Source organism: Lampris incognitus, chromosome 1 (assembly GCF_029633865.1).
Source record: "Lampris incognitus isolate fLamInc1 chromosome 1, fLamInc1.hap2, whole genome shotgun sequence".
NCBI lineage: Eukaryota > Metazoa > Chordata > Actinopteri > Lampriformes > Lampridae > Lampris > Lampris incognitus.
This window is the reverse complement of record NC_079211.1, coordinates 89,109,828-89,181,916: the sequence shown is the minus strand read 5'-3', so window position 1 is coordinate 89,181,916 and position 72,089 is coordinate 89,109,828. Positions and strand designations below refer to the sequence as shown.

Genomic DNA, 72,089 nt, shown 5'->3' with positions numbered 1-72,089 from the left:
CCGGTGGTAGATGATTTACTATGCATCATGTTCTCTGGTGGTAGGTGATTTACTAGACATCATGGTCACTGGTGGTAGATGGTTTACTAGACATCACAGTCACTGGTGGTAGATGATTTACTAGACATCATGGTCACCGGTGGTAGATGATTTACTAGACGTCATGGTCTCTGGTGGTAGATGATTTACTAGACATCACAGTCACTGGTGGTAGATGGTTTACTAGACATCACAGTCACTGGTGGTAGATGATTTACTAGACATCATGGTCACCGGTGGTAGATGATTTACTAGACATCATGGTCTCTGTTGGTAGATGATTTACTAGACATCATGGGCACCAGTGGTAGATGATTTACTAGACATCATGGTCACCGGCCGTAGATGATTTACTAGACATCATGGTCACCGGTGGTAGATGATTTACTAGACATCATGGTCACCGGTGGTAGATGATTTACTATGCATCATGTTCTCTGGTGGTAGATGATTTACTAGACATCATGGTCACCGGTGGTAGATGATTTACAAGACGTCATGGTCTCTGGTGGTAGATGATTTACTAGACATCATGGTCACCGGTGGTAGATGATTTACAAGAGATGATTTACTATACATCATGGTCACCGGTGGTAGATGATTTACTAGATGTCATGGTCTCTGGTGGTAGATGATTTACTAGACATCATGGTCACCGGTGGTAGATGATTTACTAGAGATGATTTACTACACATCATGGTCACCGGTGGTAGATGGTTTACTAGACATCACAGTCACTGGTGGTAGATTTACTATGCATCATGTTCTCTGGTGGTAGATGATTTACTAGACATCATGGTCACTGGTGGTAGATGATTTACAAGAGATGATTTACTATGTATCATGGTCACTGCTGGTAGATGATTTACTAGACATCATGGGCACCAGTGGTAGATGATTTACTAGACATCATGGTCACCGGCCGTAGATGATTTACTAGACATCATGGTCACCGGTGGTAGATGATTTACTAGACGTCATGGTCACTGTTGGTAGATGATTTACTAGACATCATGGTCACCGGCCGTAGATGATTTACTAGACATCATGGTCACCGGTGGTAGATGATTTACTAGACGTCATGGTCACTGTTGGTAGATGATTTACTATTTATCATGTTCTCTGGTGGTAGATGATTTATTAGACATCATAGTCACTGGTGGCAGATGGTTTACTAGACATCACAGTCACTGGTGGTAGATGGTTTACTAGACATCACAGTCACTGGTGGTAGATGATTTACTAGACATCATGGTCACCGGTGGTAGATGATTTACTAGACATCATGGTCTCTGTTGGTAGATGATTTACTAGACATCATGGTCACCGGTGGTAGATGATTTACTATGCATCATGTTCTCTGGTGGTAGGTGATTTACTAGACATCATGGTCACTGGTGGTAGATGGTTTACTAGACATCACAGTCACTGGTGGTAGATGATTTACTAGACATCATGGTCACCGGTGGTAGATGATTTACTAGACGTCATGGTCTCTGGTGGTAGATGATTTACTAGACATCATGGTCACCGGTGGTAGGTGATTTACAAGAGATGATTTACTATACATCATGGTCACCGGTGGTAGATGATTTACTAGATGTCATGGTCTCTGGTGGTAGATGATTTACTAGACATCATGGTCACCGGTGGTAGATGATTTACTAGAGATGATTTACTATACATCATGGTCACCGGTGGTAGATGGTTTACTAGACATCACAGTCACTGGTGGTAGATTTACTATGCATCATGTTCTCTGGTGGTAGATGATTTACTAGACATCATGGTCACTGGTGGTAGATGATTTACAAGAGATGATTTACTATGTATCATGGTCACTGCTGGTAGATGATTTAATATACATCATGGTCTCTGGTGGTAGATGATTTACTAGACATCATGGTCACCGGTGGTAGATGATTTACTATACACCATTGTCACTGGTGGAAGATGATTTACTAGAGATGATTTACTATACATCATGGTCACTGGTGGTAGATGATTTACTAGACATTATGGTCACCGGTCGTAGATGATTTACTAGACATCATGGGCACCAGTGGTAGATGATTTACTAGATATCATGGTCACCGGTGGTAGATGAATTACTAGACATAATGGTCACTGCTGGTAGATGATTTACTATACATCATGGTCTCTGGTGGTAGATGATTTACTAGACATCATGGTCACCGGTGGTAGATGATTTACTATACACCATTGTCACTGGTGGAAGATGATTTACTAGAGATGATTTACTATACATCATTGTCACTGGTGGAAGATGATTTACTAGAGATGATTTACTATGCATCAAGGTCACCGGTGGTAGATAATTTACTAGAGATGATTTACTATGCATCATGGTCACCGGTGGTAGATGATTTACTAGACGTCATGGTCTCTGGTGGTAGATGATTTACTAGACATCATGGTCACCGGTGGTAGATGATTTACAAGAGATGATTTACTATACATCATGGTCACCGGTGGTAGATGATTTACTAGACGTCATGGTCTCTGGTGGTAGATGATTTACTAGACATCATGGTCACCGGTGGTAGATGATTTACTAGAGATGATTTACTATACATCATGGTCACCGGTGGTAGATGGTTTACTAGACATCACAGTCACTGGTGGTAGATTTACTATGCATCATGTTCTCTGGTGGTAGATGATTTACTAGACATAACAGTCACTGGTGGTAGATGATTTACTAGACATCATGGTCTCTGTTGGTAGATGATTTACTAGACATCATGGGCACCAGTGGTAGATTATTTACTAGACATCATGGTCACCGGTGGTAGATGATTTACTATGCATCATGTTCTCTGGTGGTAGATGATTTACTAGACATCATGGTCACCGGTGGTAGATGATTTACTAGACGTCATGGTCTCTGGTGGTAGATGATTTACTAGACATCATGGTCACCGGTGGTAGATGATTTACAAGAGATGATTTACTATACATCATGGTCACCGGTGGTAGATGATTTACTAGATGTCATGGTCTCTGGTGGTAGATGATTTACTAGACATCATGGTCACCGGTGGTAGATGATTTACTAGAGATGATTTACTACACATCATGGTCACCGGTGGTAGATGGTTTACTAGACATCACAGTCACTGGTGGTAGATTTACTATGCATCATGTTCTCTGGTGGTAGATGATTTACTAGACATCATGGTCACTGGTGGTAGATGATTTACAAGAGATGATTTACTATGTATAATGGTCACTGCTGGTAGATGATTTACTAGACATCATGGGCACCAGTGGTAGATGATTTACTAGACATCATGGTCACCGGCCGTAGATGATTTACTAGACATCATGGTCACCGGGGGTAGATGATTTACTAGACGTCATGGTCACTGTTGGTAGATGATTTACTATTTATCATGTTCTCTGGTGGTAGATGATTTATTAGACATCATAGTCACTGGTGGCAGATGGTTTACTAGACATCACAGTCACTGGTGGTAGATGGTTTACTAGACATCACAGTCACTGGTGGTAGATGATTTACTAGACATCATGGTCACCGGTGGTAGATGATTTACTAGACATCATGGTCTCTGTTGGTAGATGATTTACTAGACATCATGGTCACCGGTGGTAGATGATTTACTATGCATCATGTTCTCTGGTGGTAGGTGATTTACTAGACATCATGGTCACTGGTGGTAGATGGTTTACTAGACATCACAGTCACTGGTGGTAGATGATTTACTAGACATCATGGTCACCGGTGGTAGATGATTTACTAGACGTCATGGTCTCTGGTGGTAGATGATTTACTAGACATCATGGTCACCGGTGGTAGGTGATTTACAAGAGATGATTTACTATACATCATGGTCACCGGTGGTAGATGATTTACTAGATGTCATGGTCTCTGGTGGTAGATGATTTACTAGACATCATGGTCACCGGTGGTAGATGATTTACTAGAGATGATTTACTATACATCATGGTCACCGGTGGTAGATGGTTTACTAGACATCACAGTCGCTGGTGGTAGATTTACTATGCATCATGTTCTCTGGTGGTAGATGATTTACTAGACATCATGGTCACTGGTGGTAGATGATTTACAAGAGATGATTTACTATGTATCATGGTCACTGCTGGTAGATGATTTAATATACATCATGGTCTCTGGTGGTAGATGATTTACTAGACATCATGGTCACCGGTGGTAGATGATTTACTATACACCATTGTCACTGGTGGAAGATGATTTACAAGAGATGATTTACTATACATCATTGTCACTGGTGGTAGATGATTTACTAGAGATGATTTACTAGACATCATGGTCACTGGTGGTAGATGATTTACTAGACATTATGGTCACCGGTCGTAGATGATTTACTAGACATCATGGGCACCAGTGGTAGATGATTTACTAGATATCATGGTCACCGGTGGTAGATGAATTACTAGACATAATGGTCACTGCTGGTAGATGATTTACTATACATCATGGTCTCTGGTGGTAGATGATTTACTAGACATCATGGTCACCGGTGGTAGATGATTTACTATACACCATTGTCACTGGTGGAAGATGATTTACTAGAGATGATTTACTATACATCATTGTCACTGGTGGAAGATGCTTTACTAGAGATGATTTACTATGCATCAAGGTCACCGGTGGTAGATAATTTACTAGAGATGATTTACTATGCATCATGGTCACCGGTGGTAGATGATTTACTAGACGTCATGGTCTCTGGTGGTAGATGATTTACTAGACATCATGGTCACCGGTGGTAGATGATTTACAAGAGATGATTTACTATACATCATGGTCACCGGTGGTAGATGATTTACTAGATGTCATGGTCTCTGGTGGTAGATGATTTACTAGACATCATGGTCACCGGTGGTAGATGATTTACTAGAGATGATTTACTACACATCATGGTCACCGGTGGTAGATGGTTTACTAGACATCACAGTCACTGGTGGTAGATTTAATATGCATCATGTTCTCTGGTGGTAGATGATTTACTAGACATCATGGTCACTGGTGGTAGATGATTTACAAGAGATGATTTACTATGTATCATGGTCACTGCTGGTAGATGATTTACTAGACATCATGGGCACCAGTGGTAGATGATTTACTAGACATCATGGTCACCGGCCGTAGATGATTTACTAGACATCATGGTCACCGGTGGTAGATGATTTACTAGACGTCATGGTCACTGTTGGTAGATGATTTACTATTTATCATGTTCTCTGGTGGTAGATGATTTATTAGACATCATAGTCACTGGTGGCAGATGGTTTACTAGACATCACAGTCACTGGTGGTAGATGGTTTACTAGACATCACAGTCACTGGTGGTAGATGATTTACTAGACATCATGGTCACCGGTGGTAGATGATTTACTAGACATCATGGTCTCTGTTGGTAGATGATTTACTAGACATCATGGTCACCGGTGGTAGATGATTTACTATGCATCATGTTCTCTGGTGGTAGGTGATTTACTAGACATCATGGTCACTGGTGGTAGATGGTTTACTAGACATCACAGTCACTGGTGGTAGATGATTTACTAGACATCATGGTCACCGGTGGTAGATGATTTACTAGACGTCATGGTCTCTGGTGGTAGATGATTTACTAGACATCATGGTCACCGGTGGTAGGTGATTTACAAGAGATGATTTACTATACATCATGGTCACCGGTGGTAGATGATTTACTAGATGTCATGGTCTCTGGTGGGAGATGATTTACTAGACATCATGGTCACCGGTGGTAGATGATTTACTAGAGATGATTTACTATACATCATGGTCACCGGTGGTAGATGGTTTACTAGACATCACAGTCACTGGTGGTAGATTTACTATGCATCATGTTCTCTGGTGGTAGATGATTTACTAGACATCATGGTCACCGGTGGTAGATGATTTACAAGAGATGATTTACTATACATCATGGTCACCGGTGGTAGATGATTTACTAGACGTCATGGTCTCTGGTGGTAGATGATTTACTAGACATCATGGTCACCGGTGGTAGATGATTTACTAGAGATGATTTACTATACATCATGGTCACCGGTGGTAGATGGTTTACTAGACATCACAGTCACTGGTGGTAGATTTACTATGCATCATGTTCTCTGGTGGTAGATGATTTACTAGACATAACAGTCACTGGTGGTAGATGATTTACTAGACATCATGGGCACCAGTGGTAGATTATTTAGTAGACATCATGGTCACCGGTGGTAGATGATTTACTAGACATCATGGTCACCGGTGGTAGATGATTTACAAGACGTCATGGTCTCTGGTGGTAGATGATTTACTAGACATCATGGTCACCGGTGGTAGATGATTTACAAGAGATGATTTACTATACATCATGGTCACCGGTGGTAGATGATTTACTAGATGTCATGGTCTCTGGTGGTAGATGATTTACTAGACATCATGGTCACCGGTGGTAGATGATTTACTAGAGATGATTTACTACACATCATGGTCACCGGTGGTAGATGGTTTACTAGACATCACAGTCACTGGTGGTAGATTTACTATGCATCATGTTCTCTGGTGGTAGATGATTTACTAGACATCATGGTCACTGGTGGTAGATGATTTACAAGAGAGGATTTACTATGTATCATGGTCACTGCTGGTAGATGATTTACTAGACATCATGGGCACCAGTGGTAGATGATTTACTAGACATCATGGTCACCGGCCGTAGATGATTTACTAGACATCATGGTCACCGGTGGTAGATGATTTACTAGACGTCATGGTCACTGTTGGTAGATGATTTACTATTTATCATGTTCTCTGGTGGTAGATGACTTATTAGACATCACAGTCACTGGTGGCAGATGGTTTACTAGACATCACAGTCACTGGTGGTAGATGATTTACTAGACATCATGGTCACCGGTGGTAGATGATTTACTAGACATCATGGTCTCTGTTGGTAGATGATTTACTAGACATCATGGTCACCGGTGGTAGATGATTTACTATGCATCATGTTCTCTGGTGGTAGGTGATTTACTAGACATCATGGTCACTGGTGGTAGATGGTTTACTAGACATCACAGTCACTGGTGGTAGATGATTTACTAGACATCATGGTCACCGGTGGTAGATGATTTACTAGACGTCATGGTCTCTGGTGGTAGATGATTTACTAGACATCATGGTCACCGGTGGTAGGTGATTTACAAGAGATGATTTTCTATACATCATGGTCACCGGTGGTAGATGATTTACTAGATGTCATGGTCTCTGGTGGTAGATGATTTACTAGACATCATGGTCACCGGTGGTAGATGATTTACTAGAGATGATTTACTATACATCATGGTCACCGGTGGTAGATGGTTTACTAGACATCACAGTCACTGGTGGTAGATTTACTATGCATCATGTTCTCTGGTGGTAGATGATTTACTAGACATCATGGTCACTGGTGGTAGATGATTTACAAGAGATGATTTACTATGTATCATGGTCACTGCTGGTAGATGATTTAATATACATCATGGTCTCTGGTGGTAGATGATTTACTAGACATCATGGTCACCGGTGGTAGATGATTTACTACACACCATTGTCACTGGTGGAAGATGATTTACTAGAGATGATTTACTAGACGTCATGGTCACTGTTGGTAGATGATTTACTATTTATCATGTTCTCTGGTTGTAGATGATTTATTAGACATCATAGTCACTGGTGGCAGATGGTTTACTAGACATCACAGTCACTGGTGGTAGATGGTTTACTAGACATCACAGTCACTGGTGGTAGATGATTTACTAGACATCATGGTCACCGGTGGTAGATGATTTACTAGACATCATGGTCTCTGTTGGTAGATGATTTACTAGACATCATGGTCACCGGTGGTAGATGATTTACTATGCATCATGTTCTCTGGTGGTAGGTGATTTACTAGACATCATGGTCACTGGTGGTAGATGGTTTACTAGACATCACAGTCACTGGTGGTAGATGATTTACTAGACATCACGGTCACCGGTGGTAGATGATTTACTAGACGTCATGGTCTCTGGTGGTAGATGATTTACTAGACATCATGGTCACCGGTGGTAGGTGATTTACAAGAGATGATTTACTATACATCATGGTCACCGGTGGTAGATGATTTACTAGATGTCATGGTCTCTGGTGGTAGATGATTTACTAGACATCATGGTCACCGGTGGTAGATGATTTACTAGAGATGATTTACTATACATCATGGTCACCGGTGGTAGATGGTTTACTAGACATCACAGTCACTGGTGGTAGATTTAATATGCATCATGTTCTCTGGTGGTAGATGATTTACAAGAGATGATTTACTATGTATCATGGTCACTGCTGGTAGATGATTTAATATACATCATGGTCTCTGGTGGTAGATGATTTACTAGACATCATGGTCACCGGTGGTAGATGATTTACTATACACCATTGTCACTGGTGGAAGATGATTTACTAGAGATTATTTACTATACATCATTGTCACTGGTGGTAGATGATTTACTAGAGATGATTTACTAGACATCATGGTCACTGGTGGTAGATGATTTGCTAGACATCATGGTCACCGGTGGTAGATGATTTACTAGACATCATGGTCTCTGGTGGTAGATGATTTACTATGCATCATGTTCTCTGGTGGTAGATGATTTACTAGACATCATGGTCACTGGTGGTAGATGGTTTACTAGACATCATGGTCTCTGGTGGTAGATGATTTACTAGACATCATGGTCACCGGTGGTAGATGATTTACTATACACCATTGTCACTGGTGGAAGATGATTTACTAGAGATGATTTACTATATATCATTGTCACTGGTGGAAGATGATTTACTAGAGATGATTTACTATGCATCATGGTCACCGGTGGTAGATAATTTACTAGAGATGATTTACTATGCATCATGGTCACCGGTGGTAGATGATTTACTAGACGTCATGGTCTCTGGTGGTAGATGATTTACTAGACATCATGGTCACCGGTGGTAGATGATTTACAAGAGATGATTTACTATACATCATGGTCACCGGTGGTAGATGATTTACTAGACGTCATGGTCTCTGGTGGTAGATGATTTACTAGACATCATGGTCACCGGTGGTAGATGATTTACTAGAGATGATTTACTATACATCATGGTCACTGGTGGTAGATGGTTTACTAGACATCACAGTCACTGGTGGTAGATTTACTATGCATCATGTTCTCTGGTGGTAGATGATTTACTAGACATAACAGTCACTGGTGGTAGATGATTTACTAGACATCATGGGCACCAGTGGTAGATTATTTACTAGACATCATGGTCACCGGTGGTAGATGATTTACTATGCATCATGTTCTCTGGTGGTAGATGATTTACTAGACATCATGGTCACCGGTGGTAGATGATTTACAAGACGTCATGGTCTCTGGTGGTAGATGATTTACTAGACATCATGGTCACCGGTGGTAGATGATTTACAAGAGATGATTTACTATACATCATGGTCACCGGTGGTAGATGATTTACTAGATGTCATGGTCTCTGGTGGTAGATGATTTACTAGACATCATGGTCACCGGTGGTAGATGATTTACTAGAGATGATTTACTACACATCGTGGTCACCGGTGGTAGATGGTTTACTAGACATCACAGTCACTGGTGGTAGATTTACTATGCATCATGTTCTCTGGTGGTAGATGATTTACTAGACATCATGGTCACTGGTGGTAGATGATTTACAAGAGATGATTTACTATGTATCATGGTCACTGCTGGTAGATGATTTACTAGACATCATGGGCACCAGTGGTAGATGATTTACTAGACATCATGGTCACCGGCCGTAGATGATTTACTAGACATCATGGTCACCGGTGGTAGATGATTTACTAGACGTCATGGTCACTGTTGGTAGATGATTTACTATTTATCATGTTCTCTGGTGGTAGATGATTTATTAGACATCATAGTCACTGGTGGCAGATGGTTTACTAGACATCACAGTCACTGGTGGTAGATGGTTTACTAGACATCACAGTCACTGGTGGTAGATGATTTACTAGACATCATGGTCACCGGTGGTAGATGATTTACTAAACATCATGGTCTCTGTTGGTAGATGATTTACTAGACATCATGGTCACCGGTGGTAGATGATTTACTATGCATCATGTTCTCTGGTGGTAGGTGATTTACTAGACATCATGGTCACTGGTGGTAGATGGTTTACTAGACATCACAGTCACTGGTGGTAGATGATTTACTAGACATCATGGTCACCGGTGGTAGGTGATTTACAAGAGATGATTTACTATACATCATGGTCACCGGTGGTAGATGATTTACTAGATGTCATGGTCTCTGGTGGTAGATGATTTACTAGACATCATGGTCACCGGTGGTAGATGATTTACTAGAGATGATTTACCATACATCATGGTCACCGGTGGTAGATGGTTTACTAGACATCACAGTCACTGGTGGTAGATTTACTATGCATCATGTTCTCTGGTGGTAGATGATTTACTAGACATCATGGTCACTGGTGGTAGATGATTTACAAGAGATGATTTACTATGTATCATGGTCACTGCTGGTAGATGATTTAATATACATCATGGTCTCTGGTGGTAGATGATTTACTAGACATCATGGTCACCGGTGGTAGATGATTTACTATACACCATTGTCACTGGTGGAAGATGATTTACTAGAGATGATTTACTATACATCATTGTCACTGGTGGTAGATGATTTACTAGAGATGATTTACTAGACATCATGGTCACTGGTGGTAGATGATTTACTAGACATTATGGTCACCGGTCGTAGATGATTTACTAGACATCATGGGCACCAGTGGTAGATGATTTACTAGATATCATGGTCACCGGTGGTAGATGAATTACTAGACATAATGGTCACTGCTGGTAGATGATTTACTATACATCATGGTCTCTGGTGGTAGATGATTTACTAGACATCATGGTCACCGGTGGTAGATGATTTACTATACACCATTGTCACTGGTGGAAGATGATTTACTAGAGATGATTTACTATACATCATTGTCACTGGTGGAAGATGATTTACTAGAGATGATTTACTATGCATCATGGTCACCGGTGGTAGATAATTTACTAGAGATGATTTACTATGCATCATGGTCACCGGTGGTAGATGATTTACTAGACGTCATGGTCTCTGGTGGTAGATGATTTACTAGACATCATGGTCACCGGTGGTAGATGATTTACTAGACGTCATGGTCTCTGGTGGTAGATGATTTACTAGACATCATGGGCACCAGTGGTAGATTATTTACTAGACATCATGGTCACCGGTGGTAGATGATTTACTATGCATCATGTTCTCTGGTGGTAGATGATTTACTAGACATCATGGTCACCGGTGGTAGATGATTTACTAGACGTCATGGTCTCTGGTGGTAGATGATTTACTAGACATCATGGTCACCGGTGGTAGATGATTTACAAGAGATGATTTACTATACATCATGGTCACCGGTGGTAGATGATTTACTAGATGTCATGGTCTCTGGTGGTAGATGATTTACTAGACATCATGGTCACCGGTGGTAGATGATTTACTAGAGATGATTTACTACACATCATGGTCACCGGTGGTAGATGGTTTACTAGACATCACAGTCACTGGTGGTAGATTTACTATGCATCATGTTCTCTGGTGGTAGATGATTTACTAGACATCATGGTCACTGGTGGTAGATGATTTACAAGAGATGATTTACTATGTATCATGGTCACTGCTGGTAGATGATTTACTAGACATCATGGGCACCAGTGGTAGATGATTTACTAGACATCATGGTCACCGGCCGTAGATGATTTACTAGACATCATGGTCACCGGTGGTAGATGATTTACTAGACGTCATGGTCACTGTTGGTAGATGATTTACTATTTATCATGTTCTCTGGTGGTAGATGATTTATTAGACATCATAGTCACTGGTGGCAGATGGTTTACTAGACATCACAGTCACTGGTGGTAGATGGTTTACTAGACATCACAGTCACTGGTGGTAGATGATTTACTAGACATCATGGTCACCGGTGGTAGATGATTTACTAGACATCATGGTCTCTGTTGGTAGATGATTTACTAGACATCATGGTCACCGGTGGTAGATGATTTACTATGCATCATGTTCTCTGGTGGTAGGTGATTTACTAGACATCATGGTCACTGGTGGTAGATGGTTTACTAGACATCACAGTCACTGGTGGTAGATGATTTACTAGACATCATGGTCACCGGTGGTAGATGATTTACTAGACGTCATGGTCACCGGTGGTAGGTGATTTACAAGAGATGATTTACTATACATCATGGTCACCGGTGGTAGATGATTTACTAGATGTCATGGTCTCTGGTGGTAGATGATTTACTAGACATCATGGTCACCGGTGGTAGATGATTTACTAGAGATGATTTACTATACATCATGGTCCGCGGTGGTAGATGGTTTACTAGACATCACAGTCACTGGTGGTAGATTTACTATGCATCATGTTCTCTGGTGGTAGATGATTTGCTAGACATCATGGTCACTGGTGGTAGATGATTTACAAGAGATGATTTAATATACATCATGGTCTCTGGTGGTAGATGATTTACTAGACATCATGGTCACCGGTGGTAGATGATTTACTATACACCATTGTCACTGGTGGAAGATGATTTACTAGAGATGATTTACTATACATCATTGTCACTGGTGGTAGATGATTTACTAGAGATGATTTACTAGACATCATGGTCACTGGTGGTAGATGATTTACTAGACATTATGGTCACCGGTCGTAGATGATTTACTAGACATCATGGGCACCAGTGTTAGATGATTTACTAGATATCATGGTCACCGGTGGTAGATGAATTACTAGACATAATGGTCACTGCTGGTAGATGATTCACTATACATCATGGTCTCTGGTGGTAGATGATTTACTAGACATCATGGTCACCGGTGGTAGATGATTTACTATACACCATTGTCACTGGTGGAAGATGATTTACTAGAGATGATTTACTATACATCATTGTCACTGGTGGAAGATGATTTACTAGAGATGATTTACTATGCATCATGGTCACCGGTGGTAGATGATTTACTAGAGATGATTTACTATACATCATGGTCACCGTTGGTAGATGGTTTACTAGACATCACAGTCACTGGTGGTAGATTTACTATGCATCATGTTCTCTGGTGGTAGATGATTTACTAGACATCACAGTCACTGGTGGTAGATGATTTACTAGAGATCATGGTCACCGGTGGTAGATGATTTACTAGACATCATGGTCACCGGCCGTAGATGATTTACTAGACATCATGGTCACCGGTGGTAGATGATTTACTAGACATCATGGTCACCGGTGGTAGATGATTTACTATGCATCATGTTCTCTGGTGGTAGGTGATTTACTAGACATCATGGTCACTGGTGGTAGATGGTTTACCAGACATCACAGTCACTGGTGGTAGATGATTTACTAGACATCATGGTCACCGGTGGTAGATGATTTACTAGACGTCATGGTCTCTGGTGGTAGATGATTTACTTGACATCATGGTCACCGGTGGTAGGTGATTTACAAGAGATGATTTACTATACATCATGGTCACCGGTGGTAGATGATTTACTAGATGTCATGGTCTCTGGTGGTAGATGATTTACTAGACATCATGGTCACCGGTGGTAGATGATTTACTAGAGATGATTTACTATACATCATGGTCACCGGTGGTAGATGGTTTACTAGACATCACAGTCACTGGTGGTAGATTTAATATGCATCATGTTCTCTGGTGGTAGATGATTTACGAGACATCATGGTCACTGGTGGTAGATGATTTACAAGAGATGATTTACTATGTATCATGGTCACTGCTGGTAGATGATTTACTAGACATCATGATCACCATTGGTAGATGATTTACTATACACCATTGTCACTGGTGGAAGATGATTTACTAGAGATGATTTACTATACATCATTGTCACTGGTGGAAGATGATTTACTAGAGATGATTTACTATACATCATTGTCACTGGTGGTAGATGATTTACTAGACATGATTTACTAGACATCATGGTCACTGGTGGTAGATGATTTACTAGACATTATGGTCACCGGTCGTAGATGATTTACTAGACATCATGGGCACCAGTGGTAGATGATTTACTAGATATCATGGTCACCGGTGGTAGATGATTGAGGTTTCATTTAAATCACACAGTTCACTGTTGAAATATCAAAATAGAAAAAGGGAGTTTTAAACTTGTGCCTACTTCTTTTCGAACTACCGAGCTTTGAAACATATGTTTGATGATGATACCGTTTGCTCGTTTCTTTCTTTAATTTTTATACATTTTAAACTTTATTTTTAACGTTCAAAATAAACTGAATAAACTAAACTAAACTAAAAGTGGCATATCTTGAAGCATACGTATGCAAACTGCTGCCATTAATGAACTCCAGGGGACGCACCGACACCTCACAGTGACGTCCTCTTATAAACACTGCTTAACCACACCTCCAATCATTTCTCAATGAAAACATGTCCAAGCATGTAAGAAAAGGAAGAGGGAAAAATGCAAATATATCCCCTATCACTTCTAACAATCTTACCCCAGAACAAAAAAAAAAAAGAATCTGGTTTCATCCTACTTTTTTTTTGTGCCTTTTTCTGTTATCTTTTTTATATCAATCATTTTCTCGTTTCTTAAAACGGCAACAAGACCATGTACAATTGAAGATTTTACCAAGTTTCAGCTACGAGAGATGGATTAAGGAAGGTTGAGCTGAACATCTAGAAGACAGTCCGATCTGTGTATGTGGGTGGCAGACACCAATGGGATGAGCATGGCGTATGTCACACCGCAGAGAAAACCTTCATTTGGAAAGCTTAACGGCCCCAAACTCCAATCTGTCACCTCTGAAAAGCAGACCAGCTTCTTCGGTGCTTGGACTAGTGGAATGGTTTTAACTTGCAGGAGCTGAGAAGGTCAAGAACACCAGACCCCTGCATGATAAAGGCTTTGTTCAGCAACGCATCAGACAACTTCATGATTTCTTGTCAGAGCATGGTTTCCCAGGCTCTGTGACAGCCAAGACCCTGCAGTCTCCCTCCACCAAGGAGTTCCTTAAGATATTTGAGTTAATTTATTGCCAACTAGATCCAACATTTCAAATGCCAACCTCAAAAGATGAAGAAGAGGTGCCATGTATCCTTAAAGACCAGGGGTATCTATTCGCTCTTTCTAAAAGCTTCATGTATTCTGTTGGAGCTCCACGCACCTGGCCGCAGGTCCTTGGGGCTCTTATTTGGCTTATTGACACTGTCAAGATGTATTTGTCTATGAGTAAGCAGGAGCCTAATAACTTTTCTGAAGACATTAATATCAAGGATGGCGCTGAATATAATAAACTCTTCCTAGATTACACAACTGAGGGATATGCCAAGTTAATGGAAGGACAATATACATTTGAAGAAGATGAGGCATACTTTGCTAAATTAAAGAAACTTTACAATGTGGACGAGGTCCTATTGTCCTCGATGGAGGAGAAGCACAGGATACTGAGTGCTGAGGTGGAGCACCTTGAGAAAGAGAATCAAATGGACCCACTGATGAACAAGAGGATGGAGAAATTGAAGCTGCAAACAGACCTTAAGAAGCTCCAGAGTTATCATGGCAGCCTGGAATCATTCAACGCTAACCTGGAATGCAAAGCCTCAGAACTGAACAAAGAGATTTAGGCAACTGGTCACTATCTGGAATCTGTACGTCAGGAGAAGGAAAAACTGCAGCACATCATGAAGAACCAGAAATTTACTCCATTTGATGTAGAAAGAATCAACAGAGAGAAAAAGGAGCTTCATCAGACCATCTCCAGACTCACCAAGACCATGGAAGAGGCACAACAGCACATGTGGAATGAAGAGATCACTCTTGCCAAAGTCAAAGAGAATGCAGAGCTGAAATTAGGGGAGTACCATAAACTAGCCTGCAAACTAAAGCTGATCCCAGTGTCTGCAGAGAATGCCAGCGGTCATGATTTTGAGATCAAGAGCTCCTCTGACTACAGACCCAGGACTATGGCCAAAGGTGATAGAAGAGGAAGAGGCTGAAATACAAAATCTTGGCCTTTGCCAAACGGCAAACGCCATCAGGCCCTCTGATGGCGATTCAGTTTCTTAAATATGCAACAGACCTGTCTATTCCTGACCCATCAGTCTGTAGCAGTACCACCCCCACTCCAACATCACAAGCATCCACTGGAAGCTTGAATGGGACAGAGAAGTCCGGAGAAACCAGCACCAGTTCACTAGCTAGAATAGCTTTAACCATTTCCAGCGCTGTCTGACAATCTGCTGACCAGCTGAACTTAATTCCCCTCTTCAACAGGTTTGTGAGTGGTGTTGTCACAGCTGCGAAGTTGGGAACAAACTGCCTATAAAAACCACACAGGCCCAAAAGGCACATTAGCTGGTGTTTTGTTTTCAGAACAGGTAGGTCTAAAATGGCTTGCACCTTGGCAGTCCTTGGTCTCACTGAACCTTGACCCACCTGGTGCCCCAAATATGTGACCTGTCCCTTTCCAATCTCACATTTGGGCAAGCTGATTATCAACCCCGCTTGTTTAAGATGCTCAAACAGCTGTCTCATATGCTCCACGTGATCAGACCACGAAGTGCTATAGCAAACCACATTATCCAGTTATGTGACATTGTTCTGCTGTCTGGAGGTTTCCAAATCCATTAACCTCTGAAAGGTTGCCGGCGCGTTTTTCATGCCAAACGGGAGAAACTGACAGCGATACGAATTCTGCGTCACAAATGCAGACACATCTTTTGCCCTTTCTGTCAATGGGACTTGCCAGTAGCCCTTTAACAAGTCAAATTTCGACATAGTGTGCACTGTCGATTTTATCAATACAGTCCTCCAGCCTGGGTATAGGATATGCATCTGTTTTAGTTACATTATTTACCTTTCGGTAATCAGTGCAGGGATGCACAGTTAAATCTTGCTTGAGAACAGAGACTAAGGGCGAACTCTATTCACTTGAGCCTTTTCGATCACACCAATTTCTTCCATGTAGAGCAACTCTGATTTCACCAGAGCCCATTTTTGTGGGTTAATCCAGTATGGATGTTGTTTAATGGGGGTTGCCTCACCAGTGTCTCCATCATGAGTTATTAAATTTGTTAAGCCAGTGGTATCGCTAAACAGAGGACTACACTAATCCACTAGATGTAATACATCCTCTTTCTGCTCTGTGGCGAGATGACTCAGTGACTTTCTGAGATTGGCCAGGGCACTGGAATTCTTAAGCCTAGCTGTAAACTGGTTCAACTGACCCAACCCCATCATCCTCACTCTCCTCCACTTCCACAGTAACCTGAGATGTGATACACCAACGGGTGGAGTGTCATGAGTATAATACGGTTTCAAGAGATTGATGTGACATAGTCATGATTTCTGTCTCCGGTCGGGTGTCTCAACAACATAATTGCAATCATCCACCTTCTTGATAACCTTATATGGACCATAGAATTTCACCCCCAGCTTACCTCCACCCATGGGCAACAACACTAGAACCTAGTCTCATGCTTTGAAGGTACGCTTCACTGCCTTTTTGTCATAGTGAGCCTTCATCTTTCACTTTGCTGCTTCCAAATTACTCCAGGCCCAGTCACAAGCTGCATGCAGCTGGTCCTTGAAGGATGCTACTTACTGCAAAACCCCACTAGGAGTACCTTTCTGCATAGCTGACTGCAAAAGCTGTTCTTTCACCATCTTCAGTGGCCCTCTCACTTGATGTCCATAAACCAGCTCAAAAGGGCTAAAACCTGTAGCCTCATTCGCAGTCTCGCAGTTTTCACCATGTAGACGTGGTTGAAGTCACCGGAGATGATGATGAGGGCACTCGGGTGTTGTGTCTGTAGATGAGCTACGGCGGTGTGAATGACGTCCCACGCCGCCGTCGGGTTGGCAGAGGGGGGAATATAAACAGCTACAACAATAGCATGTGAGACTTCCCTGGGCAAATAATATGGCTCGAGTCCCACAGCTAAGAGTTCAATGTCCGGGCAACAAATACGTTCCTTGACGGTAATGTGACCAGGATTACCCCATCTGCTGTTAACAGGAATAGCAGCTCCTCCTCACTTGATCTTACTACTTACTTCCTGAGCAATGCCTGTCGGGCCGAACAGTGAAAGCCGTCGATGGAAACGTTGTGGTCGGGGATGTCCTGGTGCAGCCATGTTTCAGCCACACACACGAGGCTACATTCACCAAACTCTCCGACTCCCGACTAGCGCCGTTAGCTCGTCCATCTTATAGCCAGCGATCTCACGTTGCCATGACGAGAGAGGGGGCATACGGCTTATCTCCTTCTACCTCTCCGTGCATCTGCCTTCCGCTTTCTTGATTTATGTCCTTTACCCCGTCGTCCCCGAAAAGATCTCACCGTCCTCCTAAGCTCCTCGAGGATTTGGTGAGTTTGGTCCGTAAAACTAGCCAGTCGAAGCGCCAACAGCTGGTCTCTGCTGTAAACAATGAAGCCGCGTAATTGGCAGCGCTGTCTTCGGGAGGAGAGAGGGAGGGGGGGCGGAGTCGGCTTGTGTCGTCACATGAGTGCGCCTTTGTGTGGGGAAAAGCAGTGGGTCGGCCTGGAGGCGCCTTGTCACGGAAGTGGCGAGGCGTCTCCTTCCAGACTGCCGGCCGGGGAGATGCAGTTGGCGAACGCATGCAGTACGAGGGTGGGTGTTTGAACTAGAATAGGGAGTGATTTGCCACTAAATTGGGAGAAACAGGGAAACATCGGAAATACATTTTAGAAAAATTAAAAACCAAAAAAACCAAACAACGGAGCCCTGTTATGTTGAGCACTGTCGACACGACGCTCAGAAAGGAGTATTCCAAATGTCAGAAAAGTGATTTAAATTCCTCTGGCCGCATGGTTACAGAAGGGCACAACTTAGAAAGACCTAACTACCTACTTAGCTAAACAATAGGAACAAGATAGAAGAGTTATTTAAAAAGAGTGAGAGCGACTGCAACAAGCGGCTGTCCTGGTCAACACAATACTGCACAAGTGGGAAGACGTAGATTAAAAACAGGATCAGGGATGAATCAAGAGCAACTGGACTTGGTATATAACCGTGAAGACGTTTCGCCTCTCATCCAAGAGGCTTCCTCAGTTCGGGCCTTTCTGACTAGACCAAGCTATTCTGACTGGCTGCTGATGAGACTCAGTATTCATCCTCTAGGAGTCGTTGTCAGAGCTATAGATGTCCATGGCTCTTTGTGTCCCGATGTTTACCAACGTCTATCTACACCTAAAGGAGAAGACACACTCCTTCGAGGACAGCAACGTACACATTTTGGACAGGGAAGATAGATGGTTTGAAAGAGGGGTGAAGGAAGCCATCTATGCGAAACTGGAAAAACCATCCCTCAACAGAGGAGGAGGTCTGCTACACCACCTATCTCCCACTTACAATGCCGTCCTTTCATCTCTACCCAGGAGACTCAAGAAGCCTAGCCTCCAAGAACATCAGTCGGTCACTAACGGCTCCAACGACTCCCATGACCACTGAACAATGAAGTCGAAACTAACACCCCCAACGACCGTCGCTGCTAAACAAATGCAAATCAATAGCTCCGATAACGACGGGCGCGGCCAAACATTGGTGCACAAAAGAGCCACGCATATCTATGGCTCTGTTAGCGACGGGCGTTGGTAAACATCTGATCGCTAAGAGCCACGCATATCAATAGCTCTGACAACGACTCCTAGAAGATAAATTCTGAGTCTCGTCACCAGCCAGTCAGACTAGCTTGGTCTAGTCAGAAAGGCACGAACTGAGGAAGCCTCTTGGATGAGAGGCGAAACGTCTTCACGGATATATACCAAGTCCAGTTGCACTTGATTCAACTCCTTTGGATAACCATGACCTGGATGAATGAGAACATTCACAGACAGGATCAGGGATGCAAACTCATCAGGGGTGAAATTGGTGACAAGATGCATGCCCCCTAGAGGAATTAGGGGGCATGCCCCCACAGGAATTTTTTTTATACCAGCTTTTCCCCTATAGCCTCATGCTATAGGGGAAAAACTCACCCTAGAATTATTGTGATTATTGTGAATTAAGGTTGTCATAATGCTACTGTAAGAGATTCTTACCTTAAAGCATGGGGGCAGTCAAAAACTGACCTCCCAGAGATGGCCCTGCATTGCACGTGCCAAGCAGAGCCAGGAGCTTCTTTTTTGACCACACAGAAGGAGTGGTTCTGAATTCATTCCCCATGACTCTGTCCTTGTAGACCCCCCCCCCCCATCTCAAAAACTCATCGGATCTACACAAATTCCACAAGTGACCATAATTTGGATTAAAACAGCGATTTTTGCTGAAAGGTAACAAGTTTACATCCCTGGTTCTTGTGTGTATTACGAGATAGAATTCTACAGGTGCCACTGCTAGCACTCATACTGCAGATCAGAACATTTCTGCTTATGAACGAGCAGGAATAGTAATGGAATGATAAAGCATTGTATGAGATCCTCCTGCTCTGTCTCCATGTAAACATGTGAGACAGCTCTGCTTTTGAAGCACACAGCAGTGAAGAAGAAAAATGAATCCCAGCTCTGTGTTTTCGCTGTCTGGAGTCGATGTTGCTTTGCCAGCCTCATACATGTTATTGTGTGTTCATGTGTCATTAAGACCCACTACAGTGGGAATGCATGTTGACCTACTGTGTCGGTGTGCTCTGGCATGTTACAGTGCAGCACAGCGCTCTCTGTTGGAGGACTGAGGACACAGCCTGGACCAGGAGAGGGTGAAAAACTCCCTCTTCTTCTGTCATCTTCTGTGGCGTTACCATCACTACCTCCTCCACTGTCCCTCAACTCTGTCTCTGCAGGAGAACACAAGAGAGAGCGTATATAGGCTACAGTATAATTTTGTCTTCTTGGCACTAAACGAGCCCGAGCAAAAACCTTGTGTCCATGGCTTACAGATGCTCTGAGAGAGGATAGGGCTAGGCTCAGAGCAGCTAGTGGGAAATGTTTAAAGTCAAGAGACAATGCTGATCTGCCGGATTATCAGTCACTCCTGTCTTCTCTAACCTCTGATCTCTCCTTAATCCTTTTCCTCCCCCTGCACCCTCCTCTCTCACCCCAACTGACTTTGTCCACCATTTTGAGTCTAAAATAGCAGCTATCAGTGGTCAATTCATTCTCCCGCTGTCAGTCTTGCCCCCGTTTACTGGCCCAGAGACCACAAAGTCCTGGTTCCTCCCAACTCTCTTGAATTTGAGGATTTCTCCTGTCACCGTCCTATGACATATGCCCTCGGCCCCATTCCCTCATCCCTCCTCCAATCTATTACTCCTTCGATCTTGTCCTATCTAGCTCAGATCTTTAACTCATCACTCCTGTCTGGGATGTTCCCTTCTAACCTCAAGCAGGCTCGGGTCACCCCACTACTGAAAAAAAAAAACTTCTCTTGATCCCACACTGGCTCAGAACTATCAGCCAGTTTCACTGCTTCTTTTTCTAGCCAAAATGCTCGAATGAGCAGCATACAAGCAGCTATACTCCCTTCTCTCCAAGCACAATTTACTTGATCGAAATCGTTCATGTTTTAAAAAAGGTCATTCCACTGAAATTGCTCTCCTTGCAGTCAGTGGAGCTCTCCAATGGCCGGCAAGGCCTCTATTCTCATTCTCCTGGATCTTTGTCCTGCACCTGAGACAGTAAACCACCAGATTCTACTGTCTATGCTAGTGGGCTTGGGCATCATGGGCACTGCCCCTTAAGTGGTTCAAATTGTACCTGAAAGGGAGGTCATACCAGGTGTCCTGGTGAGGTCAGGTGTTCACCCATCTCCATGTCACAACAAGTGTGCTTCAAGGCTCAGTGCTCGACCCCCTCCTCTTTACTCTCTATACTACATTGACTCAATCATTTCTGCTCACAGTTTTTCCTACCCTTCTTATGCCAACAACACCGACCTCCACATCTCCTTTCCTCCTGATCACACTATTCTGTCAGCAAGGGTTGCGGACTGCCTCACTGACATCTCTGCTTTGATGAGGGAATGGCACCTACAGCTCAATTTATCCAAGACAGAGCTACTGGTTATTCTTGTTAACTATACTATTCTCAGGCCTGTATAAGTCAATCCTTGTATATATGTATATCTGAAGATTGTTGTGTTGTTATTCTATGTTAAGTACACTGTGAGAGCCACAAAACTGGAGTCAAATTCCATGTGTGTGCAAACTTACATGGCTAATAAACCTGATTCTGAGGAACATATCTATCAGTCTCGGTACATCAACAATCAAGTCCACTAGTTCTACAAGAAACCGTGGTGCAACAATCATTCTCAGATCACATTACAGCTGTCTCCTGCTCTTGTTTCTTCACTTCATATAACATCGGACCTTAACCTGTCACAACATGCTGCCAAGCTCTTGGTCCAGGCTCTAGTTCTCTCATGGCTAGACAACTGCAATGCATTTCTGGCTGGTCTTCCTTTCTGTGTAATCCAACCATTCCAAAGAATCTAGAACAATGCTGCATGCTTGGTCTTCAGCCTCCCAAAATGTGCACGTCACTCCTCTCTTTGTCTCCTTACACTGGTTTCTAGTTGCTGCTCACATAAAGTTCAAAACCTTGTTGTTGGCATTCTGAGCAGTTCATGGAACTGCACCTAGTTACCTGCAATCCTGTATCAGCATGCACACTCCTCTTCGATTACTTTGCTTTGCCTCTTGTAGGCTTCTGTCTGTCCCATTTAGTAAAATGACAAGCTCTATATCCAGACTCCAGACAAAAGGTCCCTCTTTAAGGCCTACCTTTAACCCTGAAATGATCTCTGGTTGCAGGTATATTTACCTGGGACCTTACATTGGCTGCCACTGTTGTGCCATATTTTGTCATACCCAGTTTTCTCATGTATACACTTTTCTACTTGACTTGATTGCCTCACTGGTTTATCAGTGTTTGGGCTTGATTTTTCTTTTTGTGCTATTGCCTCCTAATCTGTGGTTGCTGTAGACTTAATGTCTTGATTTTGTACGCATTCTTGGCTATGATGCAACTACTTCGTATCACTCTACTGTAACAGTTGCCTACACTCGTTTCGTCCTCTAATCATTGACACCCTTGTAAATCGCTTTGGATAAGAGCGTCTGCCAAATTAGTAAATGTAAATACGGTGAATTACATAGGATTATACGGGAGTATAAAGGAGTGTAAAGGAGGAATCATATAGGAGTATAGAGGAGAATAAAGGAGTATAAAGAAGGAGCATAAATGAGAATAAAAGAGGTGTATACAGGATTAAGAAGGAACATAAATTAATATAAACAAGGAGCATACAGAAGTATGAGGGAGGAGTATAACGGAGTATAAATGAGGAGTATAAAGGAGTTTTATAAGCACATGATAAGCACATTAAAGAAATCACCAAGACTGCCTTTTTTCACTTACGTAACATAGCTAAAATTCGGTCTTTTCTCTCCATGGCTGACGCAGAGACTCTAATACATGCATTTGTTTCATCCAGACTTGATTATTGTAATGTTCTGTTCTCAGGTCTGCCACATGCTAGTACTAACGGTCTTCAGACGGTTCAGAATGCTGCTGCTAGAATCCTAACTAAAACTAGGAAATTTGACCATATTACACCAATTCTTGCCTCCCTTCATTGGCTTCCTATCCATGTTAGATCAGAATACAAGGTGCTTCTGCCGACTTATAAAATCCTAAATGGGCTTGCCCCATCTTACCTGTCTTGCCCCATCTTACCTGTCTGATCTCCTTAAATCATACCTTCCATCTCGAGCTCTTTGCTCTCAGATTACAGGGCTCCTGTGTGTACCCAAAGTTAAAAAGAAGTCAGCTGGTGGCAGCAGGGCCTTTTCCTATCGGGCTCTATTTTTGTGGAATAACCTGCCTGCTGCCATCAGACCACCAGAGTCTGTTGAGTCCTTTAAATCCAAACTTAAAACTCATCTTTTTGCCTTAGTTTACAAGTAGTTGTCTTTAAATTGAGTGCTTCACAACCTGTACTGGATGGTGGGTCAGTTTCTGTCTCAATGAATTTACCAACCACTGTTCTGCCGACCAGATTATAGATTATATGGATTATAGCGTATAGATTATAGACTATAGATTATATCGTATAGATTATATAGATTATATCATATAGAGTTATAGTGTCTAGATTATAAACTATGAATTATAGAGTATAGATTATTGACTATTGCAAACTGTTCTCTTCTCTCACATGTCTTTTCTGTCTCTCTGAACGATGTCTTCTCCTTTCTCTTCTTCTGCATGTGAATGGTGTGATGTGAGTCTCCCTTGTGTGCACATGCAGTCTGCCCTCCTCCCAGGTCTCCATGGTGATGGTGGTCACCACCTGGACACTGCTTGGCATTCCCCTCATCACATTTTCTTTATATACTATATCTTTACAAATCCGTATAATTTTGTGATCCTGTTTTAATGTAGTGTCCTGCTCTCACTAAGATGTGTGACTAATTCCTCTTTTTCACATGGTGATGCTGGTCAGGTGGCTCAGGTCCTGAGCTGCTCCGGTGGCCTCTGGACACTGCTTGACATCCTCCTCATCATAGTCTTCATATAGGTTATAATTCCATTATAATTGTGTTATCCTCTTTCAGTGTTGTATTGTGTAAATTGTGTAAACACAACATCATGTCACGTTGTGCGTCTTGGGAGGGAGGTCCTCCTCTGCTGCTCTCCCTGAGCTTTCTTCCTAGTTGTCCTCCCTGTTAAAGGGTTTTAGGGCGGTGTTCCTTATCCGAGGCGAGGGTCTACGGACAGCATGTTGTGTTGCTGTAAAGCCCCCTGAGGCACATGTGTAACTTGTGGTACTGGGCTACACAAATAAAATAGACTTGACTTGACTCATAAACATCAGTAAAACGCCCAAACACCACTCACTAGTGCCATTTGTTCAACTAGTAGTCAGAAATGTCATTACAGCTCCTGAACTATTGTGTGTGTGTGTGTGTGTGTTTATAAACCAGTACACTCCTGTATACTTTACCTGTCTCGGTGCCAGTGTGTGTGTGGAGAACAGAAAGGTGGTTGTACCCTCCTGTTGGCTGTCCTTCTTCCCTGGGGCCACGGACACCACGGCCCCTTTCAGGAGAACTGAGGTACTGCAGCCCCAAACCAGAGTCCTGAGTCCCCTGGGATCCTAAACTGGCAAGCTGATAGAGAGAGAGAGAATGGATAGATTAGGTCTCGATATATTGATAGACAGACAGACAGACAGCTAGATAGACAGACAGACAGGCAGGCAGGCAGGCAGGCAGACAGACAGACAGACAGCTGGCTAGCTACATAGATAGATGTGTGTGTGTGTGTGTGTAAATAATGGCTACTTACACTGAAGAATTGGCTGATAGATTGGTTGACTGATACAATACAGACAGACAGACAGACAGACAGACAGACAGATAGACAGATAGATAGACAGACACACAGACATACCTTGACAGATGGGGTACGGTATCTCGGTCTGTCTTTGGGCCCTCTTCTTTTCGGGGTTCTGGTTCTGAGATGCTGCTGGCTGTGTGTGTGTTGCTGAGCTTTAGCTTGTGCGGCTCTCAGCTCTTCCCTGGTGTGTGTGTGTTGCTGAGCTTTAGCTTGTGCGGCTCTCAGCTCTTCCCCGGTGTGTGTGTGTTGCTGAGCTTTAGCTTGTGCGGCTCTCAGCTCTTCCCCGGTGTGTGTGTGTTGCTGAGCTTTAGCTTGTGCGGCTCTCAGCTCTTCCCTGGTGTGTGTGTGTTGCTGAGCTTTAGCTTGTGCGGCTCTCAGCTCTTCCCTGGTGTGTGTGTGTTGCTGAGCTTTAGCTTGTGCGGCTCTCAGCTCTTCCCTGGTGTGTGTGTGTTGATGAGCTTTAGCTTTTGCGGCTCTCAGCTCTTCCCTGGTGTGTGTGTGTTGCTGAGCTTTAGCTTGTGCGGCTCTCAGCTCTTCCCCGGTGTGTGTGTGCACGTGTGGTGGGATGGGCGCTTGTGCATGTTGGTGCACTGCAGTTTGTGTGTGTGTGTGTGTGAGGCTGCGGGTGTGTTGACGTTTCAAATGCATGTGTGTTTGGTGGAAGCTGTTGTCTGGCTCCTCCATCCTCCTCTGAAACACACACACACACACACACACACACACACACACACACACACACACACACACACACACACACACACACATGCATTAGTCAAGTCAACAACATAAACAACAAGGCACATAACTCGTCGGCATGAATAAACAACACACAACACAAGTCAGACACCCGCCACATCAGGATTCAAACACTAGGGAATAAAAGTAAGTTTTTTTTGGGGGGGGGATTCCCCCCCCCTTTTCTCCCCAATTGTACTTGGCCAATCACACCACTCTTCCAAGCCGTCCCGGTCACTGCTCCGGCCCCCTCTGCTGATCCGGGGAGGGCTGCAGACTACCACATGCCTCCTCCCATACATGTGGAGTCACCAGCCGCTTCTTTTCACCTGACAGTGAGGAGTTTCACCAGGGGGACGTAGTGCGTGGGAGGATCACGTGATTCCCTCCAGTTCCCCCTCCCCCCCGAACAGGCGCCCCGACCGACCAGAGGAGGCGCTAGTGCAGCGACCAGGACACATACCCACAACTGGTTTCCCACCCACAGACACGGCCAATTGTGTCTGTAGGGACGCCCGACCAAGTTGGAGGTAACACGGGGATTCGAACCGGCGATCCCCGTGTTGGTAGGTAACGGAATAGACCATCACGCTACCTGGACGCCCCCCCGGGGGGGGGGCAGAGCTTATGAGAGGAATGCTGTTCCACAGTCTAGGTGCTGCAACTGCAAAGGACAATAAATGACCACTTTGTTTGTTATTGCAGGTTGTAAACAACCACTAATCTGGATGAGTGTTACTCTGTGGTTATGTTTGTGTGTGTGTGTGTACCTGGTCTCGTGTGCGCTCCATCAGGTCCAGGGTAGTATGCAGAGAGCTGAGCTCATGGGCTGTTGAGATCAGCTGTTTGACGGTGAGCTGGTCAGCGTGGGCCACGAGGCTCTTCAGCTGCCGCAGTTCTCTGTGCAGACAGCTTCTCTCTGACCACAGCTACACAGAAACCCACACAGCACAGCACAGCATGCTTTTACACCCCACCGCCCTCCACCTGCACGCACACGCTCTCCAGCTACAAAACCACTCACTACCGGTCACCACACAGATCTCAGTGTCTTCCAACTCTCAACCAGATTGCCAGCCATCGCTTGGAGAGCCTGCTCCGTGCTTCACATCTGGTTAGCTGCTGGAAGAGTGACTAGGGGCTAAACCAGTCGCTGTGGTCTGTATACACATTTACAGGCATTTACACGAGAGATGTATTCTGAAGGTGAAGTGGCTGTTCATTCATAACTCTTGCCCACATGGGGGCGGGGTGGGGGGTTGATGATAACAAGATGGGCACAGGGACAACTCCACTACCCAGCTGTTATGGTCACCATGGAGGCAAGATCCACTAGTTCCAGCTGGCTGATCAGAAACAGAATCACTTTTATTTGGCCGAGCACGTGTTGGCCTACGCATACAAGGAACTTGACTGGGTTCCTCCATTGCTCCCCGTGTACTTACACAGAATATACATACATCCACAACAAAGACAACAAGGTAAACAAACATTTAACTACTATGTACAGAGACACACCGATCAGCCAAAACATTAAAACCACTGACAGGTGACTGATTATCTCGTTACCGTGGCGCCTGTCAGGGGGTGGGATATACCAGGCAGCAAGTGAACAGCCAGTTCTAGAAGTGGATGTGTTGGAAGCAGGAGAAATGGGCACGTGTAAGGATCTGAGTGACTTTGACAAGGGCGAAGTTGTGATGTCTAGACAACTGGGTCAGAGCCTCTCCAAAACGGCAGGTCTTGTGGGGTGTTCCCCATGCACAGTGGCCAGTAGCTACCAAAAGTGGGCCAAGGAAGGACAAGAACAGAGCTACACAGAAACCCAAAGAGAGAAAGAAGAGAAACAGAATATTTATTTTGTGAATTCAAACAAAAGCCAGCGTGTCTCACATGTCAAGAGTCATTTCAAAGAGTATTGCCTCCGGACGCCTTCCAAACACAGCGTGAGCATTACGGAAACATGCACATGGAATCGCGGCTGCATAAAGTCCAACAATTAAAACACAACCATGACCAACAGCAAAACATGTTGACTCGCACCAGCAGTCAGCAAGAGGGAGCTGTGAAGGCCAGCTTTATAGCAGGCGGCATAGCAAGAGCATGCACGCCGTTCACGGAGGGAGAGTTTATTAAAAATTGCATTGAAAAGTTAGGCGACGTTATATGCCCCGACAAGAAGCAGGCATTTGCGAATATCAGCCTCTCCCAAAAGACCATGGCTAGTCGGGTGGATGAGCTGGCCTCCGACTTACAGATCCAGCTAAAAAACTAAAGCCAAGGAAGGTGTTTCATATTCATTGGCTGCAGATGAGAGTACAGACAGGACGGGCACGGCCCAGCTTTCCATGTTCACCCAGGGGGGGGGGGGGGACGCTCAGGTTTCCATCCCTGAGGAACTTTTGGATTTAAAAGCGATTCGCAGGACAACTACTGGACAGGACATTTTGACACAAGTAGAGTGGTGCATCGGTGAAACGGAATCGCAGTGGAATAAACCTGTTGGGCTGACAGAGGATGGTGCACCTACGATGTGCGGGGAGGTCTGTGGATTGGTCAGTTTGGGTCAACAGAAGATTGGGCACACGGGAGAAAACTTGACAGCCTACCACTGCATCCACCAGGAAGTCCTCTGTGGAGAGGAGTTGGGCACGGGACATGTGATGACAGTTTGTTTGGGAATGGTGACAGTTGTAACCAAAACGATGAACTTTATTTGTTCGCGGGGCTTGAATCACCGGCAACTCAAGGCACTTTTAGAAGAGGAGAACTCTGTGCACAAGGATGTGCCATACCACATGGAGGTGTGCTGGCTGAGTCAAGGGAAAGTGTTGCAGAGATTTTATGATACCCGCATTGAGATCGCTCGCTTTATGGAAAGCAAACAAAGTGACTTGGCGTTTATGTGTGACGTAACGGAGCACCTCAGTGCCGGGAATGTAAAACTCCAGGGTCGAAGGCAGCTGATCACTGAAAGTAAAGGCATTTCAAACGAAACTGCGTCTATGGGAGGGCCAGATGTACCAAGGCAACTTGTTACAATTTCATTTAGCAGACGCTTTCATCCAAAGCGACGCACATCTGAGCGTTAATACAACACAAGCAAGGATCTAGTCAGGAGGCGATAACGCAAGTAAGTGCCAAAAAACTAGGTTCAAGTCTGATAGGACATAGGTGGAGATGGAGAGGGACTCAGCAGATCGAATGGTGTTTGGTAACTCGGTCCACCACCGGGGAACTTCAGAATCAGAATCAGAATCAGAATACTTTATTCATCCCCGAGGGGAAATTGAGTTCTATTGCAGACACTCACGCTCTAATAACTAAAAACTAACAAGATACAAGATAAGAAAATAGAAACAGAAATAAAATAGAAATAAGAAATAGAAATAAGAACAAAATATATCAATAAGCATGGTGCACATAACACCCTATCTATACTGCACTACCGCAGCACACAACAAGCAGCACAAACAAAACCCGACAGGGCCAATCCAATGACCATTAACTCAGAGTGTCTGACTGTCTGAGTCTGAGAGAAGAGTTGTAAAGTTTGATGGCCACTGGCAGGAATGACCTGTGGCGCTCTGTGGTGCTTTTTGGCAGAATGAGTCTATTACTAAAAGTACTCCTGTGCCCAACCAGTATGTCATGGAGTAGGTGGGAGACATTGTCTATGACGGCACGTAATTTCAACAGCGTCCTCCTCTCAGAAACCGCCGCCAGAGAGGCCTAATCTACGAGTGATTAGAGAAGAGTCTGGCTAGAGACTTAGGGCCCCGTTGTGGCAGAAGTGCCAGGCACCTTTCATTGGCAGAGCGTAGTGAGCGGGACTGAGCGTAGACCTGAATGAGGGAGTTCAGGTAGGCGGGAGCCGTTTTAGTTTTATAAATGAGCATTAAGGTTCTGAATTTGATGCGAGCAGCAACTGGGAGCCAGGGGGGGGATGTGAACAGTGGAGTGACATGTTCTGTTTTGGGTTGGTTGAAGACCAGATGCGCTGCCATGTTCTGGATCATTTGCAGAGGTTTGAAAGTGCATGCAGGGACACCTGCCTGTAAGCAGCTGCAATAGTCAATGTGTGATATAACAAGAGCCTGTACCAGGAATTGTGCTGAATGCTCAGACAGGTAGGGTCTAATTTTCCTTAGGGAAAATTAAAGTACAATCAAATTAAAGTACAGGGCAAATGTGCACGACCGAGCAATTGAGGCTATGTGAACCTTAAAGGTTAGTTGGTCATCAATCATGACACCCAGGGTTCGGGCAGACTTCATGGGAATGAGTTGGGTTGATCCGAGCTGGATATTGTCTGCTATTGTAAGGATGAACTGGCTGGGATGACAAGGAGCTCAGTCTTAGGTAGGTTAAGGCAGTGGTACTCACTAATTTTCCTAGGAGAGCCACTTATAAGTAAGACCATTCCTCAAAAGAGCCACAGAGATTGCAGATATAACTCAGGTGTTTTTTTTTATCATCACTCTCACGATGTTTACCATCTTTGTGTATGTTTAAAAAAAAATAGTACCATGCTTTCCATCCTTACATCTCTTTTTATTCTCAGTTAATAATTACATTGCATTATTAAAATATATAATACTTGTTTGTGCGTTTGTAAGGCTGGGAGTGGAATCTATCTTATGTACGCATGTACATCTGCAATTATACATAAGCATTATCAACATGAAAAAAATGTTTCACAAATACAAAGCTACACACATAGGCTATACGTCTACCCATGATCCCACGCTGTTACGTAGCCTACGTTCTTGAACATATCTTCAGTATGCTGCCATCTGCTGGATAATTCATTTCAATGTGCTAAAACAGGACACAAACAGAACCTGTAGAAGTAAGTTATAGCTATGTTCTTATCGTTACCAGTGGATCTACTATATGAGGCGCAAAACAAAGTCTCACGAGCCCCATGCGGCTCGTGAGCCACGTAAAGAGTAGCACTGGGTTAAGGTGAAGGTGGTATTCTTTCATCCATGCTGAGATATCAGCAAGGCATGACGATGTCTGTGCTGAGACTGTGAGGTAATCTGGCGGGAACGATAGGAAGAGCTGGGTATCGTCAGCATAACAATGGTATGAGAAACCATGGGAGCAACTGACTGCATTAAGTGAGGAGGTGTATATTGAGAAGAGAAGGGGGCCGAGCACTGACCCTTGAGGTACCCCTGTGGATAAGCCATGTGGTTTGGACACTTCTCCCTTCCAACATCTCCCTGAGATCTCCCTGAGAGGTAGGATCTCCCTGAGAGGTAGGACATGAACCAGCAGAGGACAGATCCTGAGATACCAAGCTCAGTGAGTGTGGAGAAGAGGATGTGGTTGATTGTAGCTTCAAGTTTTAACTTTAAGCTTAGTTTTAAGTGTTGACATTGGTGAAGGATGAATCAGCCCCATTCTTCCACTAGTGAGTGATGGTTTTCCTCTAACATGTTATAAAAAAAGATGGCAGGACGGCCCCTGACCCCTGGGCTCTCACCTTAGCCAGTAGTGTGTCACTTTCCTCCTCGACCTGCTGAACCTGCTGCCTGCTCCGCTGAAGCTCCTCCCCCTGATTATGTAACTCTGCCCTGAGATGCTGGAGCTTTGCCTCACTACTGCGGTCGACACTCATCTGCAGTGAAGGAGCAGAGTTTGTTATCAGGCTAAGATAGAACAGAACTGGGCGTCCGGGTAGCATGGCGGTCTATTCCGTTGCCTACCAACATAGGGATCGCCAGTTTGAACCCCATGTTACCTCCGGCTTGGTCAGGCATCCCTACTACACAATTAGCCATGTCTGCGAGTGGGAAGCTAGATGTGGGTATGTGTCCTGGTCAGCTTATTATGAATCCCACGGCACTTCTAGGCAAGACACACCATGCATAGCATCCAGGCGCTAGGATTCTAAGACCCGCCCCTACTCTGCATCTGATTAGCTAACCTTAACCCTAACCCCATCCTAACCCTAACCTTAACCAACCCAGCCAACGGAGGCAACGTGTACTGGCCAATCTGGCCAGTCCTACCGCTTGACTGTTATGCGGCGTGTGTCTTGCCTAGAAGTGCTGTGGGATTCATAATAACGCGTCCTGGTTGCTGTACTAGCGTCTCTTCTGGTCGGTCAGGGTGGAGGGGAACTGGGGGGAATAGTGTGATCCTCCCACGCGCTACGTCCCCCTGGTGAAACTCCTCACTGTCAGGTGAAAAGAAGTGGTTGGCGACTCCACATGTATCGGGGGAGAAATGTGGTAGTCTGAAGCCCTCCCCCGATCGGCAGAGGGGGTGGAGCAGCGACCGGGACAACCCTGAAGATTGGGGTAATTGGCCGGATACAGTTGGGGAGAAAAAGGTGGAAAAAATATTTTAAAGAAAAAAAGAGAACTTCAGTAGATGTTACAGTATACAATAGACGATATACTTGGGCAGAGGAATGACATTACAAGGACACAGATAAGCTAGCTAGGTGTCTAGTAAAATAGTCTTATAGGAAACCAATCATAATTTGATTCTTGGTCTATTCTAAACATTTAGCTAACTCATAGAATAGGGACTGTGGGTATCTGGTGTATTTTTTAGAAGACAGAATGTTCTGTTTTAAATAATAAATAAATTAAATTCCTTTTCTTTACGTAGAACGGGTTTCAGACTGGCTGATCGACAGCTGGCACTAACTGATAGATTGTTATTTCATACTTCCATTGTGTATTCTACACACACACACACACACACACACACACACACACACACACGCGCACACACACACACACACACACACACACACACACACACACACACACAGAGCATTGTTCTCTATACGGATTGGTAGGTAGAGCATAGTTCTAAGTACTATTAGCAGTTAACAGTTGTACTGGGTACTTTTAACAGAGTAATACCGCATACTGTAAACAGCATAGTATTTATTAATATAAACAGATGAGTACTGGGTACTCAACAGAGTAATACTGAGTACAGTATATTATTTGGTACTGACAGTGGTGAGTTGGGTCTCTAGGGTCTGAAGCTCGTCCTGAATGTGGGTCCGCTGGTTCAGGGCCTGTCGATTCTGCTGTGTAGCGGCTTTGATCTGATCAGCGATGTGCTGCTGGACGTCCCTGTAGAACTTCTCCAAACTGTGACCCAAAACATCTTCTGGACCTCGAGGACTACAGAGAGACAGAGAGAGACAGAGAGATATATTTATATCTACTATATCTTCTAACTATAGCTACTATATCTGCTATATCTATGAATGAATGAGTGATGGAGATGTAACGTGAACATGTAATAAGCAGGATGTAACGTACCCATAATCCACTGCCAGTAACGTGGCATGATCAACAAACCCACACATCAAACTCAGTGAACACATCTCCGCATGCATCAGATTATTTGGTACATGTTGGAAAAGCAGTAGGAGGAAGTACACACTTATTTATTCCTACCCCTCCCCACCTACTCTTAAGTTAACTCAGCTACTGTACATTACACACTCACTTCCCACTGTACTGTGTAGTTCACACTCAGTACAAGTTGAGCTGCACAATACAAACTCACCCACTGTGAACTATAAGAGAAGTAAAAGAAAAACACATGCTGATGTCATGTAGCAAGAATAATCACATCTCAGTGCTACGCACAACCCAGATATCCACTCACTGCCATAGAAAGAAGAATTAAAAGACTGTAATAAGAAATGTTTGGAGATACATAAAACTTCACAGTTAACCCAACTCTTCATCGTCCATATATCTCTTGATAATCAGCACTTTGTACTTCTTCTTGAACTGTGTAGTGTTTGTACTGCGTTTGAGTTCCATGCTCACACTGTTCCACTATGTTACCCCTCAGACTGAGATGCCCATGCCCTTCACAGTTGTACCAACACATCAGTTCTTGAGGTTTAGTGTCCCTCTCAGATTATATTCCCCTTCTCTGTCTGACAGTATTGTTGTGTAGTACTGGGTAGTAGCGTGTTTCTCGCTTTGAACATTTGTGCTGTGTTAAATTCTACTAAATCCCTGAACTGCAAGACATTTGACTTTAAAGCAGCTTGTTGGTGTGTTCACGATACCCTGCATTATTAACTGTCCTTATGGCTCTTTTTTGTAGTATACATCATGGTTGTAGGTTGGTGTTGTACTACACATAACGGTTGTAGTTTGGTATTGTAGTACACATAACAGTTGTCGGTTGGTGTTGTAGTATACATCATGGTTGTAGGTTGGTGTTGTAGTATACATAACAGTTGTAGGTTGGTGTTGTAGGTGTTACCCCATACCTCCACACAGTAGATCAGATATGGTAAAATAAATGAACAATACAGAGTGTACAATGATCTATGATCCAGAATGTGACTTGCTTTTCCCATGATGCAATGCTCCTTACCAGCTTTGCTCGCTCATATGCTATGTGAGGTTTCCAGCAGGTTTTGTGGTCTTGTATCACACCTAGGAATTTATTTTCATACACTCTTTCTAGTTGGACATTGTCTATCACTACTTTTACTTTGGTGTTTATTTTATAATTTCCAAACTACATAAACTTTGTTTTGTCCAGATTTAAGGATAATTTGTTTTTGTCAAACCACCGTTTTAATTTTCCATTTCTTTTGTGGTCACCTCCAAAAGCTGCTGTACATCCTCACCAGAGCAAAATATATTCATGTCATCAGCAAATAGAACACATTACAATATGTTTGATATCTTGCATATATCATTTATGTACAGAATGAACAGTTGTGGACCTAAAACCGAGCCCTGTGGTACACCACAAGTAATATCCATGCATGATGAGTTATGTTCACCTGTCTTTACAAACTACTGCCTGTTGCTTAAATAGCCTCTTAGACTATTCTGCACCACCCCTCTGATACCACACCTTTCACTTTATCTATTAATCTGTTGTGGTCAGTAGTGTCAAAGTCTTTTTTTATCCATAAATATTCCTACAGCAAACTTGTTTTTGTCTATGCAGTTAGTTATTTCTTCATTTATTCAGTGCGCACCAGAGATGTGGATGTGGGGTTGAAACCCGTACTGGCTATCAGCCAGCATGTTGTGCTTCTCAATGAATGTGTGTAGTTAGCAGCAACTAGTTTTTCTAGTATTTTGGAGAATTGTGTCAATAATGAAATGGATATAAAATTAAAATAAAAAATACACTTTGAAAAGCGAAATAAAACTGTCCAAGTATACAAACATTCATGACACTAAAGAAGTAAAAACAGTACACAAAGTACAGAAAGTTAATTCAGTTCATCTGCACATAACGTTTATTGAGAGAAACGTTTCATCACTCATCAATGGCCTGTAGATGGGTGGTGTAGAGTGCTGAGTCCTGGCCTGACGCTTTAGATGTTCTAAAGCATCTACAGGCCAGTGGGCACTCTTTCAAGGATGAGGATGTGCACATCCTTGATAGGGAGGAACGCTGGTTTGAACAGGGAGTCAAAGATGTTAATCCATGTGAAGAGGGAACGACCATCCCTGAATGGAGGGGAGGGACCTAATAGTACATCTGTCACCATCTTACAATGCTGTGACTGCAACCATGTCACAACCCTCTGTGAATAGTACACATGGCCATTGTAACTCTAGTTCATGGTCACGGCAATTTGCATATGAAACCGATCGTTGTTTTTGGCCAAAGAAGGTTGAATCAGTTCATCTGGATTCAACGTTTATTGACAGATATGTTTCATCACTCAACTAAGTGACCTCTTCAGTCTAAACTAACTACAGGTGTCCCCACCCTTATAAACAATACATCTGCATAACGACCGAAACCAACGACCAGTTTCATGTGTAAATATGGGCATTCGGTAAATGGTAAGAATTTGAATTATTCAAATAGTAGTGTTGTAGTGTAGTTATATAATATAACAGTACAGTAATACAGTACTATAGTATTATGGTAGTAATATAGTAGAATGGTAGTATTTTACCTGTATCTGGTCTGTCCTGTGGAAAGGCTCTCAGCCATCTTCCCTAATCGATCCTGAACCTCCCACAGATCCAACAGGACAGTTCTGGACTGCTCCAGTTTGGTCTGTTCCAACTGAGCCAACACAGACACACAGACACACACACACACAGACACACACACACACACACACACACACACACACACACACACACACACACACACACACACACACACACACACATAAATAAAATGGACATTCTTAACTAGAGAAGGAATTAATTTCACTTGTTTTGAACCTCCGACTTCATTAAAACATTGTTGGACATTATTTATAACCATGCATACCAATCAGACAGGCAGCCAGCGCCTCCATACTAGGTACAGGGCATGTGTTGTCCTTAAGTCCACCTAAATTCAACTAATATCGCATGTCACAATTTGATCCCATCAACCATAAAAACGTGGGGATATTAACAACTTTGGCTGTCTAGAAAAGTGCTGTATAAATGTAATTATTATTATTATTATTAATTGTATTATTGTTGTTATTATTATTATTATTATTATTATTATTATTATCTGAAATCCTCCTCCTGCTGCCTTGATATTCTGCCAACAGGCTTTTTCAAAAATGTTTCTAATTGCATGTTCTCAGAAATTGTCAACACGTCTCTTCTCCCAGGTCTCTTCCCACAGGCCCTGAAAACTGCAGTCATCAAGCCACTCTTAAAAAAGAAAGTAGACACGGAGTATACAACAGTTTCGATGGTTTCCAGTCAGGATTTCGACCACACCACAGCACTGAGACTGCTCTTGTTAAGGTTTTTAATGACATCCGCTTAAACAAGGACATTGGCAGAATCTCAATCTCAGTCCCTGTATTATTGGATCTCAGTGCTGCATTTGACACAGTTAACTACATCATATTACTGGACTGACTGGAAAACTGGGTGGGACTTTCTGTCACAGCACTAAACTGGCTTGAATCCTACTTAAAGGACAAGGACTCCTTTGTGGCTATAAGTAATTACAAATCTGAGCATAAAAAAATGACATGTGGCGTTCCCCAAGGCTCCATTCCGGGGCTGCATCTGTTTAACATCTATATGTTCCTGCTAGCCCAGATTATGGAAAACAACAAAATATGTTACCATAATTATACAGATGACACACAGATTTATATAACCATATCACCAAGGGACTATAATCCCATACAAGCACTGAGTGAGTGTATTGAACAAATCGATGATTGGACGTCTCAGAATTTTCTTCAATTAAACAAAGATAAAACTGAAGTAATTGTCTTTGGAGCCAAGGAAGAACGACTAAAAGTCAGCATTTAGCTATAGTCGGTAATGTTAAAACCACGAACCAAGCCATAAATCTTGGTATAGTCATGAACTCAGACCTGAGTTTAGATAGTCACATTAAGACAATTACAAAGTCTGTCTTCTATCGCCTAAAGAATATATCAAGAATTAAAGGATTTATGTCTCAGCAGGGTTTGAAAAAACGTGTCCATGCATTTATCATCAGTCGACTCGACTACTGTTAAGGTGTCTTTGCAGGTCTTTCTAAAAAAAATAGATCAAATAGCTGCAGCTGATTCAGAATACTGCTGCTCGAGTCCTTACTAAGACCAAAAGTGTGGACCACATCACTCCGGTCCTGACGTCACTACACTGGCTTCCTGCCCGTCAAAGAACCGATTTTAAAACTCTGCTCTTGGTTTATAAAGCACTGAACGGTTTAGGGCCAAAATACATTTCTGACCTACTGCTACGCTATGAACCACCCAGACCGCTCAGATGGTCTGGGACAGGTTTGCTTCCGTCCCCAGAGTCAAAACTGAACATGGAGAGGCAGCTTTCAGTTTTTATGCACCACATATCTGGAACAAACTCCCTGAAAACTGCAGGTCTGCTGCAGCTCTCAGTTCTTTTAAATCTAGGCTGAAGACTTTCCTCTTTGCTGCTGCCTTTTATTCAATAAAACTCAAAGCTTTTGTTTTTTGTCTTACACTGCACAGCAACTTTTACTCTCTTGTTTTTAAATGTCTTTTTATTGCCTTATGTTGCGTCTCTTAATGCCTTTTATGTTTTACATAAAGCACTTTGAATTGTCTTGTTGCTGAAATGTGCTGTATAAATAAATTTGCCTTGCCTTGCCTACAGAAAAAAACTTCACTGATGATTTCAGTATGTAGACACTTCACACTTTGAATTTTCTCTCTGGACTTCAACACAGTTCATTCAATGAGATAATAATTTAAACCTTAAAGTGGTAGTAGACAACTTTTTTGCTTTAGCTTATTATCAGAAAGAAGAAGAAGAGAAGAAGAAAGCCACTTTATTTTGTCATTGTAGGTTACAATGAAATTTGTCTTCTGCATTTAACCCATCCTATTGTATAAGAGCAGTGGGCAGTTGCAGCACCCGCGGACCAACTACAGTTCTTCTTTCCATTGCCTTGCTCAGGGGCACAGAGAGGAGTATTAACCCCAACATGCATGTCTTTTTGATGGTGGGAAGAAAGCCACACAGACACGGGGAGAACATGCAAACTCCACACAGAAAGGACCTGGGACGTCCTGGGCTTCGAACCCAGGACCTTCTTGCTGTGATGCAACAGTGCTAACCACTGTGCTGCCCATTATGAAGGCAATTCTGTCTGCCACTGGGTACGATCTCACGGGAAAACGAAGGCTCGATTTACGGCACAAAGGAAGTGCATCAACCATTGCCCAACCAAACAAGAGAGTAGCGCTTTTGTTTTCCCCGGTAGCTATTGGTAGATATCCCCAGTAGCGGAAATGGCACACGGTGGAACAACTGATGTGAAACTACCCAGCAAGAGAAAAAGAACCCCGTTGACGGAGGAGGCAAAGGGAGAGTGATAGAAACAGAGGTCAAACAAAGGTGAACCTTGGATGGGCATTCACTCAATGGAGTTAGCTCCAGTGTTGCATCGAACTCCCTGTTGAGATCTGTTTCCCCCTAGCATTCACATGGAAACAGGTTAGCTATCGGTTAAGGTTAGGTTAAGCTTGGGGTGAGGTTAAGGTAGGTTAAGCTTGGGGTTAGATTAAGGTTAGGTGAAGCTTGGGGTTAGGTTAAGGTTAGGTTAAGCTTGGGGTTAGGTTAAGGTAGGTTAAGCTTGGGGTTAGATTAAGGTTAGGTGAAGCTTGGGGTTAGGTTAAGCTTGGGGTTAGATTAAGGTTAGGTGAAGCTTGGGGTTAGGTTAAAGTTAGGTTAAGCTTGGGGGTTAGGTTAAGTTAGGTTAAGCTTGGGGTTAGGTTAAGGTTAGGTTATGGTTAGGTTAAGGTTGAGGTTAGGTTAAGCTTGGAGTTAGGTTAAGGTTAGGTTAAGCTCAGGGTTAGGTTAAGATTAGGTTAAGCTTGGGGTTAGGTTAAGCTTGGGGTTAGGTTAAAGTTAGGTTAAGCTTGGGGTTAGGTTAAGGTTAGGTTAAGCTTGGGGTTAGGTTAAAGTTAGGTTAAGCTTAGGGTTAGGTTAAGGTTAGGTTAAGCTTGGGGTTAGGTTAAGGTTAGATTAAGCTTGGGGTTAGGTTAAGGTTAAGTTAAGCTTGGGGTTAGGTTAAGTTAGGTTAAGTTTGGGGTTAGGTTAAGCTTGGGGTTAGGTTAAGCTTGCGGTTAGGTTAAGTTAGGTTAAGGTTGGGGTTAGGTTAAGTTAGGTTAAGCTTGCGGTTAGGTTAAATTTGGGGTTAGGTTAAGGTTAGGTTAAGCTTGGGGTTAGGTTAAGTTAGGTTAAGGTTGGGGTTAGGTTAAGTTAGGTTAAGCTTGCGGTTAGGTTAAGTTAGGTTAAGCTTGGGGTTAGGTTAAGGTTAGGTTAAGCTTGCGGTTAGGTTAAGTTAGGTTAAGGTTGGGGTTAGGTTAAGTTAGGTTAAGCTTGCGGTTAGGTTAAGTTTGGGGTTAGGTTAAGGTTAGGTTAAGCTTGGGGTTAGGATAAGTTAGGTTAAGGTTAATCAAGCGCCCCGGTGTTGCATCAAAGTACGGCTAGGGGGAAACATATCTAGATAAGGCAACAGAGTTCGATACAACAAGTCTGGTGAGAGGATTCAGTGTGATGATTTTCCATACTGAAGTAATCAGTGAAGTTTTTGACAAAGTCTTTGTTCGATTCAGAATCAGAATCATGTTAACTGGCCATGTAGGTTTGCACACACGGAACGTGACACTGGCTTCGTGGCTCTCTCAGTGCACTTAACATAGAATAACAACACTACAACACAACAATCTTCACATATATACACAACCTCACCTCATCTCCTCACCTAGGTCATCCGTCAGGACGTCCCTACAGGGTTTGGGTTGCGCATGTTTGTTTAAAGCATGAGGGCGCTACTCCACATGCAGTTCTATGGTTCTCCGCTAACTGGAGATTTTGTGCCTTTCCATTGTCAAGATGCATTGATCATCTGCAAAGCCACGATGTCCCCCGGTCCATAACATCAGGCAATGGATGAGACCCCCATGGCCTTCAATGACTCATGGGGCCTCGACGCTGGTGGAGACAAAGAAGGTGACCTGGGCCTCTGTTTCAGTTTGAAGCTGGAGGACAGTGGAGGAGCCATCCCACAAGAACACAGCCGAGGAGAAGAAAAATGGAGCTCATCACCACATGCCGTCTCCTCTGAACAGCCTGCTCCAAGTTATGTGGATGCCATCGATCCTTTTAAAACTCACAGCTACGGAAGGACTAATGCCTCCCCTGCAGCCCAAAAACATAGCTCAAACCCATGAATGCAGCTAGGACTACTGCTAGCCATAGGAACAGCAGGATTTATTATCGAGGTTTACTCCTCTAGATCCGCCGTGCTCTGCTCTGTTGTCTCCTGACAACGTTAACAGGATTACCGCGGGGAGGGCGTGGTTCTTCACCACGAAACGCCATCTAGGAAAGGTACTACTCCTGTACTTAACCCCTTAACCTTATGTACACAAGGTTTGACTTATACAGCAGAAACAAGAGGTGATGAGGTGCAGAGAATATGATCTGACATAATACCTGATGACATTTTAATGAAGTTTGGGTTCAGACAAAGGAAACTTTAACACTGCCACATGCACGTATTTTCATTTCCGTGTTGGCTAATGGTGGTGAATAAACACAGGAAGTGCCACAGACCTCTTCCTGTCTGGCCTGCTGGATCTGCACCTGCCCCTGTCTCTCTTTCAGAGCCTGGTTCTCCTTCTGCAAGACAGACAGCTTAGCCTGCAGACAACACATGTCCTGCACACACACACACACACACACACACACACACACACACACACACACACACACACACACACACACACACACACACACACACACACACACACAGAAACAGTTACAGGGAGGGGTTTTTATGGGCCTATAACTAAAATCAATTCACAGTTAATAGACCCACATCACTAACCACATCACACCACATCACTAACCACATCACTAACCGCATCATTAACCACATCAATAACCATCACTAACCGCATCACTAACCACATCATTAACCACATCACACCACATCACTAACCGCATCATTAACCACATCACACCACATCACTAACCACATCACTAACCGCATCATTAACCACATCACACCACATCAATAACCATCACTAACCACATCACTAACCGCATCATTAACCACATCACACCACATCACTAACCATCACTAACCACATCACTAACCGCATCACTAACCGCATCACTAACCGCATCATTAACCACATCACTAACCGCATCACTAACCACATCACTAACCATCACTAACGACATCATTAACCACATCACACCACATCACTAACCGCATCACTAACCACATCACACCACATCACTAACCGCATCACTAACCACATCATTAACCACATCACTAACCGCATCATTAACCACATCACACCACATCACTAACAGTCACTAACCACATCACTAACCACATCATTAACCACATCACTCACCATCACTAACCACATCACTAACCGCATCACTAACCGCATCGCTAACCACATCACTAACCGCGTCATTAACCGCATCACTAACCGCATCACTAACCACATCACTAACTATCACTAACGACATCATTAACCACATCACACCACATCACTAACCATCACTAACCACATCACTAACCACATCATTAACCACATCACACCACATCACTCACCATCACTAACCACATCACTAACCGCATCACTAACCACATCACTAACCGCATCGCTAACCACATCACTAACCGCGTCATTAACCGCATCACTACCCGCATCACTAACCGCATCACTAACCATCACTAACGACATCATTAACCACATCACACCACATCACTAACCATCACTAACCGCATCACTAACCACATCACTAACCGCATCACTAACTGCATCACTAACCATCACTAACCACATCATTAACCACATCACACCACATCACTAACCGCATCATTAACCACATCACACCACATCACTAACCGCATCATTAACCACATCACACCACATCACTAACCATCACTAACGACATCACTAACCGCATCATTAACCACATCACACCACATCACTAACCGCATCATTAACCACATCACACCACATCACTAACCATCACTAACCGCATCACTAACCACATCACTAACCGCATCACGAACCGCATTATTAACCACATCACTAACCGCATCACTAACCGCATCACTAACCACATCACTAACCATCACTAACTGCATCACTAACCGCATCACTAACCGCATCATTAACCACATCATTAACCACATCACTCCACATCACTAACCACATCACACCACATCACTAACCGCATCATTAACCACATCACACCACATCACTAACCATCACTAACCACATCACTAACCGCATCATTAACCAGATCACTAACCACATAACTAACCACATCATTAACCGCATCACTAACCACATCATTAACCACATCACTCCCCGCATCATTAACCACATCACTAACCACATCACACCACATCACTAACCACATCATTAGCCATCACTAACCACACCACTAACCACATCACTCCACATCACTAACCGCATCACTAACCATCATTAACCACAACACTAACTGCATCACTAACCGCATCACTCCACGTCACTAACCGCATCACTAACCGCATCACTAACCGCATCACACCACATCACTAACCGCATCACTCCACATCACTAACCGCATCACTAACCACATCACACCACATCACTAACCGCATCACTCCACATCACTAACTGCATCACTAACCACATCACTAACCGCATCACTAACCGCATCACTAACCACATCACTAACCATCACTAACCACAACACTAACCACATCACTAACCGCATCACTAACCACATCACTAACCGCAACACTAACCGCATCACTAACTATATCACTAACCGCCTCACTAACCACATCACTAACCACATCACTTGTTCAGCAAACCCCAGTTTAAAATGGGGAACAATCGATAAACTGGTTGATTTCTTTTCTTTTTTTCTGCACCCCTTTTTTCTCCCAGTTGTATCTGGCCAGCTACCCCACTCTTCCGAGCCGTCCCGGTCTCTGCTCCACCCCCTCTGCCAATCCGGGGAGGGCTGTAGACTACCACATGCCTCCTCCCATACATGTGGAGTCATCAGCTGCTTCTTTTCACCTGACAGTGAAGGGGACGTAACACATGGGAGGATCACGCTATTCCCCCCAGTCCCCCCCCCGAACAGGCGCCCCGACTGACCAGAGGAGGCGCTAGTGCTGCGACTGGGACACATACCCACATCCAGCTTTCCACCCGCAGACACGGCCAATTGTGTCAGTAGGGACGTCCGACCAAGCCGGAGGTAACACAGGATTCAAACTGGCGATCCCCGTGTTGGTAGGCAACAGAATAGACCAAAGAAAGCTTAACTTCACTTGTTCTGAACCTCATCTGTTGTACCTGTCGGTGTGTCCTGAGAGTGTTTTGCAACTGGCTGCAGTAATTTTGGGTGTCCTGTAGTTGGCGCAGTAGATCCTGGTTCTGAGCCTCCACAGTCTGGGCTCTGAGCAGCGCTCTGCGGGCCTGGTCACACAAGGAAAGGTTATCAACACAGTAGAATTCAGAGCTGTATTTCTAATGTTTGGGATGAGGTTTGAAGTCAGTAAAACCATTATCAGCGCTGGATCTGACTCCAGAACTCGGTGACAGAACCTACGGGAGGAGCCGCTGGATCAACTTGGACCAATTTATCAGGAATGATGAAAACATTTTAACCAACACATTATCTCACAACAAACCGACATTATGATGGCGATATTAACAACCTGTCCACATCTGCAGCGGGCATGAAAACTCCCTGCAGGGCTGGGACATAACTCAGTGGTGTCATTTATACTGCCTCTATGTCACTTATACTGTCTGGATGTCACTTATACTGTCTCTATACTCTATGTCACTTATACTGTCATGTCATTTATACTATCTCTATGTCATTTATACTGTCTCTTTGTCACTTATACTCTCTCTATGTCACATATATGTACTGTCTCTGTTACTTATACTGTCTCTATGTCACTTATACTGTCCCTGTGTCATTTATACTGTCTCTATGTCATTTATACTGTCTCTATGTCATTTATACTATCTATGTCACTTATACTGTCTCTGTGTCATGTATTCTGTCTCTATGTCACTTATACTGTCTGGATGTCATTTATACTGTCTCTATGTCATTTATAGTCTATGTCACGTATACTGTCTCTATATCATTTATACTGTCTCTATGTCAGTTATACTGTCTCTATGTCATTTATACTGTCTCTATGCCACTTATATTGTCTCTGTGTCATTTATGCTGTCTCTATGTCACTTATACTGTCTCTATGTCACGTATACTGTCTCTGTCACTTATACTGTCTCTGTATCATTTATACTTTCTCTGTAATTTATACTGTCTCTATGTCACTTATACTGTCTGGATGTCACTTATACTATCTCTATGTCATTTATTCTGTCCCTCTGTCACTTATACTGTCTCTATGTCAGTTATACTGTCTCTATGTCATTTATAATTTCTCTATGTCATTTATACTGTGTCTATGTCACTTATACTGTCTCCATACATGCTCAATAATCCAAGTAAGAAACTTGCAGAGAGGTGACTCAGTCATCTGGACACAACTATTCAAACCAGCATTCCAGGAACTCTGGTTTGAACGGGGAGTCAAAGAGGCCAACTATGTGAAGAGGGAACCACCATCCCTGAACCTGAACCGGGGGGGGGGGGGGCTAAGAGTACATCTGCCCACCATCTTACAATGCTGTGATTGCATCCATCCATCCATCCATCCATCCATTATCCAAACTGCTTATCCTGCTCTCAGGGTCGCGGGGATGCTGGAGCCTATCCCAGCAATCATTGGGCGACAGGCAGGGGGACACCCTGGCCATCACACACACACACACACACACACACACACACACACACACACACACACACACACACACACACACATTCATACCCAGGGACAATTTAGTACGGCCGAGTCACCTGACCTACATGTCTTTGGACTGTGGGAGGAAACCGGAGCCCCCGGAGGAAACCCACGCAGACCTGGGGAGAACATCCAAACTCCACACAGAGGACGACCTGGGACAACCCCCAAATGGGAGTACCCCGGGGCTCGAACCCAGGACCTTCTTGCTGTGAGGCGACCACGCTAACCACCTCGTGGCACGGTTAGCGGCTGTGATTGCAAACATCCCCAAATCCTCTGTGATAGTACACATGGTCATTGTAACTCTAGTTAATGGTCACACCCATATTTGCATATGAGACTGGTCATTGTTTTCGGTCGTTATGCAACTGTATTATGAGACACCTGCAGTCAGTTGAGACTGAAGAGGTCACTTAGGGTCCAGACACACCAAACCGACTAATGTGTGTGTGTGTGTGTGTGTGTGTGTGTGTGTGTGTGTGTGTGTGTGTGTGTGTGTGTGTGTGTGTGTGTGTGTGTGTGTGTGTGTGTGTGTGTATGTGTGTGTTTGAATTAATTAATTGTAAAGCGCTTTGAGTAAAAGTGCCATAAAAAATGCAGCTTGATTGATTGATTGATTGATTGGCGATGACGGTCGACTGTTGCATCGCCTCACGTCGCCTGCCATCTGGGCCAAAAAGTAGCACTTGAACACACTCTGATGGCCAAATACCCCACTCTTCCAAGCCGTCCGGGTCTCTGCTCCACCCCCTCTGCCGATCCGGGGAGGGCTGCAGACTACCACATGCCTCCTCCCATACATGTGGAGTCGCCAGCTGCTTCTTTTCACCTGACAGTGAGGAGTTTCACCAGGGGGGCGTAGCGCGTGGGAGGATCACACTATTCCCCCAGTCCCCCCCCCCTGAACAGGCCAGGGGAGGCGCTAGTGCAGCGACCAGGACACATACCCACATCTGGCTTCCCCCCCGCAGACATGGCCAATTGTGTCTGTAGGGACGCCCGACCAAGCCGGAGGTAACACGGGGATTCAAACCGGCGATCCCCGTGGTGGTAGGCAACAGAATAGACCGCTATGTTACCCACGTGGCTCTTATATCTTTTTACCTTTTGTTTTATTATATATATATATATTTACTATATTTGCTATATATAATATTTGATATATACATATATATATTTACTAGTCTCTTGTATGTGAAGCGCTCTGAAATCGGTCTCCGTAGATGAGAAGCGCCATACAAATTCAATTAATTATTGTTATAAACACTTATCATAGACAGACGGACAGACAGACAGACAGACAGACAGACAGACAGACAGACAGACAGACAGACAGACAGACAGGCTCCTTGCCTGCTCTCTAAGCTCTCTCAGGTATTCCTGCAGGCTGGAGATGATTCCCTCCAAGTCTCTCTGGAGAGCTTCATTGGCGAGGATCTGACCTGAGAGAGAAGAAAGAGGATAAAGAGGACAAAGACCTCCATCAACATGGAATAAAATGACATAGGCTGTGTATCAACATGAAGGATGTTTGGTAACACTTTATTTTAGGGGGTCGGAAATTACCTAGTAATAAGGTGGTAATTATCACATAATTTCTTAGAAATAAGGTTGAAATGACCTTGTAATTTGTTAGAAATAAGGTGGTAGTTTTTACAGGTAATTTTACAGCTAACCCTTACCCTCCCTAACCCTAACCCAAATTACAAGGTAATTTCAACCTTATTTCTAAGAAATTACGTGATAATTACACCTTATTACTAGGAAATTACCCCCTGTGACCCCCTAAAATAAAGAGTGACCGGACGTTTTTCTGGGCTTGCCTGAACAGGAATGTCTCATTTAAAAGACCGCTTCAGACCACTTTCATTCAAACTTGGAGGACACATCTGATGAATCCTTCACAGCCCTCAATATGCCAGAGTGCTTGTGCTGCTGTTAGCGAGACAGTTGTTCTTACTGAGCAAAAGTGATGGACGGTATATTCAATCTAATTTTCAAATATAATGCCAAGTATTTGCTCTTGAAAATAAAACTTCGCCTCAGCAGTGTGGCGAGTTCGGGGGGCAGCCCAGCCGGACCGTCACAGCCGGGACGCGAACTCGTGTATTCCGCACCACGGGCGACAACGTTAACCAGTCGACTAAAGGATCCTGGCGGCTAACGCGTCTACTTATTGGTATACGTTACACTACCCCCCTCCCCTCCTCCTTCGGGAAACGCTTCCGATGGCCTCAAGGGCCTTCCCGATCTCACCATCCCGCTTCTGACACCAATGCAGCGAATTCAGGGGGGCAGTCCGGGAACCGTCGCCACAGCCGGGACTCGAACCCGATGCGTTCGCGTCCCATCCATCCATCCATCGATTATCTGAACCACTTATCCTGCTCTCAGGGTGGCGGGGATGCTGGAGCCTATCACAGCAGTCATTGGGCAGCAGGCGGGGAGACACGCTGGACAGGCCATCACAGGGCCCACACACACACACACACACACCTAGGGACAATCTAGTACAGCTGGTTCACCTGACCTACATGTGTTTGGACCGTGGGAAGAAACCGGAGACCCTGGAGGAAACCCACGCAGACACGGGAGAACCTCCAAACTCCACACAGAGGACGAGCCAGGACGACCCCCAAGGTTGAACTACCCCGGGGCTCGAACCCAGGACCTTCTTGCCGTGAGGCGACCGCGCTAACCACTGCACCACTGTGCCGCCGCCATCCACATCATGTAAAAGAAATGTGATTCATCAGACCAGGCAACCTTCTTCCATCGCTCCACTGTGCAGTCCTGAGGCTCACGTGCCCATTGTAGGTGCTTTCGGCAGTGGACAGGGGTCATCAGGGGCTCTCTGACCCGTCTGCGGCTATGCAGCCCCATACGCAGCAAGTTGTGATGCACCGCGTGTTCTGACACCCGTCTATGAGGTGTCACACATCAGCATTAACTTTTCAGCTTTCTTTTTGTGTGTGGCATTTCCCGCCTTTATTTAATAAGTGATAGTAGAGCGAGACCGGATAGGCAGACGAGAGAGCGGGGACGCCATGCAGCAAAGGGCCCGGGCCGGATTCAAACCTAGGTCGCTGCGGCAAAAACTCAGCCTTATGTGGTACACACACTCTGCCAGGTGAGCCACCGGGGCACCCCACTTTTTCACTAATTTGAGCTACAGCAGACGGACTAGCCTTCACTCACCATGCACATCAATGAACCCTGGGCATCCATGACCCCGCATGTCGCCGAAGCACCGGTAGTCCTTCCTTAGACCACTTATGCTATGTACTGACCACCGCATACCGGGAACACCCCACAAGACCTGTCGTTTTGGAGAGGCTCTGACCCTGTCATGTAGCCGTCACAATTTGGCCCTTGTCAAAGTCGCTCACATCCTTACACTTGCCCATTTCTCCTGCTTCCAACCCGCCCACTTCACCTGCTGCCTGATGTGCCCCACCCCCGACACGCGCCACTGTAGCGAGTTAATCAGTGTCACCTGTCAGGGGGTTTAATGTTTTGGCTGATCGGTGTGCATATGTATATACACACTGTAGCCAAGCTGGCTACAGACACAAACAAAAAAACAAAACAAATAAAACTCCCGATATAACCTCAATTCCTAACTAAACTTTAAACTGCAATGTACCTTCAATAATTAAACTCAGAAGATAACAATCCATCCTGGCATTCAGAGTTCCTGGCCTACACACAGGTGTTGACCCCTGCTCACCTCAGACCAATCTCCCCTAACCCAAACCTGCACTTTACTCAAACCAATCAACTACAACAATATACTTTCTCTGTTTAAACATGATGAAATACATCCAACATCTGACAATAAACAACTCTATCCAAAGACAATTACTCAGTTCATTACACAACACCATAAATATCTATCATAGCCCCAAGCACCCCTCCAATCCCAGACACTTAACCCCAGCTCAATTGTGACGTCACGCCCTCCACAGTTCAAAGGTCCGCTCCGACTTTCCGTCGGGTTCTCTCCCCCTCCAAAACCGGAAGACTGTCAGCTGCAACAGCGGGTCCCTGATGACGTCATGCGATCTGGCTAAACAGTCCACACGTCCTAACACGCAGCGGCCGATCTGAAGTATGTTGACGTCTTGCAGACGGGGGGACGGTCGCGTTGCGATGCGCGCAACCCGCGGAGCGACGCTGACTGTCGGGGTGCGCGCGCGACTCGTGCGCGCTAATAACCACTTGTTTGTCAGTATTGTCCGTCTAGTTTATTCTGATCCGGAATGTAGGATGCCGGCTAGTTCACACACACACACACACACACACACACACACACACACACACACACACACACACACACACACACACACACACACACACACACACACACAATTGCATGTTGTGAGACGTTGTGTGTAGAGCTCTAGGTCAAATAATTTCAGAGCCTGCAACATTTTCTTGCATGCTGTCTTGGTGCGCTCATGACAATAAAAGCCTTGGACTTGGACTTTAGATTATGATCTCGTTTCTTCAGAACTGGTCTATAATGTTTAGGAGTGCATCTCGTCATACAGGTCTGCTAAAAAATGGAAATATCTGGAAGTATATGTGTAAAAAAAAATTTTTTCCAGTTACTGCTTAGAACAACTAAAATAATTCAAAAGCTTAAAACTGTCCTGATACTTTTACCAAACTATGACGCGAGCTCTAATCTGAGAGCTGCTCTGTGATTGGTCAGCCTTCCTTTTGAATGAGGAATGAGGATTGGTCAGTTTGTCTTTACCATCCGTCAGCTGTTGCTCCAGCTCTTTGATCTCCTGCGTTTCCATGGCAATGAGTGATAGCATGTTGTCGAGGCGACCCTCCAGCTCCTCGTGTTTCCGGCTCATCATGTTCAATAGCTCCCTCCGATTGGCCAGACGGGCTGTCACGTGGGTCTGGAAGCGGGATGTAAACCATTACTATCGTAGATCAATCTCTGCTTTCCTATTGGTTGATTATATCAGCCTGGGTAGAGAGCAGCAAATCAGCACACAGAGAGGCCCTAAACCCTCTCACATGGAAACAGGAAGTAAACCAAAGGGAAACAGAAATTGCTAAAATTTGGAGAATGATAAAAAGAAGGAATGGGGTCAAAAGAGAATACGGGTACGCAGTGCTAAATGATGGTGAAGTAACAGCAGTGAGATGAAGAGAAGGCAAAGATGCTGGCAAAAACTTTTGATAAAATTCACAGTTCCAGCAATATTAGTGAGGAAGGGAAAAGAGGGAGGGAAAATACAATAGCAGAGAATGAAGAGCTATCACAGCTAGAAGAAGACTCCAATGACCTATTAAACAAGCCATTTACAAAGACAGAACCAGACCGCTCTCTCAAGAAACATGTCAGCACCAGGAAAAGAGCCGATCTGTTATTTAACGATACACCATCTTAGCGAAGCATCAAAGGGCATTTTATTGGAACTATATAATAAAGTTTGGGAGGGTGGGAAATTGCCACAAAGCTGGAAGGAGGCTGTTGTAATTCCAGTACGTAAACCAGCAAAGGATTGTACAAACCCAGAGAATTATAGACCAAATGCTTTAACATCCAACATATGCAAAATAATGGAAAAGATGAGAAATGAAAGGTTAGCATATTATATAGAAAGTAAAGGTTATATATCTAAATACCAGAGTGGCTTCAGGAGAGGAGGATATACCATGGATCCAGCTGTATGTTTAGAACACGAAATTAGAAAAGCACAGACAAACAGAGAAAGTGTAGTGGCTGTCTTCTTTGATGCAGAGAAGGCATACGATATGATGTGCCGGGGAGGGATTATTAATCAGACTTTGTAAATTAGGTATCAAAGGTAGAATATATAGATGGATTAAGGACTTTTTGCAAGGAAGATCAATACAAGTTAGAATAGGAAAGAAATATTCAGCAAACTTTGTTGTTGAAAATGGAATACCTCAAGGAAGCATAGTAAGCCCTTTACTGTTTTCCATAATGGTAAATGATGTATTTAGGGGAATGGAGAATGAGATGGGCCTTTCGCTTTTTGCAGATGATGGGGCAATTTGCAAGAGGGGAATAAATGTGGGATTCATTACAAAGAGACTGCAGGGGGCTATTATGAAAGCAGAAGAAAGGTCATATAAATGGGGTTTTAAATTTTCAGTTGATAAGACAAAGACAGTGTTCTTTACAAGGAAAAGAACTGATAATGAAATAAAACTAAAATGTTATAATCAAGAATTGGAAAGAGTGAAACACTAAGTTTTTAGGAATATGGTTCAATGACAGACTTACATGGTTTATACCTATTCAGAAAGTAGTGGGCAAATGTAAGAGGGTACTAAGTGTGATGAGGTGTTTAGTTGGGAGTGAATGGGGGGCAGGCAGAACTGCTTTGAAGGCCATATACAGCGGTTTAATTGGGTCAGTATTAGATTATGGCTGTGTGGTGTGTGGGTCAGCAGCGAACACTTCTCTAAAGAAATGAGACAAGATGCAGTATCAGGCTTTGAGACGAGCACAGGTGCATTTAAACAAGCCCAGCAGCAGCACTGCAGGTGGAAATGGGAGACATGCCACTAGAAATGAGAAGGATACAGCTGTCCTTGAACTACTGGGTTAATTTACAGGGCCATAGCCAGGATCATCCAACACTAGACACTTTAACCCCTTGTTGGGAAAAGGAGAGGAGGGACACAAAAAGCTTGGGATGGACAATGACACAGAAAGCAGCAGAACTTGAAGTAGATCATTAAACATTAGTAGATTATTAGTCCAACGGCGCCTCTGCCAGCAACACCACCTTGGATACTTCCAGATGCCACCGTAGATTTGACACTACTAGGAAAGAAGAATAAAGATAACGAGTTTAATTATGATTCGCATGCCACACAGGCTTATAGTGATAATCACCAGTTACGTTCAGATTTACACGGATGCATCAACGAGTTCAGTAAATAAAGCAGGAGCAGAAATCTTTGTTCCAGAATTTCACATTACAGTAGGGAAAGGGGTCAATGAGGAAATGCCCGTACACACAACAGAAATGCTTGCAGTATTGTTAGCAGTGCAGGGGATACAGGAAACAAGACCGCTGAGAACAATTATTTGTTCAGACCCCAGTTCATCACTAGCCAGTTTGCAATGCAGTCATTCAGACAGCCGACCAGATATATCACTCGAGGTACAACAAACATGATGCAGAACTCAAATGATGGGTCCTACGGTATCATTTCTCTGGGTACACACATTGGCACTGAGGGAAATGAAGTAGAAGCAGATAAGGTTAAAAAGAAGGCTACAAAACACAATCACATTGATTTGGTAGTTACTTTAAACAATACAGAAATAAACAGCATCATCAAGCACAGACTGAAGGAAAGGTGGCAAAAGCAACGGGAGGAAGAGAGGAAAGGACGGTGGTTTTACACAGGTCAAAGGACAGTGGGAGAAATGAGGTGTGCAGGAAGGAACAGGAGACATGAGACAATAACTTCAAGACTCACATCAGGACACACCGGACTAAACAGTACACTTTTCAAAATAGGCAAACACAATCCAGGTAGATGTGACTACTGTGGGCCAGAAGAAACAACAGATCATGGTATGATATATTGTTACAAATATGAGGCAGAAAGACGGCGCCTGACTCAGAGTCTCAGAAAAATAAAAGTACAATTTGATTTAGTAGCTATTCTACAGAAGAATGCAGCTGAGTGTTATAAAATCTTATTTCAGTTTCTTAAAGTAACTAATTTAATTAAGAAGATTTGAGATTTTTTTTTGGGGGGGTAGCATAATTAACAGACATTCTGATCCATGCTCCATACCAGCTAGTGGCGGTAATGCACCATTTCATTGTTTGCCAACCGCCGGTGAACACCATGAAGAAGAAGGACGTACCCCAGAAACTCCACGAGGAGAACAAGACCGAGCAGATTCCAAGTTCAGAAGCAAGTTCGAGTTTACTGTCCTATGTATTTAGAATACAGCTGTGCTCTGGCTCTCTGCCTTTACACATGGGCCACACGGATCAAAGACATGAGGACGGGCGTCCGGGGGGCCTGGTGGTCTGTTCCGTTGCCTACCAACACGGGGATCTCCGGTTCGAGTCCCCGTGTTGCCTCCGGCTTGGTCGGGCGTCCCTACTGACACAATTGGCTGTGTCTGTGGGTGGGAGGCCGGATGTGGGTATGTGTCCTGGTCGCTGCACTAGCGCCTCCTCTGGTCGGTCGGGGCATCTGTTCAGGGGGGACTGGGGGGGAATAGCGTGATCCTCCCACGCGCTACGTCCCCCTGGCGAAACTCCTCACTGTCAGGTGAAAAGAAGCGGCTGGTGACCCCACATGTATGGGAGGAGACACGTGGTAGTCTGCAGCCCTCCCAGATCAGCAGAGGGGGGTACTTGGACGGATACAATTGGGAAGAAAAAGGGGGAAGTCCAAAAAAAAACAAAACAAACCATGATTGGGCTTATACTGCAATAGTGGCATAAAATGATCAAAAAAATACAATTAAATCATTAATCGTAATTATTTGTATGACAATTAACCGTCAGCTAAACTTTCATGATCGTGACAGCCCTGCTGCATTCTCTTGTGCCGATGCTGATTTACAGATGGTAGAAACGGACTGCTTGTTTGACATTATCATATTTGTTGTTTGTTATCTGTGGTGATGTGATTTTGTAGGGTAGGTGGCATTAAAACTGGAAGCATGCATAGTGTTGAAGTGCCGCTTGAGATCATCTGCTGTGCAGACAGCTACGGTCTGCATGCATATCAGGCATGTCGGTTTGGCATTGGCGTGGTCCGGTATAATAAAACAAGACAGATCAGTCCAGTCAGATTTGAACTGGCGGTTTTCCTGGTCGACTTTGTGCTTTTGCCATGTTCTTGGTTTCGGACAGTTATGGATTATCTGTGACTTTGCTGGTGAGTGGCTCTGTCTAGTCAAGGACCGTAGAGAGCGTGGAGTAGGTCTTACGTCTACGTCCTCTATGGCACAGGTCAAGTGTACGGTGTGAGGTGTGGTCAGAATAAAGAAGAGCAACTCGCACTTTATTTCACATGTTACGACAGGTGTGTTAGTGACAATGGGTCGGCGTGGGCCGACATTTGGCTGTCGCAGACCGGACCTGGCCCGCGGGCCGCTTATTGAGGTTCAGGGATCTAGGGCCTCATGGTGGTTTAGCCATTAGCACAGTCTGTGGTGTTCCCATGGTCTCCCCATGCATGTGTATGTGTGTGTGCATGTATGTGTGTATATGTGAGTGTGTGAGACTTTGCGATGGAGACAGGGGGACACCCTGGACAGATCATCTGTCCAGGGTGTCCCCCTGTCTTTTGCCCAATGCATGCTGGGATACACTCCAACCCCCTGCAACTTCGCAATGGACTAAGCGGCTATAGACCATGTATGGCAGGATCACTAATGTATATGAGAGGATCACTGTGGAAGTGTGACCTCAGTAAAGCCCACTCATTTATCTCATACAACACAGTAGAAAACACATCTACTGTCCTCTATTAATCTATTTGCTGTTCTACTCCATCTGTTCTGTCCCGTTAGACTCTAGTTTCTGGTTCTGTCGTGTCCCAGTCTGACCAGTGCTACTGCCCCTGCAGCTCCTCGACAGTGATCAGGAGCAGCAGGAGCTGTGGAGACATGACATCAGCGAAATGACCTCTGACCCAAAACCCAAAACCCAAAACCCACATGGCTGTCCATACTGCTAGTAGCATGTGAAGACATCTGGTCTGATCTGTGAGCTGAGTCTGCTGGACCTTCTCCATTTGCATGATGTGAAGAAACAGCCTGATGGTCTGACACACGGATGAGAACCCCCAACCCTGCCAGTGTCAGAGCCTCGGTCTACCCCTAAAGGTACAATCCTTAATTCAAATATCAACTAAAGGGTCACCCCACTACCAAAACATGAACAACAGAACTGGATGCTGCCTGGAGAGGTGGAGGTATGCACTGCAGAGAAGAGGAGTGAAAGTCAGTAGGAGCAAGACAGAATACCTATGCGTGAATGAGAGGGAGGACAGTGGAATGGTGAGGATGCAATGAGTAGAGGTGATGAAGGTGATGAGTTTAAATACTTGGGGTCAACTGTCCAAAGTAACGGGGAGTGCAGGAGAGAGGTGAAGAAGAGAGTGCAGGGAGGGTGGAGTGGGTGGAGAAGAGTGTCAGGAGTGATGTGTGACAGAAGGGTATCAGCAAGAGTTAAAGGGAAGGTTGACAGGATGGTTGTGAGACCAGCTATGTTGTATGGTTTGGAGACAGTGGCACTGATTAAAAGACAGGAGGTGGAGCTGGAGGTGGCAGAGATGAAGATGATAAGATTTTCATTGGGAGTGATGAAGAAGGACAGGATTAGGAACGATTATATTAGAGGGACAGCTCAGGTTGGACAGTTTGGAGACAAAGCAAGAGAGACAAGACTGAGATGGTTTGGACATGTGTGGAGGAGAGATGCTGGGTATATTGGGAGAAGGATGCTGAATATGGAGCTGCCAGGGAAGAGGAGAAGAGGAAGGGGCCAAAGAGGAGGTTTATGGATGTGGTGAGGGAGGACATGCAGGTGGCTGGTGTGACAGAGGACAGGAAGAGATGGAGACGGATGATCCGCTAATCATCATTGGTTAAGAAAGACACAAAACACTTATTTTACGGCTAAAACTCTTCAGTTATTTATGGAGCTATACCTCCATTACATATTGTCAAATAAAACACAGATTGGTGTTTTGAAGCTACAAGTTGGATGGTTTTTGTGTGGAACTCAGCAGAGTGACACACGTCTTTATTCAGAACATCATGTAGGACAGGAGGGCCTCCTATCATCTAGCAGCAGAGAGGACAGTGTGTATGCTGACAGAGACAGACAGACAGAGAGAGACACACACACACAGAGTGAGAGAGAGACAGACAGACAGACAGACAGACAGACAGACAGACAGAGAGAGAGAGAGCCAGAGAGAGAGAGACACACACACACACACAGCGAGAGACAGAGACAGAGAGACAGAGAGAGACACACACACAGTGAGTGAGAGAGAGACAGACAGACAGTTTTTTTTAAGTTTCCTTGGCAGTAAATTTAAAAAAGATATAAGTTATGATCCTCCAGAAGAAGCCCAGGTGTCAGGAAGGTAGACACCTATTTACTCTAGGTAACACCACCCTAGAGCACACGTTAAGTTATGATGACCTGGGACTGAGGGTCAGTGGGACTGAGGGTCAGTTGGACTGAGGGCCAGTTGGACTAAGGGTCAGTGGGACTGAGGGTCAGTTGGACTGAGGGCCAGTTGGACTGAGGGTCAGTGGGACTGAGGGTCAGTTGGACTGAGGGCCAGTTTGACTGAGGGTCAGTGGGACTGAGGGTCAGTGGGACTGAGGGCCAGTTGGACTGAGGGTCAGTGGGACTGAGGGCCAGTTGGACTGAGGGTCAGTTGGACTGAGGGCCAGTTGGACTGAGGGCCAGTGGGACTGAGGGTCAGTGGGACTGAGGGCCAGTTGGACTGAGGGTCAGTTGGACTGAGGGCCAGTTGGACTGAGGGTCAGTGGGACTGAGGGTCAGTGGGACTGAGGGCCAGTTGGACTGAGGGTCAGTTGGACTGAGGGCCAGTTGGACTGAGGGCCAGTGGGACTGAGGGTCAGTTGGACTGAGGGCCAGTTGGACTGAGGGTCAGTGGGACTGAGGGTCAGTGGGACTGAGGGTCAGTTGGACTGAGGGCCAGTTGGACTGAGGGTCAGTGGGACTGGGGGTCAGTGGGACTGAGGGCCAGTTGGACTGAGGGTCAGTGGGACTGAGGGTCAGTTGGACTGAGGGCCAGTTGGACTGAGGGTCAGTTGGACTGAGGGCCAGTGGGACTGAGGGTCAGTGGGACTGAGGGTCAGTTGGACTGAGGGCCAGTTGAACTGAGGGTCAGTGGGAATGAGGGTCAGTGGGAATGAGGGCCAGTGGGACTGAGGGTCAGTGGGACTGAGGGTCAGTTGGACTGAGGGTCAGTGGGACTGAGGGTCAGTGGGACTGAGGGTCAGTGTCTCGGGGAGCTTTGGTCTGGCAGTGAATGCACTTAAAGAGAAAGCCTGAAGAGCTTCCTATGCAATAAAAAAACATCCTATAAAACAGAAAATAATAAATGCGCTGTAAATTGTCAATATGGAAACAGATTTTTTTTTCCCCCAAAGTAGGGGTGTGAAACAGGGCTGCAGTCTCAGCCCCACCCCGTTTAACATTTATATTGATGAACTGGCAAAATCTCTAGAAAAATCAGATATCCCTGGTGTCACCCTCTCTGACACAGAAATTAAATGCCTACTTTTTGCAGATGATCTAATATTATTAGCTCCATCTAAGGAGGCATTACAACAGCAACTGGATCATCTGCAAAACTTCTGTCAGACCTGGGCTCTGACAGTTAATCTGAAAAAGACTAGAATCATGATCTTCCAGAAACGACCCAGGTGTCAGGGAAACCCAAACAGGTTCTTATGAGGCTCCACTGACATAGAACACACACACAGCTACATATATTTGGGGCCAATAATTACCTCTACAGGAAATTTCAATCTCACTATTAATGATGTCAGAGACAAGGGAAGAAGGGCTTTCTATACTATAAAAAAGTCTTCAAACATTGACATACCTGTTAGAATATGGCTCAAAATATTCAAATCCATAACTGAACCAATGTTACTATATGGTAGTGAAGTGTGGGGTCCTCTTGTAAATCAAGACTTTGAAAAATGGGACAAACACCCAATCGAAACCCTGCACACTGAGATTTGCAAGAGCATTCTCAGAGTACACAGGAACACACCCAACAATGGATGCCGAGCAGAACTGGGCCAGTTTCCCCTGTTAATAACGATGCAAAAAAAGAGCAATCAAATTCTATCGACACCTAAAAGCAAGTGACCCCAACTCCTACCATCACAAAGCTCTCAGATACCAAGAGGAAAACAAAGAGAGGAGCCCCCTCAGCCAGCTGGTCCTAAGGCTCAGCTCAGCCAGCAGCACAAGTCATCAGGACAGCCCTCACACAATCTGGCCCAACCAAATTATAGCTGAAGACAAATAAAGTTACATTAACCACTGGACATCTATCACAAAAACTCAAAGCAAACTTCAATGTTACTTGGCTCTAAACAGACGGTACATGATGGCAGACTACTGACCACCGTGACTGACCAGAAACTGAGGAAGACATTGACTATGTACAGACTCAGTGATCACAGAGACTGGCCGACACAGGCAGACCTGCTGCCCAGAGAAGACAGGCTGTGTCAGCTCTGTCCAGAGAGACAGGTGGAGACAGAGCAACACTTCTTGCTACAGTGTAGCACATACGAAGCCTTATGAACAAAGTACTTTACAAAAATTAAATGTAAATTCCAAGACTTCAACACACTCTCTGACCAGACCAAAATGACTTGGACACATTCTCTGACCAGACCAAAATGACTTGGACACACTCTCTGATCAGACCAAAATGACTTGGACACACCCTCTGACCAGACCAAAATGACTTGGACACACCCTCTGACCAGACCAAAATGACTTGGACAAACTCTCTGACCAGACTAAAATGACTTGGACACACTCTCTGACCAGACCGAAATGACTTGGACACACTCTCTGACCAGACCGAAATGACTCGGACACACTCTCTGACCAGACCGAAATGACTCGGACACACTCTCTGACCAGACCGAAATGACTCGGACACACTCTCTGACCAGACCGAAATGACTCGGACACACTCTCTGACCAGACCGAAATGACTCGGACACACTCTCTGACCAGACCGAAATGACTCGGACACACCCTCTGACCAGACTAAAATGACTCGGACACACTCTCTGACCAGACCGAAATGACTCGGACACACTCTCTGACCAGACCGAAATGACTCGGACACACTCTCTGACCAGACCGAAATGACTCGGACACACTCTCTGACCAGACCGAAATGACTTGGACACACCCTCTGACCAGACTAAAATGACTTGGACACACTCTCTGACCAGACCGAAATGACTTGGACACACTTTCTGACCAGACCGAAATGACTTGGACACACTCTCTGACCAGACCGAAATGACTTGGACACACCCTCTGACCAGACTAAAATGACTCGGACACACTCTCTGACCAGACTGAAATGACTTGGACACACTCTCTGACCAGACCGAAATTACTTGGACACACTCTCTTGACCAGACCAAAATGACTTGGACACACTCTCTGACCAGACCGAAATGACTTGGACACACCCTCTGACCAGACCGAAATGACTTGGACACACCCTCTGACCAGACCGAAATGACTTGGACACACTCTCTGACCAGACCAAAATGACTTGGACACACTCTCTGACCAGACCAACATGACTTGGACACACTCTCTGACCAGACCAAAATGACTTGGACACACTCTCTGACCAGACCAAAATGACATGGCACACCCTCTGACCAGACTAAAATGACTTGGACACACTCTCTGACCAGACCAAAATGACTTGGACACACTCTCTGACCAGACCAAAACGTGTCAGGTCATGTGACAGCCTGAGGGACAAGCAGCATAACACATGGCAGCTGTAGTCTCCTCACCCCCCATGCTCCACCTTCTGATCTACTTCTGTTTCTCTATTGTCATGGCTGTGTCATTGTTTCTTTACGGATCGTTACAATGGTGTGTTGATGTTCATCATTAGTGTTACTGTGTATCGTTCAAACTGTAGTTTTGATGCTTTGGCAACATTGCTGTAAAACGTTCATGCCAACAAAGTCCTTTCAATTGAATTGACACACACACACAGACACACACACACACACACACACACACACACACACACACACACAGCGAGAGAGAGACAGAGACAGAAAGACAGAGAGAGACACAGCGAGACAGACAGACAGACAGACAGACACACACACACACACACACACACACACAGCGCGCGGGGGGGGGGGTAGTAGTAGTATAAATTCTACTCACGGTAGTTTAAGGGTAGACCTCGCTGTTGTGTTCTGCCTCGGGGACCGCAGGGTTCTACTGGGTAACACGCTGCATTTCCTCCCTCGTCCTCTTCCACGATCCTCTCTTCCCGCCCAGCCGTTCAGAAACAGCAGCCCAGCCTGCCCCCCCCCCGTCTCTCTGTCTCTGTCTCTCTGTCTCTCTGTCCGTCTCTCTCTCTTTGTCGCCCTAAAAGTACACTTTTTCTTTTCAACTCCCTCGCTCAATGAATCTACACAGGAAGCCCCCCTCTAAACCAATCAGAGCGCACAGCTGAGAGTGACGGGTCCGCTGGCCACACAGCAGTGAGAAAGGGGCGGGGCCAGTTTCTTAAAGAGACAGGGGCCGCAGTGGTCAAGGCGTTTTTTAAACATACTTTACTTATTCGTTTTTTCTATCATGTACAATCGTTTTTTACATTGCAACAATAACATTGTCAGAGTTTCAGTACAGCGGAGAGTCAAAACACAAGAAGCAATAATCATAGTCTAAATATAATAAATACAATGCAAAAAAGAGTAAATAAGAGGAATAAAATAAAATAAATGAAAGTGGAAAGGCTGACACAAAAATAAACTTATGAGGTCGATGGTCAGATGATGATAATGTAGCCGGGTGGTAAATCTGTTAAATATGTTAAAAGATTTTCCACTTAAATTTAGTATAGTTTAACTGTTAATATATGTAATTGTTACACTGTCAAGCCATGTAAAATGTCATTTGATGTATTTAAATTGTGAGGCAGATTGTGAGTGTATTTTTATAGTTTTGGTTGTCATTGCATGTTTTGACCAGTAAGTGACAGTGGCGGACTTTTATTGTAACTCCGTGCAAGTTATCCAAGTGCATCTTGGGTATTCTTTCTTTTTTTCTTGTGTGGAGCGCCTGAAGATTGCGGTGTGACAGTGCTCTGACTCCGTAGTAAGTAAGGGTAAATATCTTGTGAAATATACCTGTAACATTATTCCAAACAATATTGTATGTCGGTAATTTGACAAGATGGTTTGATTTAGACGCTACTGGAGTTGATGTTCGGTGATTTTGGGCGCGAGCCGTCGACCGCTGTTCGCCATTGCAGGCATGACAAGGTAATGTTGGCGTGAATAAAGCCACACCATGCCATTGTATTTGGGATGTAAAGGTTTTATATGCATTTTAATTCTGTTTAAAGGTAACTGACAGAGTGAGAAGTTGCGCGATCTTCAGGAAGTTCCACATGTCTTTGTTAAACCCTGTTTAACGTACATAGTCCACTGCCGTATTTTGCACCGTATTTTGCACCGTATTTTGTATTTATTATTTCCCTTTTTAAAATATTTTCTGTTAAACTTGCCACATCTGTGAACATTTATGAGCTGTTTGCTCGAAAGACACAGGAATGTATGCACTCAGTAAAACGATCTGCATTCGAAGGTTCAAACTATAAAATTAAAGCTACAAGAACCCCGGAAGTAATTGTGTCCTGTGTGGTATCTAATTCCACGGGCTACATAATTTTGGTACCAGGAGTGGGGTGTAGCTAAAACATTTTTTTTTAAATTGGCAACAGAGTGGCTTATTTTTACTTAAAAAAAATACGGCAGTGGTGAAGATTGCTGGTGACGTCCGTTGGTGTTGAGTCTGAAGCCATCCTGCTGTGGAGGTGGTGACCAGCGAGAGACGACGTGAGGGCCTCTAAGAGGTTCTGGTGCTTCCTGTTTCACACGACTCAGCCGTACCAGCGCAGAGGACTCCAGCGCTAACTTCAGCTACAAAGATCAAGATCCAGCAAGGCTCCAAGTTAAAGACTGTCCTTGTAGTATCCTTGAACCAGGTTTTGAACTAAATATCCTCATTTATACTGGACTGAGTAAAGATTAATATATCATTATGTCTAGTGATTCTGGTGATGAAGGGAGTTCACGTAATGATAATGGCCACACCTCAGGTGGCATAATGGGTATAGGTGAAGGTGCTAAAAAAGAAATGCAGACCACCATGCAAGGGCTCGCCAGACTGCGAGATGAGCTGACCAGGTTAAATGGTGAAGCAAGGGCTCAGAGAGCAAGTGATAACAGTGCACCCACACGTTCATACATCTACGTTCCAAGAGAACGCCAGATCCAAGCATTTAGTGGGGAGTGTGGTACAGACAGGAGATCTGTCGAAGAGTTTATTGAAGAGGTTGAAAGGGTTTTAAGATACAGAGAGCAAACAACAGAAGAACAATGTGACTATATACTATCTCTATTGCGTGGCCCTGCATTGGAAGAGGTGCGACTATGCATGAGGGGTCAGTCAGTGGGGCCCAGTGATTTATACTCTTACCTGAGCAATGCATTTGGGGAAAAGCGCAGTTCCACACAGCTTTTGCAGACCTTTTACAACCGTAACCAAACTGATGGAGAAGACCTCCGTGACTACTCCCATGCACTATCCCAGATTTTGAGCTCTGTAGTGAAACAGTCCACAGATGTAATACCTAATGAGAAAACTGTGCTCAGAGACCGGTTTATTGAGGGTTTAAGAGAAGCAGCACTCAGGCGTGAACTCAGGAAAATGGTTAGGGACAAACCAGAGAGCAGTCTTCTAGATGTGAGGAACGAGGCCCTCCTGTGGGAGATGGAGGACAGCAGGTCTCATCGTCCCAGGGTCATAAAGAGCAACCAAGTTACATCAGAGGTTCCGGAAACCCAGTGCTCTATTATTAAAACAAACAATGACCAAGGTATTGCATTAAATGATGTTCGGAGAGCAGTAGCCCATCAAGAAAAACAGCTAGCAGAGTTAGGCAAAACACTCGCTGATGTAGCCTTTGCTGTAGGTGAACTGAGTAAGCGCAGCACTCAACAGACATTCCTAGAGCCCAAGCCACGACCTAGACCCCAGCCAAAGTTCACACCAGATGGTCAGCCTATCTGTTTCAAGTGTAGAGGCATAGGTCACATTGCAAGAAAATGCTCACAGGCCAGAGGGGGTCAAGGGGACGCAACACCTAGTTCTTATGTAGTGCAGGAAAACTCACACCCTCAGTTGTCATGAGCCACACAACTCGAGGGGAGGAAGCTGGCTCACCAAAAGAGACTCCAGACAGAAGCAGGATCTTAGAGCGTGCAGTCGGAGAATGTAAAACTGTTGAGGTGAAACTACGAGGTGTTACAGTGTCCTGCTTACTTGACACTGGTAGCCAGGTCAGTACAATTTCTGAGAGTTTTTTCAGGGAACACCTGTCAGTGAAAGGCGAAGACATTCACCCGGCATTTGAGTGGTTAAAGATCACTGCAGCTAATGGATTAGACATACCCTATATGGGCTATGTGGAGCTTGATGTAGAAGCCATGGGTCTGACTATCCCAGAGCGAGGTTTTCTGATAGTTAAAGATTCTGAACACTCTTCCTCTGTTCCAGGTCTAATAGGGATGAACATTGTCAAAAAATGCAGAGAGCTAGTACACACTGAGTTTGACACCACACTGCAGGAGAGGTTTGACTCAAACTGGAGAGAGGCTTTTAATCATCTTCATGCAGTACATGCAACAGACAGACTCTCTTTCGCTAGGGTAGCTGGTAAGGATGTAGTCCATATACCTGCTTCATCTGCTGCTACAGTTATGGCTAGGGGACTCAGGACCGTGAGTGAGGATGGTTCTTTTTTGTTGCTGGAGTCTGTGGGTGTCCCCGTTCCTGGAGGTTTGGTTGTTGTGCCTACTTTGGTTTCATCGGGCAATCACATTTTTCCAGTCCGAGTCATGAACATGTCTGATGAAGATATCTGGCTAGGGCCACGGACTAGGCTAGGGGTTTTGACTCAGGTAGACTGTGTGAAAAGTGATGAGCTTTGTGAGGTACAGTTCCAGAGAATCTCAGCAGACACTGAACAAATGAGTATCAGTGAACACCCCGAAACACCGACAGATGTGCAGGAAATTCTCGGCAAGCTCAATTTTTGTGGTAGCCCAGAACAGCAAGCACAGCTGACTTTGTTACTGGAGAAGTACTCTTTTGTGTTTGCAACAGAAGATGAAGATCTAGGCCACACTGACAAAGTACAACATGAGATCCATCTGACAGATGACATACCTGTAACACAGCCATACAGACGAATCCCACCCACACAGTACAGTGAAGTCAGGGAACATATTGGCAAGCTGCTTAAAAAAGGGGTCATTCAAGAAAGCTCTAGTGCCTATGCTTCGCCCATAGTACTAGTGAGAAAGGCAGATGGTAGTCTGAGGCTATGTGTTGATTACAGGAAACTCAACTCAAAGACAAGACGTGATGCATTCCCGCTCCCGAGAATTGATGAGAGTTTTGATGCGCTGAGAGGGGCAAAGTTCTTTTCGACCATAGATCTGGCGAGCGGATACCACCAGGTAGCTATGCATGAGAGAGATCGGACTAAGACTGCATTTACTACACCGTTTGGTCTGTATGAGTACGTGAGAATGCCTTTTGGTGTTTGTAACGGTCCAGCTACATTTCAGAGACTTATGCAAGTTACTATGAATGATCTCATTTTTCAGATACTCCTGGTCTACCTAGATGACATCTTGGTTTTTTCAGAGACATTTGAGCAGCATTTGGAGAGACTTGAGACTGTGTTTAAGAGACTGGCAGAGACGGGCCTTAAGGTGAAGTTGCAGAAGTGTGCGTTTCTACAACAGTCAGTAAAGTTTTTGGGTCATCAGGTGTCAGCAGAAGGTATAGGAACTGACCCCTCCAAGGTCTCTGCTGTTAAGAACTGGAAGGTCCCAACCACTGCCAAAGAGCTGCAGTCGTTCTTGGGTTTCTGTAGTTACTACAGGAGATTCATTCGAGGCTTCTCACAGATTGCCGGGCCACTGCATGACCTAGTCAACAAATGTTCAGGTGTGAAAAAAACAGGGAAAGTAGGTCACCAGTTTTGTAATATGTGGACACCAGAGTGTGACTCTTCCTTTGAGCAGTTAAAGGAAAAACTTACCTCTGCTCCCATTTTGGGTTTTGCCGATTTCACACAACCATTTGTAGTTGAGACAGATGCTAGTCAGCATGGATTAGGCGCTGTATTGTGTCAGCAGCAAGGTGACACCAGACGTGTCCTAGCATATGCTAGCCGCAGACTACACCAGGCTGAGAAGAATGACCGAAATTATAGTAGCATGAAGTTGGAGTTGCTTGCCTTAAAATGGGCAGTTGCTGAAAAATTCAGGGGTTACTTGCTTGGTTCAAAGTTTGTTGTCCTGACTGATAACAATCCCCTCTGCCACCTCAAGACAGCCAAGTTAGGTGCTATAGAGCAGAGGTGGGTAGCGCAACTGTCTGTTTTTGATTTCGAGGTTAAGTACCGTCCTGGTTGCAGTAATGCCGCCGCAGATGCTCTCTCTAGGCAGGAGTTTGCAGGGGAGCCTGAAACAGACCCTGACTCGGATTTTGACGACTGTATCACTGTGTGTAACCTGATTGAGCGAGGAACAGTTCTGGATCCTGGTCTTGTCTCTAGAGGTCTGGAGTGTTACAAAGTGAGACAGATCCGTGCTGGGGAGTCGAGGTCTGGTGAGACAGGTACTAAACAGGGCAACACCCCCACACTGCCAGGTTATACCAGAGAGGAGCTGGTAGGTTTTCAGGCCGGTGACCCCACCCTAAAAGAGTTTAGGGCATTTTGGGATCGGGGGAGGAGGCCATGTCCCAGAGAGAGAGCAGCCCTGTCTAGTCAAGTGAAAAGATTGTTGAAACAATGGAGATGCATACAACAACGAGAAGGGTTGTTGTACAGGGTTATCACAGACCCACGTCATGGAGAAGTGTGGCAGTTACTCGTGCCTAGTTGTTTGAGGGACCAAGCTCTAGAAAATGTACATAACAACATGGGACATCAGGGCATAGAGCGCACTGTAAACTTGCTAAGAGGGAGGTGTTTTTGGGTAGGGCTATGCGAGGATGTGGAAAGCTGGGTTAAAAACTGCGAGCGGTGCATTTTGACCAAGATGCCTCAGCCAAAAATCCATGCTCCAGTTCAGGCATTCCTGGCCTCCCGACCTCTAGAAGTGGTGGCTGTTGATTTTACAGTGTTGGAGGCAGCTTCAGATGGCCGTGAAAATGTCCTTGTTGTGACCGATGTGTTTACAAAGTTCACACAAGCGTATGCTACCAAAGACCAGAAGGCTGACACTACAGCTAAAGTTTTGCTCAGGGAGTGGTTCATGAAATATGGGGTCCCAGAGAGACTGCACTCAGACCAAGGTCGAAATTTCGAGAGTGAAATTATAGCAGAGCTGTGCAAACTCTATGGGGTTAAAAAGACACGGACAACTCCCTACAGGCCACAGGGAAACGGTCAGTGTGAAAGATACAATCGCACACTCCATGACTTGTTAAGGACACTCCCACCAGAGAAAAAAAAGCGTTGGCCAGAGCATCTGTCTGAAGTAGTATATGCCTATAATGTCACTCCTCATTCCACCACAGGGTACTCGCCTTATTATTTGCTTTTCGGGGTACCGCCACATCTCCCAGTAGATGCTTTATTAGGGCGTGAGTGTGTGTCAGACAGGAAACAGGATTGGTTGTCTGTTCATCAGGAGAGACTCCGACAGGCACATGAGAGAGCCAGAGAGTACTCAGAGCAGAAGGCAGCTGAGAGGATCTCACTGCAAAATGAGAAGGTGTATTGTCCTCCTGTGGACATTGGTCAGTTGGTTTTCCTACGTCACAGACCCCCAGGTAGACATAAGATTCAGGACACATGGACCTCAACAGTCTACAAGGTAGTTGACATCCAGGGTACCACACACACTGTTGAACCTTTTGAGGGAGGTCCCATTAAAAGAGTTCATAGGTCAGAGTTGCGACCTTGTGCGAAACCAGTTCCCAAACCAAGAACTAGAACTAGGTTACAGACCACTACACAGCCTGTAGCTGAGGATGAGCCTGAGTCACCTGAGGCTGATTTTGTTATTGTTGAGGAAGTCATCCCTCGCCGGCTTGTGCAAGTACCTAACCTGCTTCTTGCAGCAGAAAGTGTTAGTTTACCTGTGACAGCACCCACAGATGAGAGTGACGGTGAAGGACCTGAGGAAGGTTATTCAGATATGAGAAATTGTGGCACAGAAACAGAATGTGTTAATGATGTGCATCCAAACGTTAGCGACAGTGACTTGCCCATTATTGAAAACAGGGACAGGCCCGCACTAACAGAGGATGCTGGTGGAGCAGGACGTAGAACCTATGCACCTAAACCTGCCATTAGGAAAAGCAAGCAGGAAATGGCTGGATCTCATTCAAACCCATTTCATCTGCCAAAGTCAGCCTGTAATGCAGTCTCAGTCAGCACAGACATGGTCTCTAAGGTTTTGACAAGCCTGGGTGCTGCTCTCTTTGAAAAGGCCTTGCAGGGAGTATTTGAGTCAGTTCATGTTTCGTAGTCACCGAGGACGTTGACTATATTTGCAGGGGAGTATGTAGCCGGGTGGTAAATCTGTTAAATATGTTAAAAGATTTTCCACTTAAATTTAGTATAGTTTAACTGTTAATATATGTAATTGTTACACTGTCAAGCCATGTAAAATGTCATTTGATGTATTTAAATTGTGAGGCAGATTGTGAGTGTATTTTTATAGTTTTGGTTGTCATTGCATGTTTTGACCAGTAAGTGACAGTGGCGGACTTTTATTGTAACTCCGTGCAAGTTATCCAAGTGCATCTTGGGTATTCTTTCTTTTTTTCTTGTGTGGAGCGCCTGAAGATTGCGGTGTGACAGTGCTCTGACTCCGTAGTAAGTAAGGGTAAATATCTTGTGAAATATACCTGTAACATTATTCCAAACAATATTGTATGTCGGTAATTTGACAAGATGGTTTGATTTAGACGCTACTGGAGTTGATGTTCGGTGATTTTGGGCGCGAGCCGTCGACCGCTGTTCGCCATTGCAGGCATGACAAGGTAATGTTGGCGTGAATAAAGCCACACCATGCCATTGTATTTGGGATGTAAAGGTTTTATATGCATTTTAATTCTGTTTAAAGGTAACTGACAGAGTGAGAAGTTGCGCGATCTTCAGGAAGTTCCACATGTCTTTGTTAAACCCTGTTTAACGTACATAGTCCACTGCCGTATTTTGCACCGTATTTTGCACCGTATTTTGTATTTATTATTTCCCTTTTTAAAATATTTTCTGTTAAACTTGCCACATCTGTGAACATTTATGAGCTGTTTGCTCGAAAGACACAGGAATGTATGCACTCAGTAAAACGATCTGCATTCGAAGGTTCAAACAATAAAATTAAAGCTACAAGAACCCCGGAAGTAATTGTGTCCTGTGTGGTATCTAATTCCACGGGCTACAATAATAAGAGCCACTATGTCAGGAGTCTTTCAGAAAAAACAGCAATGCAAAACCAAGCAGTTCACTGACCTAACGTGTGTCATATTTTCCAGGATGAGAGATGTTTTCGTTGCCTCTTTGTTGGAAGTTATCTTGGTGAGGGACTTGAAAAGAACATCACACCAGTGCAACATAATTGAATGTTGGGCTTGGAGCCCATCACCTTGGATTTGTGAATGTGACATTTACCAGACAAACGCAGAATGTTGAGAGCGTCATCTACAGGAGATGAGCCAGTACTGCAATCAAGGAACAAGACCATACCCTCTTGCATACTAAGGAGTAAAGTGTCAACAGTGAGTAATGTCTGTCCATAGCGTAGGGGGATAAGGACAATTAAGGACTGAAGGTAACGTAGTTTCTTCTTCTGTGTTACAGAATGAACATTTCGCTGAGATTTCTGCTTTAAATCAGCATAAACACGTGTTACATGGGTAATGTGTATGTAGTGATTCAAGTGGATTTCTTTGACTTTACTGGGTATGAAGAACTTGCTGGACTCAGAACATACTATATCCTACATTTATATTTTCCTTGACAGACACTGGGAAGACGGCTTCCAGATACAGATGCTCCAGGAACACGTCTCACGTCAGCGTTCTCCGGATGGGCCTGCTATTGCGTTTGCGATCAAGCAGGTTTACGCCCCCTGTTTTAGTTTTGGGGAGGTCTCCAGAAAAAGGGGTGCTCATATCATCTTACCTGGGCGACAGCGGTGATGTTGCTCTTCTGCTCTTCCTCAGTGTGTTGGCAGAACTAGAACGTGCAAGGCCCGGTTTTACTGGGCGTGTTGGGGGTTCTCTGGAGGTTCTTTGGGGGTTCTCTGGAGGTTCTCCGGGGGTTCTCTGGAGGTTTTACTGGGCGTGTTGGAGGTTCTCTGGGGGTTCTCTGGAGGTTTTACTGGGCGTGTTGGAGGTTCTCTGGGGGTTCTCTGGAGGTTCTCTGGGGGTTCTCTGGGGGGTCTCTGGAGGTTCTCTGGGCTTCCTTCAGAACAGGACCGTTGTGTTGTCTTGTGACGTATCACGCAGCCGCTTTGTCCTGCAGTAGAGTTTAACGCAGAGATATAAACTAGGCAAGGTGACAACTGCTGAACCGCTGTCACATATGCTAATGAAGCTGTCTTGTACATTAAATGATTATGCTGTAAATATTCTCATGTTATATGTTGTCATCAGATAAACTGCATCCGTTTAAATTCACCAAGACTCACACGGAAGTGACATCATAATCAGTTAAGCGAGTCAGAAGTCAGAAACAGTAAAACATAGAGAATTTTATGCTTAACAAAGCTGGACAGTCTATAATAATGATGCCTAAAGACATTATTGCTAAATTTTAATGTGAAAATAAATCTTTAAATTACATGAAGAATCTTATAATTGCACTGGGTAAATGTCACATACATAAAGCGAGGTTCTCCGGGTCCCTCCCAAACCTCGGTGCTTTTCCAGTTGAGTTCAGTGTGTATTTAGGCACGTCGGCCCTGATGACGAATAAAACAAGGGAACGCACACCGCCTTATTTATTATAAGCAACTATTTTCTGTAGCCCTGATAAGTTTCACTGACTTTATTTAGGTTATTGTTTATCACCTTTAGATACTTTATGCTTGTTAATTGTTTACTTTGCATATTTAATTGATTATCTGCTTTTTTCCATTTCCACTTGAAGAAATTTGAATTATATAAGAATGTGTTACACTTAGCTAAAAAAAAGTTCGTTGTGACCTTCAGACGTTGAAAATATGCGATGTTTTGAACATTTAAAAAAACACTAAAACGTGTTTCTGAGGTTTTAACTGATACCTGAGCTGACGTTGGAGGTAACAGATAATAATAACTTAATAATAATAATAACAATGTAACCGGTTATTTTCTTGCCCGGTGCGGGATTCGATACAGGGTGTACTGCACCACAAGGTGACGTCACTAACCACTCGGCTAAAGGGTCAGACCCGTTAGCTAGGGACTAACGTGTCTTATTAGTAGTTTACAGTCGTCACCCTCCCCGGAAGCGCGCCCTCGTGCTTTGTTCTTCCCGCGCTCCGAAGAGACTTCTGAGGATCTGCACACTTCCGGTTCCCACCGCTGCCACCAATGTAAGCGGTTATTTTCTTGCCCGGTGCGGGATTCGATACGGGTGTACTGCACCACAAGGTGACGTCACTAACCGCTCGGCTAAAGGGTCAGACCCGTTAGCTAGGGACTAATGTGTCTTATTAGTAGTTTACAGTAATAATAATAATAATAATAATAATAATAATAACGGGTAATAACAATGACAACAGGCATTAACGTCAAAACAAGCCGATCTGTTGACATGCCACTGTTTCTTTGTTATCACATAATAGAACAGAACAGAACATTCTTTATTAGTCACTTTGTGTGTACATACAAATGAAATGTACTCTCTGCATTGAACCCATCCTAGCTGTGTAGCCAGGAGCAGTGGGCAGCCGCCGGGCCTTGCACCAACTCCAGTTATTTCTTCCCATTGCTTGGGTCAGGGGTACATGTGAGGCTGCACCCTAGATGGCGACACTGTGTGGTGCTCTATAGTGTCCCCTGGCAAGAGTTTCTGTTGTTCGGTGGCACAGCGTACCTGAGACGGCCACAGAATCCTGTTGCTTTTTGCCAGAACCGCTGCCGAGTTGACAAACAGTTCATGCCGGAACCATGTTTACCCTTTCCGTGTACCGACAGCTGGGTAGACTGTGCCCGGGGGTTTGAATTCAGAGTTACCTTCTCCTCGCCTTTGCCTAAAGAGGCATCAACCCACAAGACAGCGGGTGGATTTGAAATCAGAGTTCCCTTCCCCTGCCCCAATGTGTTGGCCGGACTGGGCACCATGGGAAGTACCGTACGGGCATGCAGGAGGACCAGGTCTACCAGTAGGGACGTCGTCCTTAGCCAAAGGGCCCTTGCTGAGGTAAGGTGCTACCCCTCTACAGCCTGTGGTTGCAGT

General features: G+C 44.5%; 1 protein-coding gene and 1 pseudogene across 1 annotated transcript; one reads left to right on the top strand and one right to left on the bottom strand.

Moving 5' to 3' along the window:
• The first annotated feature begins 14,718 nt into the window (after positions 1-14,718).
• LOC130111132 (kinetochore protein NDC80 homolog) lies at positions 14,719-16,290 on the top strand (annotated as a pseudogene).
• Positions 16,291-17,495: 1,205 nt separating this feature from the next.
• Positions 17,496-60,902, bottom strand: LOC130111123 (centriolin-like). The gene is made up of 13 exons (XM_056278174.1): positions 60,764-60,902; positions 50,530-50,683; positions 47,121-47,209; positions 44,230-44,352; positions 41,456-41,560; positions 36,331-36,443; positions 33,379-33,550; positions 31,885-32,019; positions 27,161-27,319; positions 26,211-26,345; positions 25,261-25,426; positions 20,928-21,088; positions 17,496-17,561 (listed from the first exon to the last, which is right to left on the bottom strand). The coding sequence occupies exons 2-13, from the start codon at positions 50,636-50,638 to the stop codon at positions 17,496-17,498; spliced, it is 1,533 nt and encodes a 510-aa protein (XP_056134149.1). The 5' UTR covers positions 50,639-50,683; positions 60,764-60,902.
• Between the last annotated feature and the right edge of the window lie 11,187 nt (positions 60,903-72,089).

Excerpts from the sequence above, each read along its gene's own strand:
- LOC130111123 (XM_056278174.1), bottom strand. The coding sequence starts at position 50,638 with ATGATGAGCCGGAAACACGAGGAGCTGGAGGGTCGCCTCGACAACATG. Across the intron at positions 36,444-41,455 it reads AGCAGGCCAGACAGGAAGAG|TTGGAACAGACCAAACTGGA; the intron begins GTCTGTGGCACT and ends GTGTTGGCTCAG. Across the intron at positions 33,551-36,330 it reads ACAGGACAGACCAGATACAG|TCCTCGAGGTCCAGAAGATG; the intron begins GTAAAATACTAC and ends GTCTCTCTGTAG.